At 47.3% G+C, this 72,089-nt stretch overlaps 1 protein-coding gene across 2 annotated transcripts; it reads left to right on the plus strand.

Annotated features, from left to right (window-relative positions):
* The first annotated feature begins 8,894 nt into the window (after positions 1 to 8,894).
* SERTM1 (serine rich and transmembrane domain containing 1) lies at positions 8,895 to 51,842 on the plus strand. 2 transcript variants are annotated; one of them, XM_074959687.1, is made up of 2 exons: positions 8,895 to 9,040; positions 45,877 to 51,842. In XM_074959687.1, exon 2 carries the CDS (start codon positions 46,061 to 46,063, stop codon positions 46,382 to 46,384), a length of 324 nt encoding a protein of 107 aa, XP_074815788.1. In that variant the 5' UTR covers positions 8,895 to 9,040; positions 45,877 to 46,060; the 3' UTR covers positions 46,385 to 51,842. The 2 variants fall into 2 exon arrangements, with proteins under 2 accessions (XP_074815788.1, XP_074815781.1); XM_074959680.1 differs by having other exon boundaries at positions 8,896 to 9,295.
* The last annotated feature ends 20,247 nt before the right edge of the window (positions 51,843 to 72,089 follow it).

Raw genomic sequence — 72,089 nt, forward strand, 5'->3', positions numbered from 1 at the left:
CTATTGAATGCTGTAATTGTATTATTTAGCGCTGCAAAGCAGTCTGAGTTTGTATGAAAGCGTCTGACCAGAGTAAGGTTGGATCACACTGTGTTGTACTCACAGAAAAATGAAAAGGAGGAAAAGCGATAAAAGAGTTAACTGCTGTAGAACTCCGGTGCGTCATACGACCACAGCCTCTGTGTGGGGTTCTGACGTATCAGCTAAAGTCGACTCTGAGAGTGGTGGTCTGGCTGATAACTCCTCTCCTGCTGTTATATCCAGAGGAACCCACAGCAAATGAGCACCTCATGAATAACAGCATGGTATCAGTGATGTAACACAACCTGAAAAAAATCAGTGAATATCCATGACTCCTGAGGAACAAAAGCCCACTGCTTCTTCCTTCTCTGTTGAACAAACACACCTGAATTTCAAATATGCACCCCACTGCGTATCTCTCTGTATGCATCACCTACCCTCCTCATTGCTTGGCCCCAAAGTACGCCAACATTTTTTTGGCTGACTTAGAACAACGCTTCCTCAGCTCTCGTCCCCTAATGCCCCTACTCTACTTGCGCTACATTGATGACATCTTCATCATCTGGACCCATGGAAAAGAAGCCCTTGAGGAATTCCACCATGATTTCAACAATTTCCATCCCACCATCAACGTCAGCCTGGACCAGTCCACGCAAGAGATCCACTTCCTGGACACTATAGTGCTAATGAGCGATGATCACATAAACACCACCCTATACCGGAAACCTACTGACCGCTATTCCTACCTACATGCCTCCAGCTTTCATCCAGACCACACCACACGATCCATTGTCTACAGCCAAGCTCTATAACACAACTGCATTTGCTCCAACCCCTCAGACAGAGACAAACACCTACAAGACCTCTATCAAGCATTCTTACAACTACAATACCCACCTGTTGAAGTGAAGAAACAGACTGACAGAGCCAGAAGAGTACCCAGAAGTCACCTACTACAGGACAGGGCCAACAAAGAAAATAACAGAATGCCACTAGCCATCACCTTCAGCCCCCAACTAAAACTTCTCCAACGCATCATCAAGGATCTACAACCTATCCTGAAGGACGACCCATCACTCTCACAGATCTTGGGAGACAGGCCAGTCCTTTCTTACAGACAGCCCCCCAACCTGAAGCAAATACTCACCAGCAACCACACACCACACAACAGAACCACTAACCCAGAAACCTATCCTTGCAACAAAGTCCGTTGCCAACTGTGTCCACATATCTCTTCAGGGGACACCATCATAGGGCCTAATCACATCAGCCACACTATCAGAGGCTCGTTCACCTGCACATCTACCAATGTGATATATGCCATCATGTGCCAGCAATGTTCCTCTGCCATGTACATTGGTCAAACTGGACAGTCTCTACATAAAAGAATAAATGGACACAAATCAGACGTCAAGAATTATAACATTCAAAAACCAGTCGCAGAACACTTCAATCTCTTTGGTCACTCGATTACAGACCTAAAAGTGGCAATTCTTCAACAAAAAAACTTCAAAAACAGACTCCAACAAGAGACTGCTGAATTGGAATTAATTTGCAAACTGGGTATAATTAATTTAGGCTTGAATAGAGACTGGGAGTGGATGGGTCATTACACAAAGTAAAACTATTTCCCCTTGTTTATTCCGCCCCTCCCCACCTCCCACTGTTCCTCAGACGTTCTTGTCAACTACTGGAAGTGGCTCACCTTGATTATCACTACAAAAGGTTTTTTCCCCCCCACTCTCCTGCTGGTAATAGCTCACCTTAAGTGATCACTCTCATTACAGTGTGTATGGTAACACCCATTGTTTCATGTTTTCTATGTATATAAATCTCCCCACTGTATTTTCCACTGAATGCATCCAATGAAGTGAGCTGTAGCTCACGAAAGCTTATGCTCAAATAAATTTATTGGTCTCTAAGGTGCCACAAGTACTCCTTTTCTTTTTGTGAATACAGACTAACACGGCTGCTACTCTGAAACAGAGCTAAGAACAGGGGTGAGCAAACTTTTTGGCCCAGGGGCCACATCGGTGTTGCAAAACTGTATGGAGGGTCAGGTAGGGAAGGCTGTGTCTCCCCAAACAGCCTGGACCCCGCCCCCTCCCACTTTCTGTCCCTGACTGCCACCCTCAGAACCCCTGACCCATCCAACCCACCCTGCTCCTTATCCCCTGACTGCCCCCTCCTGGGACCCCACCCCCATCCAACCCCCCCACTCCCTGTTTCCTGACTGCCCCAACCCCTATCCACACCCCTGCCCCCTGACAGGCCCCCCCGGGACTCCCACACCTATCCACACACACACCCGTTCCCCGTCCCCTGACCACCACCACCCAGAACCTCCGCCCCATCCAACCGCCCCCTGCTCCCTGTCCCCTGACTGCCCCCCGGGACCCCTGCACCTTATCCAACCACTCCGCCACTCTCCGCCCCCTTACCATGCCACTCGGGGCAGCAAGAGTTCGCAACCCCGCCACCCGGCAGGAGCCAGCTATGCTACCGCACTGCCCGGCAGGAGTGGCGGGCCAGAGCGCTGGCAGCGCAGCGAGGTGAGGCTGCAGAGGAGGGGGGACAGCAGGGGAGGAGCCAAGGACTAGCCTCCCCGGCTGGGAGCTCAAGGGCTCGGCAGGACTCTCCTGTGGGCTGGATGTGGCCCGCGGGCCATAGTTTACCCACGTCTGGCTAAGAAGCATGATCTCAATTCTCATTAATTTCATGAGCACTAATAAACATTTATTGCTGTGCAAGCTAAGATAATAGAGCTTGGCCTGAGCTGCAATATTTGGCTCTGGACTTTGAATCACACCACATTTCAGGGATCTTTAAATATGGGCTTTTACTCTGGTTTATTATAGAGGTAGGGACTGGCTGCCAAATTGGAATCAGAATCCAGGTTTGGCTTCTGACTCTTTTCCACAATCAAGAGTTATTACTAAACCAGGTCTCCCTCATTTTTCAGGAGCAAACTGATCACTTGTCAGGGGGCAGGAAGGAATTCCCCCATTGTTCAATTCCCTCAGATCTTGAGGTAAATAAAGTTCATTGAAGTTGGGAAGACTTCATTATGGCCAGGAGAGAGGGGGTTAACTTCCTTTGGAAGCATTGGATTTTGGGAACTGCAAGACACAGATGCCACCTAGAAGGGCCATTGTTCCAATCTGGCAAATTCCTGTTGCACTTGCTTTTTCTCCTCTTCCTCTTCAGAGGGAAATTCTTTCTGTCCTGATTTCCACACTTTTAATTAGTCTATCAGAATAATTCACCTGTAAGTCTGGGGAATAATTCTTCTTCTTCTTTTTTTTTAAAAAATATACTATATTTTAAAGTATCGGGGGTAGCAATGTTAGTCTGTATCCACAAAAACAACAAGGAGTCCGGTGGCACTTCTATGGGTACCCGCAAAGCCCCACAGTATGCCAACCTTTTTTATGGCTGACTTAGAACAATGCTTCCTCAGCTCTCGTCCCCCAACGCCCCTCCTCTACTTGCGCTACATTGATGACATCTTCATCATATGAGCCCACGGGAAGGACACCCTTGAAGAATTCCACCATGATTTCAACAATTTCCACTCCACCATCAACCTCAGCCTGGACCAGTCCACACAAGAGAGCCACTTCCTGCACACTACAGTGCAAATAAGTGATGGTCACATAAACACCACCCTACACCGGAAACCTACTGACCGCTATACTTACCTACATGCCTCCAGCTTCCTTCCAGGACACATCACACAATCCATTGTCTACAGCCAAACCCTAAAATTCAACCGAATTTGCTCCAATCCCTCAGACAGAGAAAAACACCTACAAGATCTTTATCAAGCATTCTTAAAACTACAATACCCACCTGGGGCAGTGAGGAAACAGACTGACAGAGCGAGATGGGTACCCAGAAGTCATCTACTACAGGACAGGCCCAACAAAGAAAATAACAGAACACCATCAGCCCCCAGCTAAAACCTCTCTAGCACATCATCAACGATCTACAACCTATCGTGGAAAACTCTCACAGACCTTGGCCAGTCCTCGCTTACAGACAGCCCCCCAACCTGAAGCAAATGTTCACCAGCAACTATACACCACACCACAGAAACACTAACCCAGGAACCAATCCCTGTAACAAATCTCGTTGCCTACTCTGTCCCCATATCTACTCTAGCGACATCATCAGAGGACCCAACCACATCAGCCACACCATCAGGGACTCATTCACCTGCACAACTACTAATGTTATATATGCCATCATGTGCCAGCAATGCCCCTCTGCGATGTACATTGGTCAAACCAGACAGTCTCTACGTAAAAGAATAAATGGACACAAATCGGACATCAGGAATGGTAACATACAAAAGCCAGTAGGAGAATACTTCAGTCTTCCTGGACATTCGATAACAGATTTTAAAGTAGCCATACTTGAACAAAAAAACTTCAGAAACAGACTTCAAAGAGAAACTGCAGAACTAAAGTTCATTTGCAAATTTAACACCATTAATTTGGGCTTGAATAGAGACTGGGAGTGGCTGGCTCACTACAAAGCAGCTTTGCATCTCCTGGAATTGACATCTCCTTATCAATTATTGGGAGTAGACTACATCCACCCTGATCGAATTGGCCCTGTCAACACTGGTTCTCCGCTTGTGAGGTAACTCCCTTCTCTTCATGGGTCAGTATAATAATGCCTGCATCTGTAATTTTCACTCCATGCATCTGAAGAAGTGGGTTTTTTACCCATGAAAACTTATGCCCAAATAATTCTGTTAGTCTTTAAGGTGCCACCGGACTCCTTGTTGTTTTTATACTTTAAAGGACATTTGTTCACCAGGCAGATTTCTCCAGTCCCTTGCTGTTCAGTGCCACCATCCATACTAGCAGAATAGAACTAGTTTTGGAGCCTGTGAAGTCATCATTTATCTATGTTTGTATCCAGTGGCATGCAAATACAGAGCTTGCCATGAGGATTGCTCTGGGCACAGTATCCAAAAAAGAAAGAATATAGCAAATTCTCTGTATTTGGGTTTAAATGGCTTCAGCAGGGTTCCTTGCCTCCACTGGGAACTGATCATCGCTAACAGTATATTTTCAACTTGATTTGTGTTTTATTTGCCACAGAAAATTTGCCATAATAACTCCTTAGCCACATATGTCCCTTTCAGCAGTGTTTGCAAGTTAAGCTGAGCCAATGTTAAGCAATTCCACTTTTGGGATTTGATAGTATGAAACAAATAGTCTACTCTGGTTCTTATACCATGCCCACCGCGGTGATGTCCGAACATCTAAATAAAAAAAAAGAAGAAATTGCTTTTCCCAGGGTGAAACATGGAAGGAGATTTTGCCAATTTGGGACCAGATTCATCCCTCTTGATTCATTCATCATGACCTCCACTGATGTCAGTGGGGCTATACCAGGGATGGATTTGGTCCATTCTTTGGGAATAATTTTACCTCTAGGATTTATATTGTATTTATTTCTGCTGCTCATTCCTCCAAACCTGGCTTTATATCATGATATCCCAAGCTGCCCCTTGGCTGTTATGAAATTGTGTAAATGGCATCATGAAAAGCGATGTGTTGAAGAAGTACCTAAGTGGCACATTATGAACTGCACAGCTCCCACAGAGCAATTAAAAATGATGAACAATCTTTTCCAACATTCTCCTCAAAACTGCACATGGGTGTCAGCCAGTCACAAGACTTAGCTGCAGCGAATGCATTAAACGACCCATCTGCTTTTCACACTTTCATCACTGATTTATAACCCATTTGGCCAACAAAAACAGAGCCGATGAGATGAGTTATCCAGAGACCAGCTACAGCTTTTCACCTATAGAATCCAGAGAAAGAAATGTGTCCCATCCAGCTAGTGTTTTCCCAGGATTTGGACCCAGCAGATATGCTATTTGCAGGCTTCATGCACATGTCCTTGTCTGTGTGGACTTACAGGACCTTGTGTAGGTCTCAGTTATACTCCTGGAAATACGATAATTCAGTTGCCTTTAGTGGAATTGCTCTTGATTTACTCCAGTGTAACTGAGATCAAAATGTGACCTACGGTATCCTCAAAAGACTCAGCAGTCCTCCAGAAGACTCGGAGGAGGTATCTCATGGGTTTCCCAAGGACACTTCCAACCTTTCACTTGCTACTGGGACTGATTTATTTTTAACTCTTCCCTTCAGTGAGCCACATCCTGGCCCCACTGGTGCAATAGGACTATAAAGCTACCCTAAACGGGCAGCCAAGGATTTCCCAGCATGCCACAACTCCCATTTTGGTGTACAGCCAGCATAGTTAACTCTACATCACCTCTTCCAGACTCCTAGGGTAGGGGGAAGCCTGGGGATGGTGGAGACAATGACCACACCATGCTTTCTTCAGTGATCCCTGGCTAGTTTAATCTACCCACCTGAAAATTTATATGGCCCTCATCACAGTTGCATCTGAGTGCATCAAAATCACTGATGTCTTTTATCCCACAACTTGCCCCCCCCCCAGTGAGGAGGGAACAATTAGCCCCATTTTACGATGAAGAACTGGGTGACAGGGTAGATTAAGTGACTTGCCCAAGGTTGCACAGGAAGTCTGCGTCTGAGCCAGGAATTGTATACGAGTTTCCTGACTCTCACTTCAGAGCCCTGACCATCTTCCAACCCCTTTGGTGTCCCTAGGTTCTGTTTGCCAGAAGCTGGGAATGAGCGACAGGGAATGGATCACCTGATGATTACCTGTTCTGTTCATTCCCTCTGGGGCACTTGGCATTGGCCACTGTCGGAAGGCAGGATACTGGGCTAGATGGACCTTTGGTCTGACTCAGTATGGCCGTTCTTATGTTCCCTTTGGGCCTTTACAAGCTAGTGGAACTTAAAGGTTGCTCTCAGTAGTACTGGTGCCACCTTTGCCCTCTGCCTTGGCTCCTGCACCAAACACAGGTTGGCCAGAAACAAGGAAAAGGGAGCTTGGATTTACTATTCTTCCTTCCACACATCCTGTCTTGGATGCCAGTCAGCCTCCTTCCATGGGTCTTTTCATTGACTTCAGTGGGAGTAGTCACATGCTTAAGTGCTTTACTGAACTGTGGCCAGAATGTGTAGCTCCCAAATGACCTTCAAATGGTCCAGAAACTCTGCTGATCAATAGAGAGCTGTCTGAAATTCACAAGAGCCTAACAGACATACTGAGATGATGTATCGAGTGGCTGCTGTTCTCACAACCCCACCTAGCACATTGTGTGTTCAGTGAACCTGCAAAGTCTGTGGCAGAAGATAGGGGGTAAGAACTAGGACTTCCCTGTCTAGCAAGAGATCTAATTGTGTCTGCAAGTGTTCTGTGCCAACCATTCATCAAACTGCTCATCCAAAAAGTGAGCTAGAGTCCACCAGTGATGAGACAAAAGGGAGAGCTCTAATTCCTGGGCTTGCATTCAGGGAAGACAGAGTATTTAAGGACTACTCTAAGGACAGGAACAGACCAGGGGACACAAGAACCTCCTCCCCAAACTGGAGATAATAACACTTTATAGAACCTTCCATTTGAGGACCAAAAATTCCATTAAACACATTAATCAATTGATCTTTACAATGCCACTGAAAGACACCCTAGGTCATTATCATTATCTTTGTTTTACAGGTGGAGAAAATGAGGCACTAAACAGCTTAAGTGAGAAAGTGACTCACCCAATGTCAAAGTGAATGAGTGGTGGCAGCGGAACTATAACTAGAATTCTGACTTTAGTCCATTGTTGCAAGAATTAAACTGTATTCCCACCTTCAAACATGGAGCAGTAGCAATGGGGAGTGCAGATAGAAAGCAGGTCGTAGGGGGTGTACACTTATCAAACAAGGGTATGAGGGAAGGCTTAAAAAGGATACCTGTTTTCTGAAGGAGGGAATTCCTTCCTCCCTCCTACTAGCCATCACTATGAAGAGCTAAGCTTCTCATGACTAGCAATTCAACCTCCATGGACTAGGACCTGTGGAGAAGCAGGGAGGGTGGGAATGGAATTCGAGCTCAATCACACTGGGCTGGCAAAGGGGAAGAAGGAGTGAGCATTGGAAGAGAGATAGAGTCATATACACACAAAGCAACACACACTGAAGGAGAGAGGAGGCTGGGGAAAGAGGGAGGCGTGGGTGGAAGGATTCACACGGAACAAAGGTGTTCAGGTGGAGGGTGCGGGATTCACACAGAACGGGGTGGTGGGGGTGAAGGGTGCGGGATTCACACAGAACGGGGTGGTGGGGGTGGAGGTGTGGGTGGAAGGACTCACATACAGAACAGAGGTGGTGGGGTAGAGGATGAGTGATTCACACAGAACAGGGGCAGTGGGGGACTAGGGTGAGGGATTCACTCGGAGCAGGGTGGTGCAGTGGACGGTGAGGGATTCACACGGAACAGGTGGGGTAGCTGTGGGGTTGGAGGGTGAGGGATTCACACAGAAGAGGGATGGTGGAGTAGAGGGTGCGGGATTCACACGGAACAGGGGCGGTGGGGAGGAGGGTGAGGGATTCACACAGAACAGGAGTGGTGGGGTGGAGGGGCGGGGGGAAGGATTCATACACAGAACAGGGGCGATGGGGTACTGTGGAGGGTGAGGGATTCACATGGAACAGGGGTGGTGGGGTGGAGGGGTGGGTGGAAGGATTAACAGGGAACAGGGGCGGTGAGCTGGAGGTGTGGAGGATGAGGGGTTCACACGGAACAGAGGCGGTGGAGGATGAGGGGTTCACACACGGAACAGAGGTGGCGGGGTGGAGGGTGCGGGGCTCACACACACCCAATCCCGCGGCACAGTGCAGCAGCCGGGCTGTGGAGAGCCGCTGTCATTACAGCTGCAGCAGGGTGGTGACGGGCGCGCTGATTGGCCGCCTGCCGCCCGGCCCCGCCCAGGGCAGGGGGGCCGCGCTCTCTCCGGCTGGCGCGGGGCTCTGAGGAGTAAGACGGCCAGGGGCAGCCGCCCCGCTCGCTCCGGTCCCACTCGTTGCAGCCAGACTGGGGGACCTCGGGCCATTTCCCAGAGCAGGTCAGTGAGCTGCCCGCAGGCTGGGGCTCTCCCGCAGGCGATCCGTAGGAATAACGGGGGTTGCATGGGGAGACGTGGGGGTCCTCTGGCGTGACCCCTCTGGCGCGGCTGGGCAGCGGGAGCTGAGCGGCGCGGCGATGGTTGCGGTCTCCCAGGGCTGCCCGTGCCTCATTTCAGTCCCGGCCTCTAGCGAAGGAGCCAGTTCGCGGGACTTTAGAGCCGGATAATCAAGAGCTGCGGAATCGCCTCCAGTTGGTGAGCGCTGGGGAGAGGGAGGAGCGGGCACTGGGGGTTGGTTTCCAGGCAGGCTCTCTCTTCCGATGAAGAGGGAGTTTGCTCTGTGCAATGTTAGGGAGGCATGGAGCCCTCCGCCCCTCTCTCGTCCCACTGAAAACCTCGTTTATTCAAAGGATACCAGCCTCCGGAAACATCACCCCGGGCGCCTGCCTGAGCCGCACGGCCGCGGGCTGGCTCTGCTCGGGGCATGGGGCGGGGAGGCGTTTTCCGCCCAGCGTGGTGGAGAGATTCGCCAGCTGGGCAGAACCCACCAGCCTCTTAGGCTGTTCCGGAGCTGAACCGCTCACTTCCCAAAGGGACAGGGGAGAATCTGCTTTGGTTTATTGCCTGACTTCCCCTCCCACCATGGTCACTTCCCAGAGAGGCAGCTTGGTCCATTCACCCTGCTCGGCGGGGCAAGGATCGGTCAGTTGCAAAAGAAGAGTGATACCCTTAGGTTCAGATGTTTACAGCGCTGGGTGTGGGGATGCTGCTACGTTGAGGGGTCGGGGAGAAGGGCTGGGAGTCCGTCCCTTTCTGTGGTGGGATTTGTTTGCTGCACAACTTTCCTTGCACCTCCTGAAAAAATTGGTTGCATAAAAATTGGGTTTAGTGTGGATCGATTCCAGGCGCGCCTATGACAATTATAACCCCGTTAAGTGTGCATGCAGCTTACTTCTGGAGCGTGGTGTATAGTGGACAGAGAACTAAAAGGATCCGTTTCTGAATGTCTGCAGTCTTATTATTATTCTCAGTTCTTCCCCGATAAGAATAGTAAGATGTGAAAGCAAGTAGTGTGGATCTGGCTAATGACAATGCCGTGTAATTTCTGAAGCGATCCTTCTCACTTTTTCATTACTGAGTTATGCATCATTAGTTTTCTCGCAGTACCCTGCTGAAACTGATAGTTGTCTGTGTTGGTGGATGGGTGGGTGGGGAATTAACATACTTTTTGCTGTTTCAGATTATAGTTTTTCTTAAGTCGTTTGCTGTACAGTTTCACTGCTTAGGCTTTTAATGCAATGTGATACCCAAAGCGCTGCCTAAAAGTCACTAAACGAAAATGATTCATGCTTTTTCAGCAAGAGAAGAAAACAGTTGCAGAGCTCGAATCTGCTTCCCCGAAGTCAATAGGAACTTTGTCTTTGACTCCGCTGAGATCAGGATCTGGTCCTTAATTAAAAAGGGGGAAAAATCTTTGCAGTTGATTGGAGTTCTAGCTTGCTGCACAGGAGTTGGGGTATTTTTCTGCACTCTACTGAGCCAGTGTGGTGTGCTTTCTTCATGGTCTGAGTTGTCTGATTTCAGTCCTTGGTCAACATATCACACCCAGTCAAAGATACAGATAGATATGTACTATTTATCTCAGAATCTATCCATATCTCAGGCCTCCCATCACTATATATTGCACCTGATATTCCGAGCACCTGATATTGACAGGTGAGATCAATGTTGAACAACATATTAGTAATGTTAACAGAGCTTTCAAAACAGGATTTGAAAGCCTGACAATTATAGGAAACCCCCTTCTGTCCCCTCTGCATCAGGATGAGTTACTTAGTTATTGTAGTTAGAAAGAGAATACTGGATATTTTGTCTTTTCTGTGCCATAAAAGAAAGGGTAGTAATCAATGACATCTAACTTGTGGATTGTTTTGTCTGTTTTCCTTTGTGGCTTTATTGTTTTCAAACATGATGTGATGGAGTAGGGTACTATTTTTGTCCTTATTGGCCTTTTCTTGACCCATTCAAGTCCTTAAAAATCAAAAAGTACTTTTTTCATTTCAGAGAAATTGTTTTGTCTTCAGGCACGGGGACGAACTCTTTCAACGAGCCCAGGTGATGGACTGTGTCCATGAATTGGCTCTTTTCAGAATGGAGAGGATGCAGAGTCAAAATAGGCACATGTTGGTTTCTGTTCTTTAACTATCCTGCCAAATGAAAGTTCTATAGTGCAGAGCTTGATTTGTTACTGTACTACATATTCTGGAGCTCTGGACATAGTTTGGGTTCCCACTGGCATTACATCCCACATTGTTTTTGTGTGGCTATGACAGGAGTTGTTTCCATTGAAAATGCGTGGCAGAATTCCCATTGAGTTTACAGCAGGATCAGGCTTAGACAGTACAATATAGAAAAAATATAAGTTGATGCATCTGCAGAAAAGTGCATGCTCCCAAATCAGTTTCTTCCCAAATAAAAGCCAGGAGGTGTTGCACTATCATCAATATAGCATGTTTAATGTGAGGTGATGAAGCTTGGGACAGAAAGCAGGGAAAGGGAATTCTCATTGTCCTTGCATTGCAAAACAGGCAGGAGAGAGAGAGAGAGAGATGTGAGGAGATGGTTAAAAAGCTAAACATTTGCCAGAGAACGTAACCGTTGTAAAAGCATATAAAAGATATCATGCATAATAAATCAGATTAAACATAATTCAGAGGAAATCATAGTAACATGGTAGAATGTACTAATAGTAGAGCCACATTTTGACGGCTGCAGAGTTCTAGCATACTGTACATAGTACTGGGCATTTTATTGTGAAAAAGGATATGACTGAAATGTAGGGATGTATGGGGGAAATCTTCCCAGTTCAGAGACTCAAGAACCAAGGATTATGGAGTCATGGATCGATGCAGGACTGGAGCGGTTCCATACTAATCCCTTATGACTTTGCTTTTTAAATTCAAATTGGCCATGGTCTTAGATCTCCAAGCTGGAATGGGCTGAAATGAATCATGGCTTGGAACCACCCATACTTCATCCTCTTTGATATTTTTACTCTAAGGGCTTGTCCACATGAGGGATTTCTGCACAGGTGTCACTGCCTATTGCCTGCCTTGCTAACCCATACCTTCCCTTGGGCAGGGTCACATCATGTGATATGAAGGGTCAAGAAACAAGCATATCCCTCCATCCTCTCTCAGCCTTTTAGATGGTATTAAAAGATGTCTTTAAAGATGGTAATAACTGTCCTCTTTGGGGAGAAGAGAGGAAGTTAATTTACATAGACTGGAGCAGCTGTTGTTGATAAAGTCAGTTCTGGTTTCCTAGAAGACAAAACAAGACAAACACACACAGGAGAGGAGAGGAGAGAACAGCAAAGATATAAAATGCAGCTCTCTGTCTCTGGTGTGGACTCTCACTTGAAACCTCACTGCTGGAAGAACATAGGTACAGCACAGAGTCTCATCAGCCACTCCGACACCTGGCAAACTTGTACCAGCATCGGGCTTGCTAAAGCGTTGCATTGACTACCATTCTGCTCACAGGCTTACTGCAGTGTTGCAAAATAAGCAGTCCTGGCTGGCTAAGACATTCTCTTATTCCTCTCCTTTTCCCCTCTGTGACTATCCAATAAGAAAGAGAATAATTCAGGGAGGGGGAAGGAAAAGGACATGTCGGGGGAGGAGGAAGGGAGAGAGACGGAAGTCTCACATGCCAGGTGATGTTTGGTATTCACCTGGAGCCAATGGAGGTGATGATGTCATCTGAGTCCCTCCCTCTGTTCTTCTCTGGTCAGGACGTTTCGCAGGATTAGGATGAAGGAAGTCTAGGGTCCCAAGAACCAGTGGGAGTGACAGCCATGATGCTGACATTCAGCGCTTTCTCTTCTTTCAGCTAACAATTGTAGTGTTCATTTCCACTCTGCTAATTTTCACCCCAAAGTCTCTTTTTGAAGACCCCAAAAGGGACTGATGAGTGGAATAGCCCATCCCCTCATTATTTTGGCCACCAATTACGCCAAATTTATGACACACCAATTTTGGTCCATTGATTTTTCAGTCCCATGTGTTTCTTGTTTTCAGGCATGATCTTAACGCAGCCCTTAAATTATATCAGTAGGCCTTTTTGTTTAGGCTAATCTTTTTGTCTCCCTTTTGCATCTTTTCCCATCAACATTTATTGTTATTGGTTATTGTGACATTTGATGAACTTGCACTCACTTTTTACAGTTGAGTTCACAATTAGGGTAAATACCTAAGCTCAGTTACCACAACGCTCCTCATTAGTTAATGGGGAAACTGACAACATGACAGCCCTAAGACTGTATTCTTTGGAAACAAGGATAGTGGGATCCCATGCGGAATTTTCTGATCAACGTTATTTTGAGCGGTATCAAACCATAGGGGCCCAATCCTGCAAACCCTTAGTCTCACGAGTGAATGTGTGACTAAAGATTGTGTTACTTGTGTAATGTGAATGCGGGGCGCTAATAAGGACAACATGCATAGGGTTAATTGTGTCTTGTAGGTGTAGCCTATAGTAAATGATGCTGCAGAGCTGCACTGCCCCAAATACCAGGAAGCCATTCTACCTCAGGGACACAGAATACCTGCCAGAGCTCCTAGCTGGGCAGATACTGTATGCCTGCTACCAAACCCCTTGAAGAGGTGCAGCTTAATTCCCCTTGTGTAGCCAGCCAGCTTTGTGAGCCAGTGTATTGTTGCAGGGGGAGGGAGTGGAGCATGGCACAGTGCATTCCCGGGGGATTGAGGATGGAGTAGCCCTCTTTGCTCCCTGCCGTGCAGGCACTGGAATTCTCTCTGATCCTTACATGGGGACACACACTCCCCACTCCTCTACTGCTTTCCTGCATAAGGGCCAGGCAGGATTTGTTTCAAAGAGAGCTCCTCACCGACCAGAAGACACTTAGATAGGAACAGAAAGGCATGTCGCTGTTTGAGGAGATGGGCATGAACGCGTGCTAACAGCAAATCACATGCTAACAGAATTCAGCTGCCATTTGTTTGGGCACAGATGGTGCCACCATTACTCACATTGACCAGCACCTTAGTCCACGAACCCTGCTGATTTTCATTGGATTTTTCACAGCCTAAGGTCCTACTCTCTGTGCATGAGGCTGGCAGAACCTGACCCAGCCTGAATGACAAAGGGGGGCCATCCGACAGAGCTAGTTGAATTTTTTTCAACAACTAGTTTTCATTCAAACTTAATTGAGAATGGAATGTTTCATGAAAAAGTGGGGTTTGAATTAAATCTTGCTGGTTTTCATTAAAAAAACAACAGTCCCCACCACAGAACTTGCAGTTTTAACAGAAAACTTCTCAGTTTGGGTTGCCAACAAACTAACAAACAAAAATCAGATTTTTCAGGGTTTGTGGGGATTTTGGTAGGTTGATGGGGTGTGTGTGTGTGTGTTTAGCAGTAACAAAACCAAACCATACCTGAATACCTGACAATCTGAAACAAACAATGAAAAAAAATCATTGACTTTTTTGCAGGGGAGAAAAAATCATTTCCCCGGCAGATCTATTACAAGACCCCTTCCTTTGGGGAGTCAATGTGGGGGAGGTAATATCTTTTTATGGGACCAACTTCTTTTGGTGAGAGAGACAAGCTTTTGAGCTTATGTAACACCGACAGACTCCGGTCATTGGCGAGCAGGATCAAACCTGGGACCTATGGAGCTAAATGCATGAGCCAAAAGCCATATGGCTGGTAGCTAAGGCAGTACAGCAGACTCATTAATTTCTCTAAAAGAAAAGGAGTACTTGTGGCACCTTAGAGACTAACAAATTTATTTGATGCATCCGATGAAGTGAGCTGTAGCTCACAAAAGCTTATGCTCAAATAAATGTGTTAGTCTCTAAGGTGCCACAAGTACTCCTTTTCTTTTTGCGAACACAGACTAACATGGCTGCTACTCTGAAACCTGTCATTAATTTCTCTCTCTCTCTAAGAGGTCTCGGAGCCACTAGATGGGACAGAACACCACATGCAGGAGGTGTGTGGGTTACATACTTCCCCTAGCTGAGGAAGTGCATCCCGAGCTTCAGAGACTTCCCAGTTGAAATCCCAGATGAGCCCCCACTTGTAACACCGACAGACCCCGGTCATTGGTGCGCGGGATCGAACTTGAGAGCTTTGGAGCGAAATGCATGAGCTAAAAGGCATGTGTCTGGTAGCTACGGCTGTAGCGCTCTCTCTCTCTCTCTAGGTCATCTTGGTGCCACTAGATGGGACAGAACACCACACCCCGAAGGTGTGTGGGTTACACTTACACAGAGCTCTTCAGGTCTGGGAAAGAAGAGCACTGTGTAAGTTTGAAAGTTTGTCTCTCTCACCAGCAGAAGTTGGTCCAATAAAAGATAATATCCTAGGACCAACGTAGTTTCAGCAACACTGCATACAGTAATTCCTTTGAGTCAGATTCAGCCTCCTCCTTACTTGGGAGGGCACCAGGCTTTCCCTCCTTGTGTGGTCAGGAACAATTGCAGTCCTTGCTGAGGAGTTCAGAGATCGCTCCCTATTTACTCCCACAGAGGTGCAGGGAGGAGGCAGGATCTTGGCCCCATCCTCCTCCCCCAAACTCACTGGCCCGTAGAGCAAGTGTGGATATGTGCTCATCAAGGCAGAATTCCTCTCTGAGTTATAATTGGGGCAGTACCATGATGGACTCCCCCTTAATAATAGGCTCTGCATAAATGGCACAACTGAGCCTTTGGGAATAGCTTTTAAAGGCATTAAACAGATATTAGAAGGAATAAAAAGTGTGTGATACAACCGCTTATCCAAAGGACCTTATGTAGATGCGCTTCCTGATCTTCTGAACTAACTAGTCCTTCTCAAATAGTACTTCTCATATAATTCAAAACTCAGCCCTGTCCGTCTCAATGGGTACAGCTGCCATTTGAATATGAATGAACACATTCCAATCGACTTGAGGATGAATTAGTTTTTGCATTGCAGCTCCAGAGTGTAATCCAAAGTGTAATCATTTTCGGCTGTTTTCTTTGCTATGTATGGGAGCCACTGCACGGTATGTAACAGTAGAATAAATCAGCAACTGGAGTGTTCAGTGTGAAAGGAATTTGTTCATGAAAGTCCTCTGTAGACAAAAGAGACATGGAACACAAGTGCAATCATTTTGTATTTTTCTTGTTTGCGGACAATGTGCATTTTGAAGAGACTTATGCTTCTTCCCTCCAGAGAGTCTTTCTGAAAGAAATGAGGAGTAGACAGAGGTTCTATTCTGGGAGGTGCTGGATATTGAGGGTGCTCAGCACCTTTCAGAATTTAGTTTTTTGAGCTGTCTGCTTAGTAGGGTTATTATGTGATGATGACCCGTTTCCTTAAGGGGTACCAACACTTAGTCCAGAATGGGGAGAGGTTTCCAGGATAGTGTCATGATGCTTTTGGGCGGAACGGTGTAATAAATGTAATCAAAACATTTGGATTTCAACAGTGTACTTAGCAGTCTTGGTAGCACTAGGTAATTTTCTTGATTGAATTTGGACAGGCTTAAGCCATAAGTAATACAGTGATAGAAGAGATAAAAGCAACATACCAATGCATTAACATTTATCTCTAGAGAACTATTTCTCAAGAGTAGTTCACACCAAATGTGCTGAAAGGGTAGAGATTTGAAATATAAAGACTATGTGGGTCTCTTTTTCCTTTCAGGGAGGATCTTTTTGAAAGTGGCACTATTTGTTTTAATCTGTGTGGTCTGGGACTGTTTCCTCATGTACAGTCAATTTAATCTGCATTGCTGAAGACAGCACATGGGCCAGATTCTAATCTTAGATGTGTGATATGTAGTGCTAAACAAAATCTGTTGCTGCCCTTGTGCAGACCTTGTGCTTACTGATGGGTCTCTCAAGGTAAGAAAACAAAATGGGACAGGGACAGGGTCTGTCTTTTTGTTATGTGTTTGTACAGTGCTTAGTGTAGCAGAGGAGCCTGTAGCCGCTACCACAATATAAATAATACCTATGAATTATTCATAGTAGTATTTATTTTATTAAGATCTGAACCAATGCAAGCCCACCTGAGATTAGAATCTGGCTTTATGACTCCAAAGCTGAAAGCAGTGCCACAGGAAAGCAAGCTGTCAAGGCTCCTCATTCACTCCCTTAGGAGGGCTGAGGAGAAGGGTAGTAGTAGGATGACATGGTGGTAAAACAGACTAAAAGGGATTTTTTTTATAGGGCTGTCAATTAATCACAGTTGACACCAGGCCAGCTCTACGTTTTTTGCCACCCCAAGCAGCAAAAAAACCAACCAAACAAAAAACACCTGCCGAATCCACCGCCAGGAGGGAGGGAGCTGCTGCCGAATTGCCGCCAACGGCGAGACCCACCTGAGTCGGAGGAGTTGCCACCGAATTGCCGCCGCAGGAAACAACGGAGGGGTCTGCCGCCGGGGCTGCTGCCGGAGTGCCGCCCCTTCAGCAGTGCCGCCCCAGGAACCAGCTTGCTTAGCTGGTGCCTAGAGCCAGCCCTGGTTGACACAAGCGATTAATGCAAGACAAATTAACTAGATTAAAAATAATTGTGATTAATCAGTTTTAATCACACTGTTAAACGATAGAATACCAATTTACATTTATTATAAATATTTTTGGATTTTTTCTACATTTTCATATATACACAGAATACAAAGTGCACAGTGCTCACTTTGTATTATTCTTTATTACAAATATTTGCATTGTTAAAGATAAATAAAATAGTATTTTTCAGTTCACCTCATACAAGTACTGTAGTGCAATCTCTTTATCATGAAAGTGCAATTTACAAATGTAGAATTATTAGGGCTGTCAGTTAATCACAGTTAATGCATACAATTAACTCAAAATAAACTAATACGTTATTTCTTTTTTAACAAATGTTAATTGTACACCTCTGGAGATGGGACTTGGCAGCGGCCAGGTGGGGAGGAAGGCAGACACCAGCTGTGGTAGTGAGGAGTAGGTGGCCAGGGACAAGAGACTCCATAATATCCAGTCCAGATGTGCAGATTACTGAAATACCTTGCACTCCTACCCCCCACAAAAATCTATTGATTTCTTTTACATGAGGAGAGGGGTAAGAGCAATCGCCAGCAGCCACAAGGACACAAAGCAAGGACAGGGAGCTTTGGAGCCACTGCCACAGGACCCCACCCCCTAGGTGACCCCAGCAGCAGCCCACCCACCCCCACTGCACTAAACAATCGTGACCCTGTCCTGTGGTCTGTGGGTGATTTGGGGCAGCCAGTTAAACACCTTTCAGGGGGAAGAGAGGAGCCCAGCCCCCCGCTGCCTGTACCATCCCCTCCCTTCTGGACAGGGCTGGCCTTAAAGGTGGGCCACCACCCAGGGCACTGTGCTCAGGGGGGTGCCGCTCTGTGCCTCGGCCCAGGGGTGCCCCTCTTCCTCCCACTGCCCTGCTCAATTGCAGCTCCCGCCTCTGCCCCCTGACCCCATGGAGCCTCCACTGACCAAGCTGCTGTGGACTGGGAGCCTGCCTTCTGTCTGCTGTGCAGAGCAGGGGAAAAGGGGCTGATGTCAGGGTGTCCCCCTCCTCTGCCCAGGTACTCAGTCACCACTGAGCTGTGGTCGGGGAACAGGGAGAGCTTGTCTGCAGCTGGCTCAGGAGTGAGTGTTGCCCTCAGCAGCTACTGCTCGCTGAAAAAAGTGTTCAGGCTCCTGAGTGCCCTGCTTAAAAAGACAGCGCTTCCCCCGCGCACATACACACGCTTTCCCCCGCCAACACACTTTCTCCTGCCCTCAAACACACACGCAATCTCTCACACCAAACCAAAATCTGAAATGGCACCCCTGGTGAGCCAGGAGTGGCCAGAGGGCTGCAGGAGGGCCATTGGCTCTGGCAAGATGCAGCCCCCGTGCGACAGCATGGAGCCCGCCTTGAGCTGCAGGCCAGGTGCTTGGCACCACAAGCCACAGCAGCAGTGCAGAAGTAAGGGTGATGATACACCAGGCCATCCTTATTTCTGATTGACTGAACAAGAAGTCAAAACCAAGAACAAAATTGCAAGACGCATAGATGAACATGATTTGTTGGGGAAGAGTCAACATGGTTTTTTTGTAAAGGGAAATCATGCCGTACCAATCTACTGTCTCCAGGATGGTAAAAGAGAGCAGAGAACACCTAGGGCTCCTAATAGTAATAGAGACCATCAACATCTTCTTTAACAAGGGAAATCTGCCCCTCACCCTAAAACATACAGTCGTCTCACCAGAGCTAAACAAGCCATTCCTCCTTGCTACACATCTCCAAACTGTGATCACGCAACAGCTAACCTCCCTTTCCTAGCAAGTTAATAGAGTACCTAGCAAACGACAGGCTCCAGTGCTATCTGCTAAGTGCCAGGATATTGGATCCCTCTGTCAGGCTTCACCAGGGCAAGGCTGTTATGTTCTTCCATAGACAAGGGAAATGCATCTGCACACATCCTGTTGGATCTCTTTGTGGGTCACTAAATACTGTTGTTCAGTCTCTGTATGGCTGCAGAGAGGAATGGAAATGCCCTGGAATGTCTCAGGTTCTTCCTCTCAAACCAAACACTGATGGTCGTTATGGGCAACTGTTCCTCAATCTCCAAAGCCCTCACCTGTGGAGGCCCACGGGGCTCAATCCTCTCTGTCTTATTCAGCATCCTTGTGACGCTAGTAGGAGAGCTGCTTAGGCAACATAGGCTGAAGTACCAGTATTACATAGATATAATGCCAGATGACATCTCTCGTCCATCAAACTTAAACAGCACTATCTCCACGCTTCTCCATGCCTGGCTGAAATCAGCACCTGGATGAAGAGCAGCTGGCTAAAGCCAAACCCAGGCAAGACAGAGGTGATCCTGGGAGGATGAAGGAAGCACTTTGAAATACTTGCTGCCTCTATAACATCCCCCACTACTGTGGAGATCTGCCCTAAGATTAAGTTTGTCCTTTCAAACTCCTCAGTGCTATTAGATGGCTAAATAGCCGTGGCCTCAAAATGTGGTCACTACTATCTGCAAATAACCATAAGATTTCACCTCATCCTATCAAACACATCTTTTACTTTGGTGATCCAAGAAATCATGATCTCCAGCCTTAATTATTTTTAACTCATTGTATCTTAGAATGGGAAAGCTCCAACTGGTACAAAACACTGCAGCACACTTGGTTAGTAGCACAGGTCTCTGTGTACATAACCCTGCTCTCTGCACTGACTCCCCTTTGAGCACAGAGTCCTGATCAAGATCAAGGTCTCTGTCCTGATAGTCAAAGCCCTCCATGAGATTGGCTTACCAGATCACGACTCCCCGTATGATCATGAGTGTCGTGATGACCTCCCACAACAGCTGCGTTCTGCTGGAACATTTAAATTGTTGACCAATAGGAGGAGACTTGTGAGTGCAGGAGCCAGAACTTGCCCAGGAGCTGGACCTAGTCTATGGAGCTCACTCGTGAGAGAATGAAGAATAACCATTGGCCTCACTGAATTCAGAACTATTGTTAACGCAGATGGAACTCTCAGTTGTAGAGACTTTTAAGATCAGGGAAGGATCATTAGGAAAGACCTTTTTAAAAAAAAACATTCCGTATCTGTGCTTGGATGGCCATTATAACTATTTGAGCTTACTATGCTCAGCATATAGATTCAATGTAAAGGCTTCATTATTAAATGACTATAGCAAAACAAACTGCTTTAAACAGGAGAAAATTACCTTTATTCAAAGGATTGCTATCCTGACATAAATCCAAGATAGCAGCACTATGAAGGCTGAGACAGAAGCCTTCTGTTTATTACCCGATATACCTGGATATCTGAATGAATTTCAACATGCTGCTAAATATCAATCATACGATGCTTATTTGTACATTAACTTTTATAGAAAAAGTAAATCCAGTACTAGGATGTGATTGGCAAATTCAGTGAAATGGTAATAAGATATGAAGTTTTTCACCTTCAAGTCACCAGTTAAAATCTAGTTCAAATCAGTAGTTACTGAAAGCTGTCACTGTCTGATGGGTGGCCCATGGGCTGAGTTGTTCCCAGTTCAGTTTCTACTGGGCAGGTGTCCAATACAAAAAGCCCATCACAATTAGCACTAATTTCTGTTTCAGGTGAGAGACTGAAATTGAATGGATTCTGAACTACCTTCCAGAACAGAGCTGAGGCCCATTAGCAAGGTGTGGGGGGAATACTTCTGCCTCTGCTGTATCTATTCTATGGTTAAATAAAACCTGGTCTCCACTAGCATCTGCGTTACATTCTCCAGCTAGTACTGGCAATAGATAATACTTAGCCCTGCTATAAGTGCAGAGGACTGGACTAGATGACCTCTCTAGGTCCCTTCCAGTCCTACGATTCTATGAATAGTGAGATCACTAAAGCAGACCAACTGCTGCCATTTTAACCACTCGTCACCCAGTGACATGGTGGTTAAAATGCTACAGGCTGGTCTAGATTAGTGCTCCAATGATTGAAGCTGCACTGACGGTAGAGCAGAGTGGTTGGGCACTCAGTGGTTAGTATTCTAAACTAGAACTTGAGGAGTCAGGTTCAATTCCCTGTTCCACCACAGCCTTCCTGTGACCTTGGATAAGACATTTACTCTTTGTGTACCTCAGTCCACCTTCTGTAAAATGGGTGATGATTGCACTTCCCTGCCTCATGGGGTTGTTGTGAAAATAAATACATTTTAAAAAATATTGTTGTGATGTGCTCATTTAGGATGGTGATGAGGGGATCATATAAATACCAGAAAAAAGGGGAGAGATGGTGGGAGATTCTAACAAAAATACTAGTGTAGCAAGGTCTAAAACATTTCAGTTTTCAGCGATGTCAAACTGGCACTCTTCGTGAGCACTTACAAACCTCTATGATAGCTAAAATATCTCTCAACTCATAGTCCCAAGAGGTCAGAAAGAAACAAAGAAATCAAGGTGCCATCCCTGAAAAAACTTGTAAGGTCTGTGACTGATACACTCAGAAGAAAATGAATATCCCAGGCTTATCTTGGTTCCCCACTCCTCAGCCTTCTTCCCAACTATTTGTAGAGCCCCAGCAACTGTGAAGAAGATCCATTAAATTGCATTTTTGCTGAGGCCAGGTGATGAAAGAAAGTGGTTGAATCAAGATATGGAGAGAGACGCAACTGCATTGTAATAGACTTATAACACTGTGTAACCAAGGTTATCTGAAAAAGTACCCTACTTACTGTGTGTCATGTTGAGATTGCAGCAATCATTTGTAACCCAGTTTAGTCTGCAGTCGGGGACCACTACTGACTCACATACTGCTCAACATTTAATGAAAACAACAAACATATTTGGGTGTCAGGATATTGTATTAATTGATGTTGTCTGCACTGTTGAAAACAGCTCATTGTAATTTTCCTCAAGAAATAGCCTTTCAGAGGGGTGCCATTCAGGGAAAGATGTAAACAGGCAATAAATTAGAATAAGATCAGTCAGTGAATTACACTAGAGATGAATGGAAGAATAGCTGACAGGAAAGTAATATTTAAAGAGGAATTCTATTCTGAAAAGTGACCATATAAGAATGGCACAATCATATTCAACAGACCTTCTCCTGGTATGTAGTGTGACAAAGTTCCTGCTCTACCTTGGTGGGTCTTGTGCTTATTTGGCAGATTTGCTCGCCTTGGAGCTTCACGGCAGCCCTCAGCTTGGCCATTTTTCTGAATTCACAGTCCAGGTCGATTCCTCCTGTGTCTGACCAGGAGTTGGGAGGATTTGGGGGGAACCCGGGCCTGCCCTCTACTCCGGGTTCCAGCCTGGGGCCCTGTGGAATGCAGCTGTCTAGAGTGCCTCCTGGAACAGCTGTGTGACAGCTACAACTCCCTGGGCTACTTCCCCATGGACTCCTCCCAACACCATCTTTATCCTCACCATAGGATCTTCCTCCTGGTGTCTGATAATGCTTGTACACATCAGTCCTCCAACAGCCCACGTTCTCACTCCCAGCTCCTCACACGCACACCACAGACTGAAGTGAGCTCCTTTTTAAAACCCAGGTGCCCCGATTAGCCTGCCTTAATTGATTCTAGCAGCTTTTTGATTAGCTGCAGGTGTTCTTAACTGTGTTTATAGGGACACAGGGGGTGTGGCACTGAGCTGCCCCCCGATCTATCTGTGTCCTCCCAACCCCCGCACCACAGTCTTCACCCCCCCACTCCACCATCTTTGCTGGCTGTCTAACATCTGCCTCTGGACTCAGCTGCTCGCCCTGATTCCACCGCATGGGCCAGAAGCACCAGCCAACCAAACAGGACTCTCTGGACAAACGTACGTGGTTCATGTGCCCCCCCACCCCTGAATTGTCCACCCCACAGCTTGTCCCTTTCTACCTGACCCCAACTCCTGTTAATCACCTGCCACCGCCACCGCTGGGGCATCGGCAATGGAGGGCACCAGGGTGACCTCCGCCGCTGCCATGCCCATTGCCTCCCCAGACTCTAGGGAAGCCTCCCCAGCCGGCGGGAAAGGCCAGGGCAAGAAGAAGGGGAAGGGCCCCGCTAAAACCACCGGGCCCTCCATGGCAGGGGCCATCCCCACTGCTGCAGCCCCGCCACCGACCACGGCATCCTCTCCCGCTGCCCCCTCCACCACCTCTGCGGATGTCCCTCCCTCAGCTCCCAGGATGTATGCCCGGGCAGCGGCAGTTCCCCCGCCTGCTGCCTCGTCATTTCTCCCGCCCACCGCCTCCGCCACCATCAATAGCGGCCGGGGCCTCTTTCCCACCATGACAAGGAAGCACGATGTTCGATGCCTCCTGGTGCCCGCCTCGCCCCATGTGGAGACCTACGTGCGGGCGTTGGTGAGGGTGGTGGGGCCCTTGGCAATTGTGGCGGCCTCCAAAATGTACGGGAAGGTCGTTTTCTTCTTAGCATCGGAGGCTGCCACCCAGGAAGCGGTCGAGAGGGGCCTGGCGGTGGGGGGAGTGTTTGTCCCCCTAGAGCCGCTAGAGGACCTGGGCGTCCGCCTGGTCCTGACCTCTGTCCCTCCTTTTCTCCCCAGTGCTGCCCTGCTACCCGCCCTTTCCACCCTGGGGAAACCTGTTTCTGTTATCAGCCCTCTCCCGTTGGGCTGCAAGGACCCCACCCTCCGTAACATTTTTTCCTTCCGCCGGCAAGTGCAACTTTTACTGCCGTCAGCGGCGCGTGACGGAGTGGCGCTCGAAGGGTCCTTCCTAGTCCCCCACCAGGGGGCCCGTTACCAGGTGTACTTTTCCATGGGGGAAGCCTGGTGCTACCTCTGCTGGGCGTCGGGGCATGTCCGGAGGGACTGTCCCTTAGCCCGGCAAGGAGAGGCACCTGGGTTCCCCGAGACCCGGCAGGACATCGGCCCCATCATTGCTGACGTCCCTGGCTGCCCGGTATCCAAACCCGCCCGCCCTCCTCTTCGGACCACCGCTACTCCTGCTCAGGCCCAAGGGGCACCTCCCCTACAATGCCCAGACAAGCGGGAGAGCCCCGCCCTCGCTGCTGACAATCTAGCAGGGCCTATGGAGGAGGGTGTGGCAGAGGTACCACCAAGCATGGGAGAGAGCCTGCCCCAGGGAGAATCCTCCCTCCCTTATGCTGCCCCACCATTCCCCCCCAAGTCCCTGAGCCATCGCCTTTACCCCCTGACACGACCGCTGCTAACCAGCCCCCAGATGATGCCATGAAAGGCTGGGCCCTAGTCCAGGGGAAGCGAGGCAAGCGAAAGGCTCGAGCTCCGCCTCATCTACCCGAGGCGGAGGACCCCCAGAAGACCAGGAAGGGGGGCACCGATGCCAAACCTTCCGCTTTGCCCACGAGTGCATCCCATCCACCGGTGGCAGCTGGGAAAGACGTGGCAGCACCAGAGGGTAGTGTCTCCCCTCCACAGGAGACCTTCCCCTCCGAGACCCTCGAGGAAGCCCCTTCTGTCCTGACGCTACCCGAAGCCCCCATGAACCCCGAGGCAACGGTCGTGGCGGGTGCCGGCAGGGAGAACCCCGGGGCGGCGGAAAGTGTCCTCTCCTCCATGTTCGAGGAGATCAAGGCCTTAGATCTGACCCCGGTCGCCCAGGGGGAGGACAACCTTTTGCCAGCAAATTTCGATCTGGGCGACCTCACTCCACCCCTCTTTTCCCCATGCTCCCTCCGCTTAACTGCTGCTTCCGCTCCCACCTCCGAGGAGCCCCTGGACTCCTCCACCGACCCAGCCGCTGATGGCACCCCACTGACGACCACCGAGCCTGCTCAGGTGGCAGCCGGTGCCACGCAGCCAGGACACAAGTCACCAGGGGCACCCCGCGTTGGTGCGGAGCAATCGACTTCCTTCCCGGGCGGGGGCCCTACAGAAGATAATCCACCTCCTGATGCTGTGGCTGCTAAATCCACCACAGAGTGCGCGCCCAGTGTCACTGAGAGCTCCCTCCCCAACCCCTTAACCCTTGAGCCTGATCGGGAGGTGCCACCATCCAGCTGCTTGCCTCCTGAAACCCAGAACCTCGCCTCTGCCCCTGCCCCTGCCCCTACCCCATCCAGTTTACCTCCCGCAATGTCATTGCCGCCCCCGGGGCTGTCTCCTTCCCTTTCCCAACTGATGACCCCTAGGGAGTGGCCTTTGTGTTCTCCTGCCCCGACCCATTAGGAGCTGTTATTTTCTCTCCACCACCCCCTATCGCCCCAGAGCTTGAGGCGGGCCTAGAAGCTCCAGCCCATCAGGCACCCCGTCTGGGGTCCGCACCCTGCTTGTCCGTTTTAGTGGACCACAGGGCTGCACCAAGGGCCCCGCTGGGGAACAACCGGGAAACTGTAACCCCACCCCCCCATGAGCTGCGAGGAGAGCTGCGGAGGTTTTTAGAGGATGTCCGTGGCTCCCGCAACAAGGTACAACTTACTCTCCAGCGATGGGGGGACTTTTCTCAAATCCTCCAGACCACAAGGGCCTTCATGGGGGAAGGTAAAGGGACGGGGAAGCAGGATGCCGCGGCCTACTGGTGGGTCCACGTCTTCTGTGAACAATTACTCACCTACGGGATGGGTCACGGACTGCTGCGCGGCCCGCTGGGAGATGCGAGCGTCCCTGCCAGAGAGGACCCCCCCAACCCTCCCCATGACACCTCTCTCCATCGCAACGTTGAACATCTGGGGTTGTAGGATGACTCTCCGCAGGTCCCAGGTGCTCTCCTTCCTTCGGGAGGGAGGGTACTCTGTGATTTTCCTGCAAGAGACCCATACGGACCCAACCACCGAAGACAGTTGACGGCTGGAGTGGGGGGACAGGGTCTACTTTAGCCATGCCACGGTTCGACAGGCTGGAGTGGTGACCCTGTTCTCCCCCAACCTATGGCCTGAGGTGCTAGGGGTCGCCGAGGCCGTGCCGGATCGCCTGCTGCATCTCCGGGTCCATATGGAGGGGCTCGTGGTTAACCTCGTTAACATCTATGCCCCGACATCGGGCCCGGAGCGGCTGCAATTCTACCAGCGGGCGTCTGCCTTCCTCGGCACCTTAGATTCTCACGAGTGCCTGGTCCTGGGAGGGGACTTTAATACCACCCTCGAGGAACAGGACCGCTCGGGGACCGAGCGGAGTCCGACTGCCGCAGACACCCTCCGGGAGATAGTCGAACATCACTCCCTAGTGGACATCTGGCGCGACCACCACCCGGATGACACTTCCACGTTCATCTTTGTCCGGGTGGAAGCCCATTGGTCGAGCCACTCCCGGTTGGACCGCATTTATTTATCACGCTTCTATCTCTCATGAGCCCACTCCTCCAGCATTTGGCTGGCCCCATTTTCTGACCATCATCTAGACACCGTGACAGCCTCCCTCCGTGTGGAGAGGCCGGGGCCGGCCTACTGGCATTTTAACAACAGCCTGTTGGAGGATGAGGGCTTCATGATGTCCTTCCGGGAATTCTGGCTAGCCTAACGCGGGCAGCGGCGTGCCTTTCCCTCAGCGCGGCGATGGTGGGACCTGGGGAAGGTGCGTGCCAGGCTTTTCTGCCGCGACTACACCCGGGGCACCAGCCGACGGAGAAATGCGGCGATAGAGCAGTTGGAACGGGAGGTCTTAGAGCTGGAGAGGCGTCTGGCCGCCAGCCCTGAGGACCCGCTCCTCTGCGGAGCATGCTGGGAGAAGCGGGAGGACCATCGGGCCCGGGGCGCCTTTGTTCGATCCCGCATCCACCTCCTTTGGGAGATGGATCGCGGCTCCCGCTTCTTCTATGCCCTGGAGAGAATGAGGGGGGCCAAGAAACATGTCACCTGCCTCCTGGCAGAAGATGGCACCCCCCTCACAGAACTGGTGGAGATGTGTGGGAGGGCCCGAGCCTTCTACGCAAGTCTTTTCTCCCCGGATTCGACCGACCCTGGCGCTTACAGAGTGCTCTGGGAGGAGCTCCCTACAGTCAGCATGAGCAACCGAGACCGGCTAGAGTTGCCTGTCACTCTGGCCGAGTTCTCGGAAGCTCTCTGTAGTATGCCCACTAATAAGTCTCCAGGCATGGACGGGCTGACCGTGGAGTTCTACCGCGTGTTTTGGGACGTCCTCGGCCCAGACCTAGTCACCGTCTGGACCGAGTCTCTGCAGAGCGGGGTCCTCCCTCTTTCGTGCAGGCGACCTGTGCTCGCCTTACTGCCGAAGAAGGGGGACCTCCGCGATTTACGAAATTGGCGTCCCGTCTCACTCCTCAGCACGGACTACAAAATCATAGCGAAAGCAATCTCGCTGCGCCTAGGGTCTGTGCTGGCGGACGTGATCCACCCAGACCAGACCTACACCGTCCCGGACCGCAGTATCTTTGATAACCTATTTCTGGTTCGGGACCTTTTGGAACTCGGGCGTAGAGACGGTCTGTTGTTCGCCCTCCTGTCCCTAGATCAGGAGAAGGCTTTCGTTAGGGTGGACCACAGGTACCTCCTGAGCACTCTGCGGGCATTTGGCTTCGGACCCCAGTTTGTGGGTTTTCTCCAGGTGCTGTACGCTTCCACAGAGTGTCTGGTTAAACTCAACTGGACCCTGACTGAACCGGTCAACTTCAGGCGAGGAGTATGGCAGGGGTGCCCCCTCTTGGGCCAGCTGTACGCTCTGGTGATCGAGCCCTTCTTCTGTCTCCTCTGCAGGAGGTTGACAGGGTTGGTGCTGCGGGAGCCGGAGCTGCAGCTGGTCCTGTCGGCGTACGCTGATGACGTGCTCCTCGTGGTCCAGGACCCGGGCAACTTGGTACAGGTGGAGGCTTGCCAGGCCATCTATTCGGCAGCCTCCTCTGCCTGGGTCAACTGGGTCAAGAGCTCTGGCTTGGCAGTAGGAGACTGGCGGCAGGCGAGCTCCCTCCCACCCGCGCTTCAGACCGTCTGGTGGAGCGCGGGTCCACTGCTCTACCTCGGCATTCACCTTTCTGCCACGCATCCCTCTCCGCCAGAGAACTGGGAAAACTTAGAGGGCGGGGTGATAGAGCAGCTCCGGAAATGGACGGGACTATTCCGATGTCTCTCCCCCCGAGGGAGAGCGCTGGTGCTTAATCAGCTAGTCCTGTCGATGCTCTGGTACCGGCTCAACACCCTGGTCCCAGCCCCAGGTTTCCTGACCAACCTCCGGACATCGATTCTGGGGTTCTTTTGGTCAGGAATGCACTGGAGCCCTGTAGGGGTCCTTCATCTACCCCTGAAGGAAGGAGGACAGGGCCTGAAGTGTCTGCACACTCAGGTCCGTGTCTTCCACCTCCAGGCCCTATAGAGGCTCCTTTATAGTGCAGGCAGTTCGGCGTGGAGCATACTGGCGCGCGCCATCCTGCACCGCATCCGAGGGCTCCAATATGACCGGCAGCTCTTTTATCTCTGTCCGGGAGGTCTTCCGCGAGACCTCTCCAGGCTGCCGGTCTTCTACCAGGACCTCCTTTGGACTTGGAAACTGTTTTTAATGACCAGGTCCGTGGCGGCCACCGAGGGGGCAGATCTCCTCGTGGAGCCCCTGCTACACAACCCCCAGCTCCGTGTGCAGGTGGCGTAGTCCCGTTCGGTGCGCCAGAGCTTGATTCTGGCAGAAGTCACGAGAGTCGGAGACCTCCTGGACTACGACCGGGGAGACTGGCTGGATCCCCTGACTCTCACTCGGCGCATGGGGTTCTCCAGACCTCGTACCCTCTGGCGCGTACTTCAGGAGGTGAAGGCCGCTTTGCCGCCTGCTGCTAGAGCTTACCTCAATCGGGTCCTGCTCGAGGGCACGCCCTGCCCACCCTCTACCCCAGGCCCGCCGGACCTTTTAATTGGACCTCTGCCCCGTAGACCCAATTGACCCCCTCACCCCTTCATGGCGAGCCGGCTGCATGAACTGCAGCCGGTATGCTTCCAAACCGCGCCAAGGAAACATCTATACACACTCGTGCCCCACACCCTTCACGCCCTCACCCTAGTGTCCTGCCCCGACACAAAGTGGCGAGACCTTCTGCCACCTTTGGAGAGTGAGCAGCCCTGGTGGGCCAGCCTATATTCCACCTTGGTTCTGAGGCCCGTCGGGGATATCAGTTGGCGGCTCCTTAACTGAGCTGTGAGCACGGGCACGTACTTGGCGTGGTTCAACCCCATCCCAGATACTTGTCCCTTTTGCGGTGTGAGGGAAACCCTGGCGCACGTATGTTTGGAGTGCGCCAGGCTGCAGCCCCTGTTCCGGCTCCTCCTCCTCTTTTATTATGTTTTTGGTTGCATTTTTCCCCTCACCTTTTTATTTATGCACTCCCCATCCTTGGCCTCACAAAGTCGCGGGATCTCCTAGTTAACCTCCTCCTGGCCCTGGCTAAAACGGCCATCTATAAAACCAGAGAGAGGAGGTTGACCGATGGAGTTTCCTGTGACTGTGGGGCCGTTTTCCAATCCTCGGTCCGTTCACGTATCCGGGCGGAGTTCCTCTGGGCGGCGTCCTCCGACTCCCTTGATGCTTTTGAGGAGCAGTGGGCGCTGTCCGAGGCTCTCTGCTCGGTGTCCCCGTCTGGCTCCCTTTGTTTTGACCCTTTGATTGGGGGAGAGAGTAAAGGACCCCAGCCCCAGCCATTGCTGCTGCGGACACCACCACCTTAGAGGGGTCCTTTCATACGTGGGTGCACGTGTCCCCCCCCGGGTTGTCCACCCCACAGCCTGCCCCTTTTGTTGGGTGCTTTCAGAGGAGGGAATTGTTGGTGACACTCGGGCGTGGCAGACCTTGAGAGTCAATGAAGCCTCCTCGCTCTGGACCACCAGGTAACTCGGAAGGGTGGAAGACCACGAGAGTTGAGGAAGCCCCCCGCTCTGGGCCCAGGCAAGCTTGAACACTTCCCTCCCCTGAAGCTAATGAGAAAACAATTGTGATTGGTTGCTATGTTACACATTGCATATGCTGTTGTTTTGTTTTGTAAGTGTGTTATGCAAATTAAAAAAAACCCTTTTTTGCTTCAAAAAAAAAAATTACCCTCCTATAGCCATCTGGCCCAACCCTGTCACAGTAGTCAGTCATATCTTAAGTGTCTTAAGTGACAATAATCATTTATTACTTTTTACGCCTGTTAGGGCTGAAGAGCCAAAACAAAGAGTGGAGCTAGATTCTTTTCCTTTTTAGCATCATCAACAGATTTGTTTACTAAGCTCCAATCAGTTCAAGCTATGCCAACATATTGAAAGGTCATGGGATTGCATAGTGAAGGCCTAATCTGAAGGCAAGAAGGTTACACAAATGTAAATGAGAGCTCAAGTTGGCTTGCAGAGTCTTTACTATTGGGACTGATGTGGGATGGAGTTATGCAGGAATAAACTATTCAGGAATAACTCCACATGTGAACACTCTTATTCTGGAATAAGCATCCACCCATGGAGTTATTCCACTTTAAATTTTTCTATTTTAGCTGCTGAACTTTAAATTCACCCCACCTTAATCAAAAATAACTTTCAAGTGTAGACAAAAGAATGTATTTTTTTTCAGTTTTCACCAAAAAAGTTGGCAGTCATTGGACGACTAACATACTGAACATCAGTGTAAATGGGGTAGGCTAACATTATGTCAAACCAACCTAATATCCTTCTTTGACAGGGTAACAAGCCTTGTGATAGGAGGAAGCAGTAGATGTCATATCTCTACTTTAGTAAAGCTTTTGATACTGTCTCACATGACCTTCTCATAAACAAATTAGAGAAATATAGCCTAGACCAGTGTTTCCCAAACTTGGGACACCGCTTGTTCAGGGAAAGCCCCTGGCGGGCCCAGCTGGTTTGTTTACCTGCCACGTCCGCAGGTTAGGCCGATCGCAGCTCCCACTGGCCGCGGTTCACTGTGCCTGGCCAATGGGGGCTGCGGGAAGTGGTGCGGGCTGAGGGACAGCGAACAGCGGCCAGTGGGAGCCGCGATCAGCCAAACCCGTGGACACGGCAGGTAAACAAACTGGCTGGGCCCGCCAGGGGCTTTCCCTGAACAAGCGGCATCCCAAGTTTGGGAAACACTAACCTAGATGAACCTACTATAAGGTGGGTGCATAACTGGCTGGAAAACCATACTCAGAGTAGTTTTCAATGGTTCAAAAATCGATCTGGAAGGGCATATTGTGGGGTCCCCCAGAGATCAGTCCTGGGTTCAGTTCTATTCAATATCTTCATGAATAATTTGGATAATGGCACAGAAAATACACATAAAGTTTGCAGATGATACCAAACCAGGAGGGATTGCAAGCATGTTGGAGGACAGGATTAGAATTCACAATAATCTTGATAAATTGGAGAAATGGTCTTAATTAAACAGAATGAAATTCAGTAAGGACAAATGCAAAGTACTACAATTAGGAAGGAATAATCAATTGCACAAATACAAAATGGAAGGGGACTGCCTAGGAGGAGTACTACAGAAAAGGATCTGGGGGCTGTACTGGATCCTAAGCTAAATATGAGTCAACAGTGTAACACTGTTGCAAAAAAACCCCCGCCAAAAAAACAAAAAAAACCCAAAAAACACCCCAACCATCTTCTGGGATGTAGCAGCAGGAGTGTTGTAAGCAAGACACGAGAAGTAATTCATCCGCTGTACTCTGCGCTGATTAGGCCTCAACTGGAGTATTCTGTCTAATTTTGGGTGCCACATTTCAGAAGAGATGTGGACAAACTGGAGAAAGTCCAGAGGAGAGCAACAAAAATGATTAAACATCTAGAAAACATGACCTATGAGGGAAGATTTTAAAAAATGGGTTGGTGTATTCTGGAGCAGAGAAGACTGAGGGGGGGACATGATCCTTCTTCATGATCCAGTCTTCAAGTATGTAAAAGGTTGTTATAAAGGGAAGAGTGATAAATTGTACTCTTCAACCACTGAGAAGACAAGAAGTAATGGGCTTAAATTGCAGCAAGGGAGATTTAGGTTGAACATTAGGAAAAACTTCCTGTCAGGGTGGTTAAGCACTGGAATAAATTACCTATGGAGGTTGTGGAATCTCCATCATTGGAGGTTACTAAGAACCTATTAGAGAAACACCAAAAGGGATGGTCTAGATAGTACTTAGTCCTGCCTCAGTGCAGGGGACCAAACTAGATGACCTACTGAGGTTCCTGCCAGTCCCACATAGCTATGATTTCTATGATTCCAGGAAGGAATTTGTCCCACGATGTTTAGGCAAGATTGTTTCCTCCAATTATTTGCACACTTGTACCAAAAAGAGCAAGTTTTCAATCCTATACTGTGCTAATTGTTCACTGGGCCTGGAGGTTCTGTTTGTGGCTCCCCAAACTTGAGGCTGGTGGGGGAGCCAGTTTGACCAAGCAGAGTTTAAAGCAGTCCACGACCATTTAGCCACACTCTTTCATAACATCTCAAGCACAGCCTGTGATGAGACCACTCACTCTCTCAAATGAGCGCCCCTGCTGGCGAGGTGCGTCTGCACCTGCACTCTCTCAGCTTTGCTCTGCTTGTGGTAGCCCCTGTTGATAGTTAAACTTCTCGAGCAGGTTTTCAGTGACGTGGCTCTCTGGCTGAGTCACACACCATTTGTAGGTATACAAACAAAACAGTCCCCTTCCGGGCTACAAATCCAATAGGGGCTCTCACAGTGTCCTCTGTGACATTGCAGTCTGTAGCCCTGTCTCCTGGCTCAGTTCTCAGTCAGTCTAACAGGGCCACAGTACCCTGATTAGCCTTGGCCCCTCCTGAGCTAGCTTCTAATGGTACCTGCTCTGTTATGGAGCAGTGCCCCTGGGCCCTTCCCTGGTGACTCTTTGCTCTGTAGCGAGCCTTCCAGACCCCAGCTCTCCAGCTGAGTTACTAGTTCAGTTTGATCCCCTTTTGGGTTAAAATGGTTCAATTAAATGCTGACCTTCTTTAGGGTCTTCTCTCCCCTTCTCTGGGCTTGGTTAAGCTCCCTTCTCTGGGCTCAGGCCACTCTGCCTGTGGGGGAGGGGACCTGCCCCACCCACTACTCCAGGTCCCAACACAGGGGCCCTATAAGTAGCAGCCACCAGCTGCTTCTCTTTAACTACTTGCTGCTGCCTTTCCCTGAGCCACTTCCCTTCTTTCTTTCCCACTAGCCCCAGCACTTTCAGCTTCACCCTTACTTCAGGGCTGAAGTCCTGCATGAGTCCCAGTCATCAGCAGAAGCACCTTCCTTGCTTCTCTGACTCCAGCCAGGAACTGCTCTGTCCAGGTATTACAACTCCTTCATCTAACCAGGAGCACCTTTCTTGCCCCCCTAACTCCAGCCAGCAACTGATCTGCTCTGTCAGCAGCTCCTTTTATATGAGCCTGCTGGGCTCTGATTGGCTACTTCCTCTCAGCCTCCTTATGCCACTTGGAGGTCCCACCACTACTGCTGTTTTCTGGAGTGGGGTGTGGTAGGACCATGAGGCTTCCAGCAGGGGGCCTCAAAGGGCCTGATACACCCCATCACACAGCCCTTACATCAATGCTAGTCACCTATACTAGCAGGGGGAACCCTAGATGGGGAGATCTGGCTGCTTTCCAGCTTCCTAATGATGCAGAAACAGGGCCTACCTGTCTATTTCATTTTCTTTTCTCCTAACAGGTTTTGTACCTTTCTATGAATAACATCAGAGCTGCAGGACCAATCCTGTTCCAACTGAAGTCAACAGGACTTTGCCATTAATGTCAACAGGATAATGAAAATTTGTAAAAGGCACCTGAGATACATTTGAATCTAACATTTCTATGTGAAGTTCCTTCCTTTTAAATATGTATTTTAAAAAAATACCTTTTTTTCTGGGTTGCCCCAAAATGTTTCCAAAGAGTTCCTCTCACCTTGTGGTAGGCATATTCACATCACTTCATGCTTACATTGGGTCAGATACTCAGTTGAGTGAGGAAACTGTGTGAGTAAGGAAACTGGAGTCTAGCCCATTGGAATATAACATTTTATACTGTCTATGATATTGATTCACAGTATTCAGTTTTTTAAAAAACAACAATCTAATTGATATTGTAATGATCTACATTGAGCATAAAGGCCCCCAATACAGCAAGTCATCTGTGTGTGTGTGTGTATATATATATGTGCATGCTTAACTTTAAGCCTATGATTAATTTCCTTGAAGTAACTGAAACAACTTGTGTGCTTAAAGCTAAGCATGGGCCTAAAATGCTTTGTTGAATCAGTCCATAATTCTTAACTGCAAAAGTAAGACATACCAGATTTAAAGTTTTATAAAGAATTTTGAATAAATCTCCCATGTTTTAACAAATTAAAACAAGCATGAATTAATTTCTTAGATTATTATAGAGAAATGTAATTAACAATTGATTTGCTGTTCACTGTGATGATTAATCAAGGACAAAATCTTTCATATCAAAGCGTACCTTTTTAAACAAAATCTAGCCATAAGACATTTAAGTAATTGCAAACTAAGAAATCATTATCCCAAATTTTATCCCATTACTTCACTTTGTGCCACTAAAGGAAAGGAAAAGGAGGACTTGTGGCACCTTAGAGACTAACAAATTTATTTGAGCATAAGCTTTCGTGAGTAAAGGAGAATCTCTTCCTGTTGAGTCTAATATAACTGATTTCAGTGTACTTTAAATATTATTCCTTGGAAGAAATAATACTGGGGTTAAAACAATTGTTTGTTTCAACATATTTTATGAATCAATATAAAGATATATACCAAAAGGGTCAGATTTTCAAAACCTGCCCTTCTTTTTTATGTCTGAAATTTACAGGTGCAATTTTGCACCTCTAATTATTTTGTGGACACATTTTAGGCCATTTGGAGGCCTGATTAAGAATGGCAAAAGTGTGTACAATAAAACCAAGGCAGATTTCATACCATAGTGTAATTATTTATTTATCTATGTGAACACTTAGAATGCACTCACTTACACTGGAGTCTAGGTATGGAAAACAAATTAAAGTTTACAAAAAAAGAATTGTATTACTAAAAGACTATCTACTGCTTAGTTTAGTCATTATTACTTGGATACATAGGGCTATTTATGGCATATAGTATTGTCTCTAAATGTAATTTACAGTGCAAAGCATGATGGGTAACTTTATGCTAATTATTGTAGCGACTGCAAGTCAGATTTTTTAGCACTCTCAATAGGTGTCTCCTTAGGCTTTTATTAGTCTGCCAGAGAAGAAACAGCATCAGCAGAAACTTATCTCATCCTTCTTGAAGATCATTAGTACAATTTCTTGCTTTTCTCACAGGCAGTGAAAGTGTCAGCCTCATGAAGAAACAGATAATTAAGTTAGGAGAATTGACAGGAAATATAAATTTTAAAGGTAAAATTTTGTAACTTTAGCGCCCTTGTGGCCAAGATGGAGTCTGCTCTGCAGGCAGCTCTGGCCAAGAGATGGCATGTGCATCAATGCAGCAGGAAAAATCTCTTCCACCCCAGAGGCACCTGTTCCAAACCCCCCAGAGTGAACACACACACCCACAGGAAAAGTACAATGGCTATAACAAAGGGAAAAATTTATTTACAGAGGAATGAGAGGAGAAAAACAACAAGGGGAAATGTAGGGGCAGTAGTACAGGGTTGCATCCAAACCAAAGCCCCACAGGCCCAGTGGTAGCACAGTCTGAAAGGGCAGACACCGAGCAATGTGTCTGCACACAGAGTTCAGGAGTCCTGAGCAAAGTTCCAGTTCAGTGCTGAGTCTTGGGTGCTCCTGGTCGTCTTTGGTGGCAGTGAACTTTCCCCAACAAACCCCTCTGGTGCCCTCTTCTGCTGCTTTCTGCAAAGCCACACAGAGAGACCACCTCCCCACTTAACTAACTTGCAGCCTCCCTCCTTATTCCCAGTGCAGAGTCACAAGCCCCAGTACTCACAGCCCCATGCAGCTCTGGGCAGCAGTGATACTGGGTCTAGCTCCGGCCTGTCCTTCCCAGGCAATTCCTCCCTGGCACAGTGCTCCTCCTGGCTCCTGTCCTGGGGTGTCCCCGCTTGGCTGCCCTGTCCTTCCCAGGCTTCAGGCAGGTTCTCTGCTGCTTTGTGAGGGCCTGCGGGCTGCCACTCTTCTCCTTCTCTCTCTGGCTTCAGAGCCCCACCTGGAGTTTCCCTCCTTTCTCTCACTGCTCCCCCTCTCCCCTTAGGAAAAGATTTAAAGGGGCCATGCTCTCTAAACCCCAAGGAGTTACACTCTCCCCCACCCAAAAGAAATAATCCTTGATGTTCCCATCAAAGTGGGCAACTCTACACCGTGGATCCCCAGCAGGAGACCCAGGGCCCCCATTCGTCAGGAGCATTCCCGTCATCCATCCCACAGGACCCCGAGGGGTGGAACAGGTTTCCCATGAGGCAAGTCATCCCCCATGGCACCCCCAGAGATCTGTAGGTCACTGGGTTCCCCTAAATGATCATATGTCAGCACACACCTGGGCTTCCCTTCCCTAGAGGAACATCTAGGCTGGCTGTCAGGTATTGGCTGAGGTGACACCACTGAACATGGAGGCAAGATGATGGATCCTTGAGACATGAATTCGAGGGCATCTGGGTTTAAAGTGGCTGTTTGCGGTACAGGGTTCTCTGCCTGCACTGAATCTTCCTCATCATGTTCTTGGGGGGGTCTCCACAGCTTTGGACAGTGGGGCATCGGAAGTGCTCAGTATGGGTTCTTCCCCTTCACCATCTCTTTGTGCAACAACAAGAGGGTCCATTAAGGTCAGGGCATTCCAAACTGGATGATTGCCAAACCCCATTTCATCCTTACTCTCCGAGGAGCTGGGTGTTTGCAGCGAACAGGTATATTTCCATTGTTGGGACTGTGTCTGACTCATGGGGCCAGGAGGCTCAAAATCTGTGGAAACATCCTTATGGGGAAACAATACTTGTCCTACAGGTAACAAATGATTCTGGTGGAGAGTTTTGGTGGGGCCATGACTGCCCTCAGGATGTATGCGATATACTGGTAGATCCCCAAGTTTCTTCTCTATAATGTATGAGTGTGACTTCCAACGATCTGCAATTTTGTGTTTTCCCTGTAGGCCGAGATTTTGGGCCAAAACTCAGTCACCAACCTGAATCTCCTGTTGCCTCACTTGCTGATCATATCGGGTTTTATTCTTTTGATTCTGGTGACCAGCTGCTTACGTCGCTATATGATATGCCTCCTTCGGTTGATTTCTTCAGCGAGTTACATACCCCAAGTATGTTTCTGGGAGTGCCCCACCTGAAGACACTCCAAAACAGAGATCGACCAGCAACCAGGCTTCTTGACCGAACATTAGCATATATGGTGTGAACCCAGTTGCGTCATGTCGAGTGCAGTTATACGCATGTATCAAATGCTTCATGTGCTGGCTCCAGTATTTTTTCTGCTGAGGCTCCAGAGTTCCCAGCATGTTCAGCAGTGTGCAGTTGAGTCATTCTGGTAGTGGATCCCCTTGTGGATGATAAGGGGTGGTGCGTGATTTCTTGATCCCCATGATCTTACAAAGTTCTTTTATTAACCGACTTTCAAAATCCTGTCCCTGATCTGAGTGTAGTCTGGCGCGCAACCCATAGTGAATGAAGAACTTTTCCCACAGGATCTTGGCAACTGTGGAAGCTTTTTGATCTTTGGTGGCATAAGCCTGGGCATAACGAGTAAAATGGTCAGTGACCACCAAAATATTTGCAGTACCCCGATGGTCAGGCTCTAATGATAGAAAGTCCATAAAGACAAGCTCCATGGGTGCAGAACTTGTGATGCTGACAAGAGGAGCCACCTGCGTAGGCAGAGTCTTTCATTGGATACATCTGGTGCAGGTGCGAATATGGTGGGCAATGTCATGCCCCATCCGGGGCCAATAGAATCTTCCCTTAACTCTTGTCTCCAATCGCTTGACTCCCAGATGCCCCATTCAATTATGGCAGGCCTCTAACATGCCTCACCATAGAATCATAGAATATCAGGGTTGGAAGGGATCTCAGGAGGTCATCTAGTCCAACCCCCTGCTCAAAGCAGGACCAATCCCCAATCAAATCATCCCAGCCAGGGCTTTGTCAAGCCTGACCTTAAAAACTTCCAAGGAAGGAGATTCTACCACCTCCCTAGGTAACGCATTCCAGTGTTTCACCACCCTCCCAGTGAAAAAGTTTTTCCTAATATCCAACCTAAACCTCCCCCACTGCAACTTGAGACCATTACTCCTTGTCCTGTCCTCTTCTACCACTGAGAATAGTCTAGAACCATCCTCTCTGGAACCACCTCTCAGGTAGTTGAAAGCAGCTATCAAATCCCCCCTCATTCTTCTCTTCCGTAGACTAAACATTCCCAGTTCCCTCAGCCTCTCCTCATAAGTCATGTGTTCCAGACCCCTAATCATTTTTGTTGCCCTTCGCTGGACTCTCTCCAATTTATCCACAGCCTTCTTGTAGTGTGGGGCCCAAAACTGGACACAGTACTCCAGATGAGGCCTCACCGATGTCGAATAGAGGGGAACGATCACGTCCCTCGATCTGCTCTCTATGCCCCTACTTATACATCCCAAATTGCCATTGGCCTTCTTGGCAACAAGGGCACACTGCTGACTCATATCCAGCTTCTCGTCCACTGTAACCCCTAGGTCCTTTTCCGCAGAACTGTACTTCCACCAGTACTTCTGCAGTAGCAACAATTGCTTTGGGTGAGGCCTCTGGGGATGCTTCTGCCCTCGATAAAGTCATCCATCCCGAACCAATAGGTGGTCCCATTCTTTCAGCAAAAGGGCCTCCTCTGGGTGACCCAGTCGAATAGCCTTGGGATCCTTTCCCCTTTCCAATGCATAAAGGATGTCCTTCATCCGTGGATCAGCTCTCCGGGCATGCTCCACCTCTCGATCCTTTAGTCTGGGTAGCTGAGGGTCCTGTACTCTAGTAAAACTTGAGTAGACTATGGGTATGGCTTCTTGTGGTGCACCCAGACAGTCAATTGCTCATTCTCCATTAGCTGTGGATTTTTCCTCCACAATGGATACCCATTGGCATAAAGCTCTCAATTCAGGGGTCTCCACATTCATCTGATCATTGGGTTATAAATCTTTAGAATGAGGCCGCCGAGACAAGGCATCTGCATCCATGTTTGTTCGACCGGGTAGATACTGCAGAGTGAAATCATAGGCAGAGAGTGCCGCTAACCACTGGTGCCCTGCTATGGATAATTTTGCTGTTGTTCTGATGTATGTCAAAGGGTTATTATCGGTTTTTACAGTGAATTTGGCCCCATAGAGGTAGTCATGAAACCTCTCGGTGATGGACCATTTCAATGCCAGGAACTCCACTTGAATAGCAGGGTAGTTTCTCTCAGGCGGTGTGAGATCTCGACTTGCAAACGCTACCGGTTGGAGTTTGTCCTCATGCTCTTGATAAAGGACAGCGCCTAAACCTGTGTAGCTTGCATCGACGTGAAGTTCATATGGCTGAGTGGGATCAGCGTACACCAAAACAGGTGCTTGAGTGAGCTGTTGAATGATTTTACGGAAAGCTTCTTCACACTCAGTCCACTGCTTTCCAAAAGGTACACCCACATTAAAGTACTGATGCCGAGGTGCGTTCCCCTTCTTCTCATTTGTGGGGGGTATCCCTTGGTGAGCTCTGTGAGTGCATGTACGATGTGCAAAAAATTCTTGATGAACCTGCGGTAATAGCCACAGAAACCTGGAAACGACTGTAATTCCTTGAGAGTCGTGGGCCTCGGCCAGGGGGTTACCACCTTCACCTTCTCTGGGTCTGTAGTTATACCATCTGCAGACACTATGTGTCCCACATACCGCACGGATGTCTGGCAGAAGATGCACTTGTCTAAGGATAACTTGAGGCCTGCGTGTTCCAAACGATCCAGGACTTTACACAGACGAGTCTCGTGTTCTTCTAAAGTGCGCCCGAACACTACAATGTCATCCAAGTACTCCAGACACTCCAAAAGGTGCATGTCTGCTACCACCCGCAACATGCGTCACTGAAACATGACTGGAACTTGAGATACTCCCTGGGGCATGCGATTAAATTGGTAAAACCATAAGGGGCAAATGAATGCTGTCTCCTCCCGGTCCTCTGGTGCCATGGGCACTTGATAGTATCCACTGCAGAGGTCAAGGACAGAGAACCAGCAGCTACCATTCAGGCTATCCAAGGCATCATCCACCTGGGGCATTGTGTATTGGTCAGGGATCGTCCGCCGGTTCAGAGTGTGATAGTCGACGCACATGCACACCTTTCCACTTTTCTTTCGTACTACTATGATCGGCAATGTGTAGGGGCTCCTGGATTCCTCAATGATACCTGCTTGAGCCAGTTCCTGTAGGTGCTGCCTCACATCTTCAATATCAGTGGGGACTAATCATCTTGACCTCTCTCGAAAAGGCCGACCATCCTGCATTTGGATATGGTGTTCCACATCATGCGCACACCCAACATCCCACTTGCGCATAGAGAAAACAGCTTTCCTCTTGACTAACTTTTCACACAGGCGGTCCTTCCACTCAGCAGGAATGGGGGAAACCCCAGACTGGAAACTATCCCTCCCAAAAGGTCTAGCCTTGGTCTCCTCTTGGGATGGGGGGCCCCTCGCTCGCTGGTATGAGGCTTTACATAAAGCGTGCATTGGCAGCTCCCGCAGATAGTTGTTCCCTGCCATCTCACGGCATTTCCACGCCAATCTCTGGAACAGGTTTGCATTTGTCCCTAGGATTAAAGGTGCATACTCTCTTCCCTTTGGATCTGGGCAGACCAGTGCCAATGTTTCTATTTCCTGGTTTACTCCCGCAACGTTCTTTGGAAACCGGACATTCAACAGAATATATCCCCGTTAGGAGCAGGAGTCACAGCCAATTCCCCATACTGTCAGGCTAGACAGGGGACGCAAGAGTAAATGCTGTAGGTATTCTTGGTAGTAAGATTCATAAAGTATGGCAATCAGCTGTCCAGCAATGCCTCATACAATCGTCCTTCTATACGAACGGGTACTATAGCCTGAGGGCCTACCAGCCCATCTGGGTAACCCCTGTTTGTGTTTTTCTCTGGGGAGCCTTGGGATTTCAGGATCTTGGGTTGCTCCTTCCCCAAGCCCCATTGGTGTTTCCCTGAAGCTCCCTAATGGTTTGCTGCAATCTCTGAGATACCCTTGCATGATCCGTCTTGTTTTGGCAGTCCAAGGCATAGTGACCCATCTCTCCCACAGTTGTAACAGAAACCTTCTTGCTGGCTATCACCCCTCCTGCTACTCTCCCCACTTGAGGATGGCACAGTGTGTCCCTGAGCCTTCATCATGGCCACTTCTCGGGACAAATCTCTCAGTGCTGCTGCCACTGACGGGGCCTCTTCCATCTCTCCAAGCACTGTCATGATGTGACTCCCTGTCTTCTTCGGCTGCACCACTGCGTCCACTTGCAACAATTGCTCCTCCTCTTCACGTATCTCTCGAATGAGCTTGTGGAACGGGGGTGGGTTTGGGGCCCACTCCCTCAGCTGCAGTTGCCACCGAATCAATCCATCTTGTCAGGTGCCCCGAAGGATCTGGTCCAACCTAGCGGAATCAATGTGCTTGGTGGGGATGCCCCCCTTCCGCACTACCTGCTGTAGCAAATCCTCTAGTCTCCTGATGAAATCCGACAGTCGTTCATGGGGCTCCTGATAGGTATGGCGGAAACAATAATACAGGTCTTCACTGCGATCAGTAGCACCGTAGACACTCTCAAGAGCTGCTCAATAGTCTTGCACTGTGGCAGCTGGTTGTGAGTCTTTCAGGGTTCGGACAGTTTGCATGGCAGGTCCCCTCAGACTCTCAAGCACACGTTTCCGCTTCTCAGCATCAGAGCATTCCCACTCTTGGAGAAGTGGCACCATAAAATCCCTCCAGGTCTCGCAATCATCCTCCCCTGAGGGTACAGGTGACACCTCCGAGAAAGAACGTAACTGCTTGTATGGAGCACTTTCATAGGCCAGCTTCAATGCATCTTTGAGAGTGTTTCCCGGCTCTTTGGCCCATCCCACCAGGCTGGGTGGAGCCGCTCCTAATGCCAAAATTAATTCCTCTCTTGTCCGCTTCCTCATCCACCATCAGAGCTTGCAATTTCTGCGCTAAAGAATCCACCTCAAGTGACATAGGCACACTAGTAGGGGACTGCTCTGCCCCCAGATTGTCCAGGGGATACCTCCTACTTGCACCTCTTTGGGCACTTTATCAAGATCTGCTTCCTTGGAGTGAGTACATAGTGCTACCATGCCCTTCACTTTGCGTTGTAAATATGGGTGTGGACCTTCACTCTCCCCAGTATTTCAGCTGCATCCAGGCTCTCCTCAATTTTAGTTGGCTCCATCTCTTCTGGGAACCCCGCCACCTTTCTCCCTCTCTCTCTCTGTCTCCAGAGCCCCACCTGGAGTTTCCCTCCTTTCTCTCACTGCTTCCCCTCCTCCCTTAGGAAAAGATTTAAAGGGACCATGCTCTCTAAACCCCAAGGGGTTACAGTTGTAAGGTAGAGCATTATGGGCAAGAGTGTTGGAACATTTTCATGGAAACATAGCAAGGTACTTTAGCTTTAGTGTGACATCCAAAAAAAACCACAAAGTGATAACATTATTATTTTAAGGGCCTGATTCTGCCACCGCTATTTACATGGCATAGAACTTATGCTGCAGGAAGCTTTAGTGAAGTCACAGGGGATTATCTGTGAAGTAAAATGCTACTCAATGGGAATAACAATGGCAGAACTGGGTCTTAATAACGATATCAATGTTTAGTTAAAACTGGTTGCATCTGAAAATGCGAGGCCTCTCAAGACGGTCAGTGTCGTCTGTAATAAAAACCACTTATTATAGGAATAGGTAGTTCTGTTTATTTAAGGGGAATAAGAAGTTTTGTTTTATTTGTGTGGTTTGGTTTTGTTCTGTTTTACTATTGGGCAATCCCTTTGCCCTTTAAGATGATGTCAGATGAAGGCTGAAGAGTTCCTTGCATCAAAAGTTTAACTTCCTGTTTCACTCATGGCTGATTCTGAACTGGACCTGTGCAAAGAGACTTAGGGTTAGGTAGCATACAGCGCCCCCAGGAGGTCAGGGGAAAATGACTGCTGTGTTACTTTTGGACAGCATGCAACCTGAGCTCCTTGGCCCAGGCTCCTCCCTGGTCCCTCTGGGTAGTCTAGAGCTGTTAATGACACTAATCTTTCACAGTCTTTTCCATCCCTGGAGCACAGAGACTACAAATTTGTCTTCCCTTTCTCAGGGACACAATGATGAAAGGGTCACTTGTGTTCTTCCTCCTCTCTTTTGCACCTGTGCAGGGTTGATACATCAGAGCCTTAAGGCAACTGTAAAATCAGCTTTGCTTACTTTCCCCAGCTGGAGAGTATAGAATGCTCACCGATATAGTAGAAAGGTGCAGATACAAACCTAATAAAAGTAGGTTTAGAAGGAAAATCTTGACAAGGGAAAATCCTTCTCTTCTCTCCAAAGCATTAAAAAGAGTAGAGAAAAATGTTCCTCAAAGCATGGGAATGAAGGTTAAAAATACTTAAACTGAGTTGAAACTAAAGTTTAAGGTCCAAAGAAGGATCATCACAGGTGGGACCCCTGTCTTCCTTCAGCTTTTTATGCTGAGGACTTGGATTCTCTGCAGATGTTCTCTTCTTGTAGGAGAAGAAAAGATCACTACCTTTCCCCAACAATATAAGAGGATTCAACAGGTGCATTCAAAGGATGGATGTGATTGTAGATAGATAGGTAGGTAGTTGGTGTGATTCTCCAGTGCCTTATAGCTTGAGTAGCTATTGACATGAGTACAAAGTTAATGGACAGTGGCATACAGACCTACCGAAACAGAATATTAGCATTTTACACCCATTTTCCACTCACTAAGCCCATTCTAACTCTGGTGCAGCATATCTACACTGGGGCTTAGCTACACTGGGTGCAAAAGCCACTAGTATAGAGACCACCTCTTGCCTCAGTTTTACCCTGACTGTTGGGATCATCTGAGGCACCTGAGCCTCCAGATTTAAACATGAGGGGTCTGGAGGCAAGGTATTTTCAGTGGAAGGGCCCTCCTCAGCTATGGAATCCACTCTCTTAGGGCTTGTCTATATGAACATTAGTTCATGGCAGGCTGGGGTATAAATCTACCCTGCACTAGTCTGCCCCACAGTAAGTGTCCATGCAGACCCTTCTGCCAGCCTGCCACCCACAGAAAGTTTTGTGGTGTGCTTTGATTGACCACACTTTGAAACAGGAGTAAGTTAAAGCACACTAGGGAGCTTGTAGTGTGCAGCAGCAGGGTTCACACAGACACCTTACTGCGTGGCATTGCATGGCACGTTAGTGCAGGGTAGATTTGCACCCCAGAGTGCAGTGAACTAAGTGTTCGTATAGATGAGCCCTTAGATCGAGGCCGAGTTTGCTGAGCTGTGGGTGTCAGAAGGAAAAGGTGCAGTTTTTGGCTGAGAAGTGTATTTTATTGAAGCCACCTTCTCAATAGCAGATCAGCCTGGTAATGAGTTGATTCTTGCATTTTAATCTTTGTATATGCACTTTGTGAAATTAGATCCGCACATTTTATAAATGTAAAATAAATAAGCCACAGCAAATTCCCTGGTTCTGGTTACGTCAGACAAGACAGCACAGCAACATAGGTTTAATAGTGGTAGTGGATTTACCATCTGTCACCTTGCTTAAAAACCTGGCTCTAGGATTACAAGCTTAACTCTTTACAAGGATTTTTTTATTTTGTTTGGTGTGGAAACAGAAAGTTGATGGCCAAGTCCTGAAATCCTGCATTTTGTAAAGATTCCCCATAGCAAGGAACTCATACTGTAGCACAAACCTTCACCATAGATTATGAAAGAGCATTTATTTGGCCAGCGCTATGCTCCAACAGGGTTTGGGAGTAGCTGGGATATCGCCAGTTTAGTTCATGTTGAGGCATCACATGGCGCATGAACTGGCAAACATGACTGTAGATGATATCAATAGAAAGGGCCTGAGGCACTCAATTCAGATCTGGATCTTCATTATGAAACATCTCCTTCCTCTACAAAAGTCAAGGGTGCTTGGATTCTGGGGTTCATTTGGCTCCATGTGGACATAGCGATAAATTTGGATCTGGATCTGGGTTTGCAGTCCAACACTTCCTCCCACACCAAGTTCAGAGCTGTTTGGATCAGAAGTTTTGGATCTGGCTAATCGGTAGTAAAAGCTGTGGGAAATGTATGTGCAGAATTTTCCTTCTATCCCTGCTTTTGGGAGAAATCAGCCCATAAAGCAACAGATACTGATTTCTTTTTTCTTTTATTTTTTAAGTCCTTGAGGTCAACTTTATGGGGAAATAATTTACTGTTTTTAAAGTTATATTCCCTCAGGTGAATAATTAAAGCACCTGGTCTAGTGATAAATTAATTCTATTTTTCTTTTCTTTCAGGACTGAAGGATACAGCATCTTATATTACCTGTGGGTTTGAGAAGTGAAGAATAACTCTGATCACAGGGTGACTCAATTTGCCTATGTTTTGATGGAAAAATGAAAGCATCTAGAATACAGCATTTTTTATACTTCTAAAACTGCCTTTGACTACAACATCTATTCCCTTAAAAACACACACAAAATGTCAGAACTTGACCCTTCATCTGGATTAGTAGGAAACATGGAAAATGGGACTTTTCTGGAGCTATATCCCACATCCCTGTCAACTTCAGTGGATTCCTCAGCTGGCCGCTTATCAAATGTCTATGTCTATGTTTCTATATTTCTCAGCCTCTTAGCATTTCTTCTTTTGTTATTAATCATTGCACTTCAGAGGCTGAAAAACATCATCTCTTCCAGTGCCTCGTACCCAGAATACACTAGTGATGCTGGAAGTTCTTTCACTAATTTAGAAGTTTGTAGTATTTCTTCCCAGCGATCTGCTTTCTCAAACCTTTCTTCATGAAAAGAAATGAAGGAAATACATTGGGAAATGGAACAACTTTGTCTAGTTTTTGAGGGAAATAGTGCATGTAACATTTGCCATTGAGGACTATTAATCATGAAAGAGGTGACTTTTAGAGTTCTCTTTGAGTTTTCTTTCTCTTTTTAGTTTCCATTTCCCCTTTTATTAATGATGCTTTTCATCTTGGAGCATGGAAAATGGCATCTGGTCGTAGCTTCATGTATGTAATATTAATGCTGCCTTTCTGTCATACGTATACACATCCATGCGTACACAAAGTCTTCCTGCCAAATTTGAATATGGTTCTAGGTGGATGTTCTAATTCTTTGCAGTTGTATCCCTCTTACCTGGATTTCCCTTTGTTAGTGTGTCATTGACTTTTCACTGGATAGGGCCTTCTGGACAAGATCACTTTCACAAAAATGCCACCACACTAATTTGTTAGACAAATTGGCACCTTGGCCAATTTTAAAGTTACTGGGTGGGGTTTTTTGTTTGTTTGTTTTGTTTTTAATTGTGATGTCGTTTCAGTATTTAAATTATGTTATTAAAACAAAACTAAAATAATTCTTTTGTTAACAAACATTAATTTTGTCTATGTATACCAATCCATTGAATCTTTCTGTATAAAGCCTCTAGAAGTCAATTTTCACATACACTTTGACATATTTGCTTAATTTTATTTAGCAAAAGCAACTAGAATAAATATGCACCGTTGTAAACTCAAGCTGTACTGTATGTTGTAAAGATATTTTTAGGACCTACTTGCATGCAGTTGACAGGGCTACCTGCTTCTTAGGGGGATGGGTTTCTGCCTCTGCATCACAAATACAGCACACCTCCTTTCCATACGTCAGTGCTACTCTAGCTTATTGTTAATGAAGCGAAAACACAATCTGAGCAGCCTCTGCTCTCCTTGAGAGACACATAACTCCCATTACTGTTGCTGGCAGCTGATTGCCTTTATTAAGAGCCCCTATAGGCATGAGGAGTTCTTACCTCAGTGGAGCTACTTACATCAGTCAGAATCATAGAATCATAGAATATCAGGGTTGGAAGGGACCTCAGAAGGTCATCTAGTCCAACCCCCTGCTCAAAGCAGGACCAATCCCCAACTAAATCATCCCAGCCAGGGCTTTGTCAAGCCTGACCTTAAAAGTATCTAAGGAAGGAGATTCCACCACCTCCCTAGGTAACGCATTCCAGTGTTTCACCACCCTCCTAGTGAAAAAGTTCTTCCTAATATCCAACCTAAACCTCCTCCACTGCAACTTGAGACCATTACTCCTTGTTCTGTCATCAGCTACCACTGAGAACAGTCTAGATCCATCCTCTTTGGAACCCCCTTTCAGGTAGTTGAAAGCAGCAGTCAAATCCCCCCTCATTCTTCTCTTCCGCAGTCTAAACAATCCCAGTTCCCTCAGCCTCCCCTCATGAGTCATGTGTTCCAGTCCCCGAATCATTTTTGTTGCCCTCTGCTGGACTCTTTCCAATTTTTCCACATCCTTCCTGTAGTGTGGAGCCCAAAACTGGACACAGTACTCCAGATGAGGCCTCACCAATGTCGAATAGAGGGGAACGATCACGTCCCTCGATCTGCAGGCAATGCCCCTACCTATACATCCCAAAATGCCATTGGCCTTCTTGGCAACAAGGGCACACTGTTGACTTATATCCAGCTTCTCGTCCACTGTAACCCCTAGGTCCTTTTCTGCAGAACTGCTGCCGAGCCATTCGGTCCCTAGTCTGTAGCGGTGCATGGAATTCTTCGGTCCTAAGTGCAGGACTCTGCACTTGTCCTTGTTGAACCTCATCAGATTTCTTTTGGCTCAATCCTCTAATTTGTCTAGGTCCCTCTGTATCCTATCCCTACCCTCCATCGTATCTACCTCTCCTCCCAATTGAGTGTCATCTGCAAACTTGCTGAGGGTGCAATCCACACCATCCTCCAGATCATTTATGAAGATATTGAACAAAACCGGCCCAAGGACCGACGCTTGGGGCACTCCACTTGATACCGGCTGCCAACTAGACATGGAGCCATTGATCACTACCCATTGAGCCCAACAATCTAGCCAACTTTCTATCCACCTTATAGTCCATTGATCCAGCCCATACTTCTTTAACTTGCTGGCAAGAATACTGTGGGAGACCATGTCAAAAGCTTTGCTAAAGTCAAGGAACAACACGTCCACCGCTTTCCCCTCATCCACAGAGCCAGTTATCTCGTCATAGAAGGCAATTAGATTAGTCAGGCATGACTTGCCCTTAGTGAATCCATGCTGACTGTTCCTGATCACTTTCCTCTCCTCTAAGTGCTTCAGAATTGATTCCTTGAGGAGCTGCCCCATGATTTTTCCAGGGACTGAGGTGAGGCTGACTGGCCTGTAGTTCCCCGGATCCTCCTTCTTCCCTTTTTTTACAGATGGGCACTACATTAGGCTTTTTCCAGTCATCCGGGACTTCCCCGGATCGCCACGAGTTTTCAAAGATAATGGCCAATGGCTCTGCAATCACATCCGCCAACTCCTTTAGCACTCTCGGATGCAGCACATCCAGCCCCATGGACTTGTGCTCGTCCAGCTTTTCTAAATAGTCCCCAACCACTTCTTTCTCCACAGAGGGCTGGTCACCTCCTCCCCATGCTGTGCTGCCCAGTGCAGCAGTCTGGGAGCTGACCTTGTTCGTGAAGACAGAGCCAAAAAAAGCATTAAGTACATTAGCTTTTTCCACATCCTCTGTCACTAGGTTGCCTCCCTCACTCAGCAAGGGGCCCACACTTTCCTTGACTTTCTTCTTGTTGCTAACATACCTGAAGAAACCCTTCTTGTTACTCTTAACATCTCTTGCTAGCTGCAACTCCAGGTGTGATTTGGCCTTCCTGATTTCACTCCTGCATCCCCGAGCAATATTTTTATACTCTTCCCTGGTCATTTGTCCAATCTTCCACTTCTTGTAAGCTTCTTTTTTGTGTTCAAGATCAGCAAGGATTTCACTGTTAAGCCAATCTGGTCGCCTGCCATATTTACTATTCTTTCTACACATCGGGATGGTTTGTCCCTGTAACCTCAATAAAGATTCTTTAAAATACAGCCAGCTCTCCTGGACTCCTTTCCCCCTCATGTTATTCTCCCAGGGGATCCTGTCCATCAGTTCCCTGAGGGAGTCAAAGTCTGCTTTTCTGAAGTCCAGGGTCCGTATTCTGCTGCTCTCCTTTCTTCCCTGTGTCAGGATCCTGAACTCGACCATCTCATGGTCACTGCCTCCTAGGTTCCCATCCACTTTAGCTTCCCCCTAATTCTTCCCAGTTTGTGAGCAGCAGGTCAAGAAGAGCTCTGCCCCGAGTTGGTTCCTCCAGCACTTGCACCAGGAAATTGTCCCCTACCCTTTCCAAAAACTTCCTGGATTGTCTGTGCACCGCTGTATTGCTCTCCCAGCAGATATCAGGGTGATTGAAGTCTCCCATGAGAACCAGGGCCTGCGATCTAGTAACTTCCATGAGTTGCCAGAAGAAAGCCTCGTCCACCTCATCCCCCTGGTCCGGTGGTCTATAGCAGACTCCCACCACGACATCACCCTTGTTGCTCACACTTCTAAACTTAATCCAGAGACACTCAGGTTTTCCTGCAGTTTCATACTTGAGCTCTGAGCAGTCATGCTGCTCCCTTACATACAGTGCAACTCCCCCACCTTTTCTGCCCTGCCTGTCCTTCCTGAACAGTTTATATCCATCCATGACAGTACTCCAGTCATGTGAGTTATCCCACCAAGTCTCTGTTATTCCAATCACATCATAATTCCTTGACTGTGCCAGGACTTCCAGTTCTCCCTGCTTGTTTCCCAGGCTTCTTGTGAAGGGCCAGATTCTGCCTTCTCCTTACATGGATGCACAGTGGGGTGGAGGAGCAAGGCGAATCCTTCTTGTCAGTGGCCTGTGTAAGGGCCAGGCAACGTCGTAGTCCCTTCACAGAGCCTGCTCTCTCCTTACTCCACCAGGGATGCAAAGTGCCCCAATGAGGATAAGAAGAGCTGCGGGGAGGTGAGGCCATGGCCCAGCCCATCCTCCACACTACAGAATGGGCCCAGTATGCATGGTGGGAGAATAAGCTGCACCCCATTAAGATGTGTAGTAATGGGCATGCCTTCCCCCTGCTCTAGGGAGTTCAGGGTCACATATGTTAAGCCTGGATGCCTCCCAATGCTCCATACACCCCATAGTTTGGGCCTTGCTGAAATGGCATAACTTAGCCCCAGGGGAATAAGGGTTTTCAGGATTGATCCCAGCATAGAGAACAGACCCATACACACTTACATAATTGGTATGATATACTCTCAGTAACTGTCCATTGTGTCCAAATGTAATACAGAAGCTCCCTTGATTAAAACAGAGTCCTGTATTCAGTTACTGTCATAAAGCAATTATTATTATTGCAAAGCAGAATTCTGTGAGGTCTCCAGCAAACCTGACGTGGGTTTAGTCCCATTAAATTGACAGTGATACAATATGGAATGCAAAGATTGGTTTGTTATTGCAGCCTCCAAATTACTCCAAATTGTTCCAGTTATTACATTATAGCATCATTACAGAACGTGCTCCAAGGGGAATAGTTGTACATTGGGCTCAATCGTGCTCCACCTAACGTGAATGGGGGCTTTGCCCTTGAGCAAGATCCAACTCAGTTAAAGGACCAGGAGAAGAACAGAGATGTGTCATTGCTGGTTTTAACTAGCAGAGCTGCACTAATAGCTCTAACTGACTGGTGTTACTGATCCCCTTACAAGTGGTGTGCCCGATCCTGCAGAGGTCTGTGTGCCTCCTGCAAAGTACCAGCACCCTTCACACCCGTCACCCAGCATCTCTCCAGAGATAATTGGCTCTTTGGAGTATCAAGTCATGTATTATTTGGCCAGCATGTTGTTAAAGTTAAGGAGTTGTTGGTATATTACAGCCTATGAGGCCGCAGCTGTACATGGAACACTCCACAAACTTTTTTTACACATTTTAAAACATTTTTATCCTCCAGGTTATCAGTTTGCTACTGGCAGGATACATATCCCAACATCCAACATTAATTGTATGCTCTATGAAAATGCAGGTTTTTTACCGTCAAATGTAAATGTAGTAATTAGAAATATCATTATTCAGTGCCAGACAAAGGCAGATTAAATTGGAGATGGTGTTTTCAACTTTTAAAAATTAACGTATTATACACTAAGTTTTGGTGTTGATTAGATTCTTATAAGAGCCAAAGCATTTTGTTGCAAAATAAAGAACTTAAGTCACTGGGATTGCTGATCCACCCTGTTTTTATAAAGATATTTAGTCTCTCAATTACTCTATTCATACAGACAGAGTTTTCCTGAAACAGCTTCACTCAATTTTCACTAGAAACCGGTGAAAGGACATGGGGAAATACTAAGTTATTTATTTAAAGTTGAACAAGAAGTAACATTTCCTTTATAAAAGCTGTTTAAGATCCCAAAATCTGTAACCCAATGTGTTTGTGTGTAGACTTATAAATACAAATAAATTAACTTTAAAACAAGATAGCTAAAAACCAGCTCAATCTTCATTTACCTGCCAAGGCCTGAATTCAGTCACCTGTGTCTCCTTTGCAGAAAATGAGGTTAATACTCATATAAAAAAATGGAGGTGGGAGCCGCAGCATGAAAATGGGTAATATTATCTCTGCACTACAAAATTAGGTCAATTTTATTTAAGTCGACATTGAGCCTCCGATTTAAGACAGTCGATTCTGCATGTCCCCACTATGCCCATTGTGTCGGCGGAGCGCATCCTCACTAGCAGGGCTTACAACGACTCATGGAGCGCTGCACTGTGGGTAGCTATCCCACAGTGCATGGAGCCGAGTGGAACGTTGGGTTGGGCTTGCAAATCCTCATGGGATCAAAACATTTGTGTGGGTAGTTATGGGAACATGGCATTAGCCTCCCATGATGCACTTACCTCCCTCCTTCCCTCCCTCCTTGAAATCAACAGCAAACAAACCAAGCCTTTTTCGTGCCTTTTTTCCTAACCCTGGGTTACCTGCGCAGATGCCGTAGCACAGCAAGCATGGACCCCACTCAGCTGTACACTGTTGTTGTGAGCATTACAAACACCTCACCCTTATCCTGCCGTATTTGCTCAGCTGAAGCAGGAGCCGCTGCGCAGAACAATGTGATGCCATGCAAGCAGCTCTGCTAGAAGCAATGGAGTGGAGCAGTTTGCAGATTCTGGTGACAGTTGTGCATGATCTTTACATGGTGGAGCACTGCTTCTGGGCCTGGGAAACAAGCACTGACTGGTGGGACCGCATAGTTATGCAGCTGTGGGATGATGAGCAGTGGCTGCAGAACTTTTGAATGCACAAAGCCACTTTCCAGGAACTGTGCGAAAAGTATTCCCCAGCCCTGAAGTGCCCCAGTACTAAAATGAGAGCTGCTCTGACAGTTGAGAAGCGAGTGGTGATAGCTCTGTGGAAGCTTGCAACACCAGACTGCTACTGGTCAGTGGGGTATCAATTTGGAGTGGGTAAATCTACTGTGGGATCTGTTGTGATCCAAGTTGCCAGGGCAATCCACAGACTTCTGCTAAGAAGGGTAGTGACTCTGGGCAATGTGCAGGACATAGTGGATGGTTTTGCTGCTATGGGGTTCCCTAACTGTGGTGGGGCGATAGATGGAATGCATATCCCTATCTTGGCACCCGACCACCTTGCCAAAGAGTACATAAACTGAAATGATGTTGCAAGTGCTGGTGGATCAAAGGGGCTGTTTCATCATCAGTGTGGTATGGTCGGGAAAGGTGCATGACGCGCACATCTTTATGAACTCCAGTCTGTTCAGAAAGCTGCAAGCAGGAACTTTCTTTCCAGACTGCAGAATAACCATTGGTGATGTTGAAATGCCAATTGTGATCCTGGGAGACCCAGCCTACCCTTTGCTCCCATGGCTCATGAAGCCATACACAGGCAGCCTTGCCAGGAGCAGTTCAACCACAGGCTGAGCAAGTGCAGACTGGTGGTGGAATGTGCCTTTGGGCATTTAAAAGCCCACTAGTGTAGTTTGGTTACTAGATTAGACCACAGTGAAAGCAATATTCCCATTGTCGTTCCTGCCTGCTGTGTGCTCCATAATATCTGTGAAACAAAGGGAGAAAAGTTTCTGGCAGGGTGGGGGATGGAGGCAGATCGCCCGGCAGCCAATTTTGAGTAGCCAGACCCCAGGGCAGTAAGAAGAGCACATCAAGGCGCACTGCTTTTCCATGAGGCTTTGAAAACTAGTTTCATCAATGACTGACAGTATTGTGACACTTATGTGTGTTGTTCCTTACCTAGCTATCCCCTTCGTTGCATGTACTCCCTTGTAAACTACACCCCCACTAACCACAGTGTGCTGAATGGATAAAGAGCCTTTTCTCTCAATCCATTAATTTTTATTATGCTCACAAACACTGAGAGGCAGCAAAGAAAAGTAAGATAACCTGGGGCAAAAGTAAGATAACACTGAGGGGGCAGGGGAAACAAGGACAGCTTGCTTACAATTGCACTGCAACAACAATCAAAGGTGAGGGAATGGGCACCTTCTGGTCCTTGTACCCTCCCCTGGTGTTGAGTGCAAGGGATACCGAACACCCACACACACACACCTCATAGGACGTCTGCAGGAGAAGGATGTGGAACTTGGCAACGATAGCAGCAGGTTCAGCATAGGCTGCAGCAGGACTCCAGCATCCAGCTGCCTTTCTTGAACCTCAACCAGATGCCTCAACATGTCTGATTACCCCTTCATAATCCACACTATCTTGTCCTGTGTGTCACGCTTGTGTTCCCTGCATGCTTTCCTGTCCTCACGGTCATTGTGCAGGCTCTCTGACAGTGCAATCCTCCGTGGGCTGAGCTCCATCTTGTCACTCTTGAAGACGCACATTAACTCATTGAATATGTCCTCTCAAGTCTTCTTTTTCCGCCTTTGAATCTGGGAAAGTCTCTGTCCCGTTGTGGAGGATGCGCCTACGGACAAGGTTTCAGCTGCAAAGAATACAAAGCACAAGGGTAGCATTGACAGTGCATATATTGTTTATAGTGCAAGGTTAAATCTTTTTATAAAAGAAACACCCGTCAGTTCACTTCCCTGCAAGCCACAATGTAATCACAACCACAGGCTACTGCAAGAGTCGGTTTGCTGCTACACCCCTGGTGAGTAAGGCCACAAGGCATGGGTGAGAGGTCTTGTGCTGCAGCTTTTGTTAAGACATCCTTGGGATCAATGGTTGCAACCTCAGCACAACCCCCTTTCCTGTAGCAACCTGGATAGTGCTTGAGGACAGGCACCAGCATAAATCCCCACAAATAGTTTGATTGTTACAAAAGCAGCACTGGGCTGCGATGGAAGGGAGACAAACAGGAAGCATACCCCCCCCCCCCTTTTTAAATGCTGGCTGAAATACACAGTGATCCCTTCCAGTGACAACTAGGGCAAGCTTGGGAAAGTGTCATTGTGTGACCCAGAATTCACCAGCCAGGGGACAGATTATTTATCGAATTGCTTGCGGTTTAAGGGCTAGCATTGAAAACTTCCCCCGTGTCCCCCAGGTGACTATATGCAATATCATTCTCCTGAGGGTAACAGAGGCGGAAAGGGAGCAGATGCTGCAAATGTCTGGGTACAGACCTGGTCCTTATGCTGCAGTATTGTGTGCCGCAATGATGCCAGAAGAGTTAATACTGGAGTGGTGCGGGAAAGTGTCCTACCATGGTGGACGAAATAAGGCAGCCCTTCCCAGAAATCTTCTGCACAGGATTGCAGAGTACCTCCATGGAGGATTCCCAGGCCATCCTTGGGCACATAAGCAGTCTTTTTCGGAGAGCACCCTCTGCGTAGCTGGAGTGGCCACCAATAACTTCTATCCCAATTCTTAAATGCAGATTCAACATTAAAAATAATAGCATGTAACCCCTACGGTCTGACTGAAAATCAGAGGTGCCTTCCCTGGCATCATACTCTGCCGACAATTGGTCCTGTGAGGGGATGGGCTCCAGAGTTAAAAAAAGTTCTTGGCTGTCAGGGAGAATGGATCCTCTGCTTGCCTGCTTCTCATTCTCCTCTTCCTCTTCCTCATCAACAATGTCCTCCTTGTTGTTGCCCAAGGTTGCCCAGGTCTCCTGAGAGGTATCCATGGAGCCTTTTTCCCCAGAATTTTCCCCCAGTCTTTTTTCCCAGGCTGAATCTGGCTCATAACAAGTGTCATAAATATAAAAGGAAGCGTAACCACCTTTCTGTATACAGTGCTATAAAATCCCTCCTAGCCAGAGGCAAAACCCTTTCACCTGTAAAGGGTTAAGAAGCTAAGATAACCTCGCTGGCACCTGACCAAAATGACCAATGAGGGGACAAGATACTTTCAAATCTGGGGGGTGGGGAACAGATCAGGAATGCAGCCTTACAACTCCTGTAAAGTTAGTAAATAATCTAGCTAGAACATGCGTTAGATTTTCTTTTGTTTAATGGCTGGTAAAATAAGCTGTGTCTTTTTGTAACTTAAGGTTTTGCCTAGAGGGATTCTCTAAGTTTTGAATCTGATTACCCTGTAAGGTATTTACCATCCTGATTTTACAGAGGTGATTCTTTTACCTTTTCTTTAATTAAAATTCTTCTTTTAAGAAACTGATTGATTTTTCATTGTTCTTAAGATCCAAGTGTTTGGGTCTGTGTTCACCTGTACCAGTTGGTGAGGATTCTTATTAAGCCTTCCCCAGGAAAGGGGGTGTAGGGCTTGGGGGGATATTTTGGGGGAAGACATCTCCAAGTGGCCTCTTTCCCTGTTCTTTGTTTAAAACGTTTGCTGGTGGCAACATACAGTTCAAGGACAAGGCAAGGTTTGTACTTTGGGGAAGTTTTTAATCTAAGCTAAGAATAAGCTTAGGGGGTCTTTCATGCAGGTCCCCACATCTGTACCCTAGAGTTCAGAGTGGGGAAGGAACCTTGACATGGTGGCAGAGAGGTGGGATCATTTTGAACCAGAGATCATTTTGAACCAGAAGCACAGCAGGATTTCAAAGGGTTTTGTAAAAGGTGATTGCAGCTGTAGATTCTGTCTCTCTGCCTGGGGGACAAAGCAGCAGGCATAACAAAAGGATTTTTCTGTAGCTATCAGAGAAAAAGGTATCAGGTTACAGCACAGCAAAATTTTACAAGCCAGGTTTTTTGTTTGTTTGTTTTCTTTCTAACTCTCGGGTATAAAGTTAGTTAAAAACAGAGTGGTTAGGATGACAGACTGCACTGTTCAACAGAAGCTGGAATTAGCCAGATCTGAGGCTGAGGAAAAACAAAAGGAACATGAAAGACGGGTAGAACTCAGACAGATGGAGATGGATGCACAAGCAGCCAAAGAAAAAGAAAGGGAGGCTGCCCATAGGAGAGAAATGGAAGCAAAAGAAAAAGAAATGGAGGCAAAAGAAAAAGAAATGGAGGCTTCCCACAGGAGAGAAATGGAGGCAAAGGAAAAAGAAAAGGAAGAGAAGGAAAAAGAGAGGAAGCATGCACTGGAGATGGAGAAGGCAAAGGATCAGCAGAATATACCGAATAACCCAAACAATCCTTCCCCAACAATCCACAAATGGGAGCGACTGTGTCCACAGTATGATGAATCCAGTGATATTGCTGAATATTTTCTCACCTTTGAGAGACTGTGCACACTCCATCAAATTCCTGAAGCTCACAAGATGAGCACATTGGTTGCAAAATTGACTGGAAGAGCTTTGGACATATTCAATAAGATGCCTATTGAGAAGGCTTCTGACTATGGTAAATTTAAGGATTTGGTTTTAAAGCAATTTCAAGTTACACCTGAAACTTACAGAGTAAAATTTAGAGCCCTTAAGAGAGGGCCTGGACTAAGTAATGTGTCTTATATAAACCAGATGAAGGATCTGTTAGATAAATGAGTCCAAGGAAGGGGTGTAACTAGCTTTGAAGGAGTGTGTGATTTGATGACTAAGGAACAATTCCTGAATATGACAAATGATGACATAAAACCATGTTTATGGGATAAGAAAATGGACTCAGCAGAAACTCTTGCTTCTTATGCTGATCAATATGAGCAGTCCCAGACCGCCAGAGAGGCGGGGCAAACTGGAACAAAATGGGTGGAGGGAGGAGAGAGAAACAACCCTGGTCGCAGTTGGAGGGGATACCAGAAGGGACACCTTCAGACCACACCCTACTACCGGGGGCAGCCCAAGGCCCCAACTACACCCCAAGGAACACTCCAGACACCTTATTGTCCCGCCACACCATTCTCCAGCAACCCACCTCGCCCCAGTGACCCGTCAGCTGGACGATGTTTTAAATGTAACAAGCCAGGGCATGTAAAGGCCAACTGCCCCAAGAACCCCAACAGATTACAGTTCACTGCACTGGAATCACACCAGAGGTCCTCGTGCCCAGATACCTCCCAGATACCCTCAGAGCAGAGGGAAACTGTGAGTGTGGGCGGGAAGAAGGTCATTGCGTAGAGGGACACCGGAGCACAAGTGTCGGCTATCCATACTTCCTTAGTGGACCCCAATTTAATCGATCCAGCGGTCCAAGTGATGATTCAACCCTTCAAGTCAAACTCTTTTGACTTGCCTACAGCCAAGTTGCCGGTCCAGTACAAGGGCTGGTCAGGAATGTGGACTTTTGCAGTCTATGATGATTATCCCATCCCCATGCTGTTGGGGGAAGACTTGGCCAATCACGTGAAGCTAGCCAAGAGGGTGAGAATGGTCACCCGCAGCCAGGCTCAGCAAGCTGTCACACCTAGCTCTATTCCGGAAACTTCTACCAGGACCTGGTCAGAGGTGATGGAACCGGACCCCATGCCAACATCTGCAACAGCAGTAGTTTCAGAGTAGCAGCCGTGTTAGTCTGTATTCACAAAAAGAAAAGGAGTCTCAGAATCAGAACTGAGGGAACAACCAGCACCAGAACCATTGCCAGCACTGAATCCAGTACTTGCAACCCCAACACCAGAGGGCCCCACCAAACCTGCACCGGCAGCAGTAGATAACCCTACACAAGAGGCTCAGCCGGAGCCTGAACCCCAACGTAGTGCACCAGTGGAGAGCGGGTCACAGTCAACGGAAACAGCCCCATCACCTGCATCACTTCCAGAGGGACCAAGCCCAGGTCCACAATCCAATGAGGAACTGATGTCTCCAGCATCAAGGGAACAGTTCCAGACCAAACAGGAAGCAGATGAAAGCCTCCACAGAGCTTGGACGGCGGCACGGAGCAACCCACCACCTCTCAGCTCTTCTAATCGATCCAGGTTTGTTGTAGAAAGAGGACTTTTATACAAGGAAACTCTTTCTGGTGGACACCAGGAAGCCTGGCATCCTCAGAGACAGTTGGTAGTTCCAACTAAGTACCGGGTAAAGCTCTTAAGCTGAGCCCATGATCATCCCAGTGGCCACGCTGGGGTGAACAGAACCAAAGACCATTTGGGAAAGTCATTCCACTGGGAGGGAATGGGCAAGGATGTTTCTACCTATGTCCGGTCTTGTGAGGTGTGCCAAAGAGTGGGAAAACCCCAAGACCAGGTCAAAGCCCCTCTCCAGCCACTCCCCAGCATTGAGGTTCCATTTCAGCAAGTAGCTGTGGATATTCTGGGTCCTTTTCCGAAAAAGACACCCAGAGGAAAGCAGTACACACTGACTTTCATGGATTTTGCCACCCAATGGCCGGAAGCAGTAGCTCTAAGCAAAACTAGGGCTAAAAGTGTGTGTCAGGCACTAATGGACATTTTTGCCAGGGTAGGTTGGCCCTCCAACATCCTTACAGATGCAGGAACTAATTTCCTGGCAGGATCTATGGAAAGCCTTTGGGAAGCTCATGAGGTAAACCACTTGGTTGCCACCCCTTACCATCATCAAACAAATAGCTTGGTGGAGAAGTTTAATGGAACTTTGGGAGCCATGATACATAAATTCATAAATAAGCACACCAATGATTGGGACCTAGTGTTGCAGCAGTTGCTCTTTGTCTACAGAGCTGTACCCCATCCCAGTTTAGGGTTTTCACCATTTGAACTTGTATATGGCCGCAAGGTTAAGGGACCATTACAGTTGGTGAAGCAGCAATGGGAGGGGTTTATACCTTCTCCAGGAACTAACATTCTGGACTTTGTAACAAACCTACAAAATACCCTCCAAACCTCTTTAGCCCTTGCAAAAGAGAACCTGAAGGATGCTCAAAAAGAGCAAAAAGCCTGGTATGATAAACATGCCAGAGAGCATTCCTTCAAGGTAGGGGACCAGGGCATGGTCTTAAAGGCACTCCTGGCCCATAAAATGGAACCATCATGGGAAGGGCCATTCATGGTTCAAGAGCTCCTGGGAGCTGTTAATTATTATCGGTGCAGCCCCAGAATGCATATAAAGTTACACTGGTTATAAAACCTTACAGAAATACAAGTGATGGAGGAGGTCAGAGCAACATCTGGTTTTGCATGTGACCAGCATGTCCTAGAGACCAGCATGCTCCCTAAATCTGTCTGTGAAGGAACTCCAGGCGACTCATGAGAAATTCTGAAAAACAATGAAATCCCACAGCTACACTGTTATAAAAATAGTTCCCAGTACCCCAAAGGACCACCAAAATAAAGTCATGAGATCAAGGGACAAATAATTGCTGGTTATCATTAATGGATCAAGATGAAGATCTTACTCGAGCAAAACTCCCATTGGCCTAAGGTTTTTCGAGTTTGACTTCTTTTTTATTCATTAGTTATATGGTGCCCTAAGCAAACTTGATATGCCCCAAAGAGTTTACAATCTAAGAGTAAGATCCTTAAATGGATTGGTGACTATGGACCCCTGTGCCCTCTTATTGACTTACATGGGGCTGTATGCGGACTCAGGGGTCTACCTGTGCGGCTTTGTGATGGGGTGGCCTTCCCCTTTAAGAGTTGGAGGCCTGGAGCTGCCTAGCCCCATCCAATTAGCCTCCCCCACACCTGGGATGTTGCCTGGGGTTAATTAGTAGAACCTCTTGGGCATGGAGGAGCTGATTTTCCTACAAAGAGCAACAGGAGGCTGCAGGGTTGGGGAATGCTTAGGAAGCTGTAGAGAGAAAGACAGGCTCTTGCAGGGAAGGGCTGGGATTAACTTGCTAAAACAAGAAGGATCCTGGGACACTAGGGGAGTTTGCGGCTGTGCCCAGTGTAGGGCGGGGGGAAGACTTTTGGGTTGATTTTTGAACTTGAAGTTAATAAACCAGACTCTAAGGAGGGCTGATGTCATTGGACTCATGAAAGCTGGTGTGGAGTTTAAGAAGCCCCTTGAAGAAGAGAAACTGAGGCAGGCCTTCTGCAGAGCCACCTCTAGCCATGAGGTGGAACTTGGGAGGTGGTTGGCCTGGCTCCATTGCAGAATCTAATCCTAAATGGCCATAACAAACAGATGAGGAAGAGGGAGATGGAATGGAACAGCATGTGAGGTGTGTAAGTCTACTTGTATGAGTAAGGGTTTGCAGGATCAGGACTTGAATCTTTACCCAGGTGAATTTCCTATTGAATTTAACTCTGTGTTTAAGTAAAGGTTCAGACTAGGGCCAGTTGAAAATTTTCTACTGAGACTGTTTTTTCAACTAAACATAGTTGTTTTGCAAAAAGTAACTGCTTTCCATGTAGGGTGGGGTTTTTTTGGTAAAAAGATTTCAGCTAATACCAAAAATATTTTTGCCAAAATCTTTCAGTTTTTGAATTTTGGGTGAAAATTCAAAAATTTCTGAGAGGAAAATTTTTTGGACCCTCTCCAAATTTCTCTATGTTGGTCATGCCTGAAGTTTCAGCTGACTGTGTTGCACAATCCCATATTCAAATATAGATGATAAGCCCAGAAAAGACCATTTTGATCATCTTAACTGAACCCAATACAGAAACTTAGTCTTGAGCTCAGTGCCTTTGAAATAATCTGTTAAAATATGTCTTCAGAGCTGACCAACTAGCTGGTACTGCAAAACTACACATTACTGGTTGGTAACTTAGCTCACTAATTATTTAAGAGGTGCCAGGATAGTTCACAGTATATTTCCCCCCCCCCCCCACCCCCGCATACACACTTCCTGTTTCAGCCTCAGGGTTAGTGTTTTCACTAAGAAAAAAGCACAAAAGGAGAAAACCTGGATTTGTGCTGGAAATGGCCCACCTTGATTATCATACACATTCTAAGGAGAGTGATCACTTTAGATAAGCTATTACCAGCAGGAGAGTAGGGTGGGGGGAGAGAAAACCTTTTGTAGTGATAAACACCCATTTTTCATGGTTTGTGTGTATAAAAACATCTTCTGTATTTTCCACAGTATGTGTCCGATGAAGTGAGCTGTAGCTCACGACAGCTTATGCTCAAATAAATTGGTTAGTCTCTAAGATGCCACAAGTACTCCTTTTCTTTTTGCGAATACAGACTAACACGGCTGTTACTCTGAAACCTGTTTTCAATAAATACAGACACAATGTTCCTACTTTGCGGGAAGGGTTTGCCTTGGTGCCTCTCTCTCCACTGGTGGTACTGTGTATTGGTTGTCTGCCCGGTGGCTGCCTTTCTAGCTATATTTCAGCAGTGCTATATGTAACTACAGAATTATGTGAAGTGTTCTGGGAACCTTCAGACCAAAAGGCACCCTATAAATGTAAGCTATTCTCAGAAAAGTTTAGCAAGACACCAGTAAAGCACCAGTGGGGGAAAGAACATGAGGATTTGCTGGAGCAGAAAAAGACACTTTTTGTTGTTCAGCAAACACTCCCCATTTAAGTGTATCTGAGCCCCAAGTTCCTGCTGAAGCTTGCAATACACTTTATCTCCAAAGAATAACTAGGTATTTTAGACTGCTGGCTGCAGTGGCCTTGCAGTTGCAATTTATTCCAACCCTGTAGTTCTCCCTGCCTTCTTTTTAAAACAATGCATTGTCTTCTGATTTTTAAATCCTCTACCTGTGTAGTTTATCGCACCTTATCAATTTCCCCCTTTCTAATATCATATATTGCTTTTGGCTCACCTGAAATGCTCTGTATCTCCATGATCTTGAACTCTTATCCTCTTCTCATAACAAACATTCCTAAATTCTGGCATTATTCTCATCCCCTTACCTTGCACTCAGTGACAGTGAAGCAATAACCCTGGTCTCTTCTTTTGCCTCATAGGCTGCCTATCCTCTCTACTCATGGTGAAGCTGAGTTCCCTGTAGAATTTCATACTTTGGTCTAAGCGTTTTCTTTCAGATTTTTTTTCTTCAGCAAGATTAGCAGGAAAGGCATCTGTGTGTAAGAGTACCTCAGCTGTTTTCTAAATTGAATGGTCTTTTCTAGTTTGTGGTGCTGTTCATGCTCCCAGAGACAATGGCCCCAATCCTTGACTATGACTGAGGACTGCATGACACAACTTGGGGGTGTAAAGGGGACTTCAATGCTATTTTGGTTCTCCCACAATCCTGGGCTGTCTGTAAATTGGGCCAATGTCTTCTGTGTAAATTAGAGCCACCCCCAAGCTGCTGTAACTTGCCCTACACACCAAAGAGAGTCACCTTCCAGCTGCTCTAACTTGCATCAGCCACCAGTGGCCCCAGCAAGCCATTATTGCAGCTGGGGTGTGTGGGAGTGCAGACCTATGGATCATACACCCTACACCAGCAACAGAGAGGGGGAGCATGGGAGCAATTACTCTTGCTCTAGGATCACTCTACATGCGGTGTTCCTTCTGTAGCCAGCTATGTCAGCTTTTAAGGTCTCTTTGCGCTAATGGAGCAGTGCAAAATGGCCAAAATGCAGCCAAGGGTCAGAGCTGACACTGTGGATTTTGTCACGGTTGCAGAAAGAAGACATCCTGCTCTAGGCAGTTCTTTTAATACTGATGTAGCATTAAGCTACTGTACATTTTCAAGGTTAGACAAGCACATTCAGTACTGAACATGCTCCACAGCATCAGCATCAATGATCATGATTTCAGACAAGAAAGAGTAGTAACACAGTTTTAAGGAGTCAGTTGCCCTGTACAGCAATGCCATGCCTTTACAAAAGAGAAAGCATTTTCACTGCTATATATTTTTACTGATCGTGATTAATGCTGATGCCCAAAGGGCCAATAGGCAGTATTGTAGCTCTATCGATCCTAGGATATTTAGAGAGACAACAGTGGTGGGGTAATATCTTTTATTGACCAACTTCTGTTGGTGAGAGAGACAAACTTTTGAACCACATAGAGCTCTTAAAGGACCAATAGGTTTTCTTGCATCCATGGTTTTTTTCTCTTTATTCATAGGTCAAAGAGAACATTTGTGGAAAACCAGGCCCAGAACTGAACAATAAAGACTGAAAAGGCTGCTAGAATACAGAAACCTACATTTTGGGTGGAGATTCTTCAAATGGAACATGCTAAGAAATGCCATCAGGACACAATGACTAAAATACTCCTATCCCAACCCTGGGTCTTATTCAGGCACTTATTTTTAAAAAGGTCTCAACCTTCAATATTGTGCGCACAAGTTTTCACTCAGTAGCCTTATTGATGGATTGATTAATCTCTTAGATGGCAATGGTCAATAAGGGTTCTGTCTCCGGCGGGCAACAGCATCAGGAATATTGTTACCAATAGCATTAGAATGAGAGACCCAAGGAGCACATGAGAAACAATTGCAATTTATTACACGTCCCTTTATTAACAGATCCACTAAGCAGATAAACAATTTCACAAGCAATGAAATACAACAGTTGATAGGGAGTGCAAAGTGGTTAGCCCTATGACTGGCATCACTCACATCACCTGCTGGGGAACCCTGGAGTGTTAGTCATTCTCTTCCTCATCAGCATCTTCATTGTCATCACCACCAGTGATTGTCATCCTAGCATCTCCGCATGTGTTTCCCTCCGCACACAGGCTGGGCAACACCTTTGACCCTGATTACACTTAAACCCCCTGAGGCTCATCCATATGCATAAGGGTTCCAACCCCTTTTTCCTTATCTGTTCTTCCACACCCCAGTAATTTAGAGATACCCCATTTTCCATAGGCTACCTCACTAGTTCATTTTTTTACTGGCAAACATTTATGTCGGATAGTTACCATAGCAACTCGTGGTTAATTTAGGATTCCCCAAGATGTTACTACAGCCATTTTGAGGTGTTAACTGATACACTGATTACACTGATTTTCTGAAACATCAGCAATTGACACGTCTTTTACAAGGTTATTCATTGGTCAACTAGTGAACAACCTATTCCTCAGCCTGAAGCCTTGTTTGGCCGAGCTAAATATCTTACAGGCCTGAAGTCAGTTGCAGCATTATGTCTTATCGGGGGCTACAATTCATAATTACATATAGACACTAAGAAAAGAGGAAGGCTGGTCCAGTGATTAGGGCCCTTGCCTAGGAATTGGTTTCCTGCTCTGTCACAAGTGTCCTGTGTGACTTTGCACAAGTCACTTAGGGTACATCTGCAAAGCCAGTGGCAGCTCATGGCCGCAAGCCTCCGTGCCCAAGTCGACAGATTCAGGTTCATGGGTCTCACGCTAATAAGCTAAAAATAACTGTGTAGACAGCACTTTTAAGTTGTGCTCGGGCTCTGAAGCCCACGCACCCGCTGTAGGCCTCAGAGCACAAGCTCCAGCCCAACCCTCAATGTCTATACAGCCATTTTTTAGCATGGTAGTATTTGCCCCACAAGTCTGAGTCTGTCGATCTGGGCTGGGAGGCTCACTGCCTTGGGCTGCATAACTATACCCTTAGGTCAGAGCCTCAAAGGTATTCAGACTCCAAACTTCCACTGAAATCAGTAAAGGTCATGAGAACAGGATTTGCTAGGCTTAGGTTTGAGTCTAGCCTCAACAATTGCTGAAGGGTGCAGAATAAGTGCCTATCAGAAAAGTATTTTTGCAGTCTTCAGGGCTGCAACATTATGTTCAGAAATGTCCTTTTTGTGCCATGCTTAGGATGAAGTGGATTAAATCTTTATTCAGGCCTCACAAGGTGAGCAAACTCCCTGGAGTTTTTGATTATGATGAACTAAAGAAAAAGTGTGTATATCATCTTTGGCAACTTCCATGTATTTAGTGGCTTTAGAGTGAATGAATATTTGTTACGCTAGAGGACTCTGTCAGAGCAACATAGCTACTATTTATGTGCCAGTCCTACTTTGAACTTAACTGCTTGGTGATGAATTCTGCCCTTAGATCTACAACATGTTTTTCTAACGTTTGGAAGAGTGTACCAGGCAGCTGTCCAGCGAGATAATGTAGGGATTGGTCCAGTCTTCTTTAACATCTTGATTATGATCTGGAAGAGGAAGTAAGCAGCATGTTAATGAACCTCACAGATGTTATTATATTGGGACAAGTTGCAAATACCCACCAGGGCAAAGGAATAACACAAAGGGACCTAGTGAGAACAGAAATGTGGAAGGAAATAAAATGAGATTCAGCCTGGAAAAATGCAGGTTAATACATCTGAGGGAAAAATAATGTGAAAAAGAGATGCTCAATGGGAGGGGGAAAACTGGGAAATAGTGAGATCGAGAGGAACTAGTGGTGAGTGTAGGCAGCAAATTAGACATGAGACTGTAATGTTGCAGCAAAGAAGGGAAAGGCTATTGTGGGCCATGGAACATTGGAACAATTTACCAAGGGTCATGGTGGAGTCCCCATCATTAACACATATTTAAATCAAGCTTGGATGTTGGTCTGAAAGATATGCTTTAGGAATTATTTTGGTGCAGTTCCAAAGCCTGTGTTCAGAGTAGGTCAGTGGTTCTCAACCTATTTACCACTGTGGGCCACATAAGCAGCTCTCTAGGTGTTATGTGGGCTGCATCCACACAATAGATATCCTATCTGTACATCTACTTGGGTCGCAGCTGTGTGCTGACTGGGCCGTGGGTTGAGAATCACTGGACAGTCAGGGCTGGCCTGTGACCAGGGCAAGCCTCCCTGCTGTCTCAGTTGTGGTGGGGATGGGCCTGCTGCACTAACCTCCCCCAAGAGTCTACCCAACTTGTCCAGGAAAGGGCTTGCTCTTTCCCCAGCACAGCTGACAGGAGCACACACTTAGCTCCGCACAGGTGAGCACCGCGCTAACCAGGGGAGCTGCAGCTCGCTCCCATCCCATCCCTTCCCTGCAGAGAGGTGACACATGGCGGGGCATGCAGGTTAACTAACCCCCCCCAGTTTTCTGCAAGGGTTTGCCTGCTGAGCACTCTCCCCCTCCCCCGCAGAGAGGCAAACAAACAGCACCTGCACCAAATAGCTGGGTGCAGTAGGGAAGGGCTGCTGCTTCAGCTCTGCAAGGAGGGGTAGTGGAGGAACAGCTGCTTTCCCACAGGGGAACTGAGAGTAAGGGGGTGGCTTCTTGATGAGGGTGGGCATTGGGGGGAATCCTTAAATTGTGCCCCTCCCCCCATCAGCTGGTAAGGGTCCTCCCTGCTCCCTGGCTCAGAGCTTCACTCACTTGGTCCCAAAGGCTGCCTCCCCCAGTCAGGCAGTTGGGTGCACAGGAGATAAATGGGTGTGAGATCAGCTCCCCCCACGTGTCTCCCCCACATCCGAACAGGAGTGGGAGTGAGGGCCACAGTGGGTAGCGGAGTAGCCTGGGCAGCAGGTGGAGCACCCCTTCGGGGATGCTAGCCCCTGGCTCCACCCCTTCTGCCCACGCCCCTACCGGCCATAGCCCTGAGACATCCTGTCCCCTCCCTCCACAGCCAGAGCCACAAGCCTCCCCACTGTGCCTGGATAAGCCCCAAGCGACCCCACCCCCCGGTCGGAGGAGCCCCGGGCTGGCGAAAGCCCTGAGCCCCTCCCCCCCCACATACACACACACACACACACACACACACCTGCCCAGAGGTGCCCTGAGCCAGCCACAGCCACACTTCTCCTCCCCAGACCCCAAGCTACTCCAGGGAAAAGAGTCTCTGCCCAAAGATGCTTTTGCTATGCCCCATGCAGGTTCCGGGGCGGCTGAGGAGGCGGTATTTGCTACTCAGCTTCCTGGGTTCCTCAGTAATCTCTCTGGAATCCAGGGAGATTACTGATGAACCCAGGAAGCTGAATAGCACATACCACTTCCTCAGCCACCCCAGAGCCTGCAGGGGGCATAATAAAGCAAAAACTTCACTGGCCAAACCCTGCAACCGGGGGTCCAGTGGACATGGCAGCCTCCCCTGGCCTATTATACCCACCGCCCATGGGGAGTAGCACGCAGACTTACTGCGCTCTGCCCTGTCACAGGGATGTTCCCAACACAGTGGTTCTATAGTTCTAATGGCAGATTAACTATTACGTGGGTGGTGCCTGCCTGCTTGCTGTGACCTCCTTGAAACCCATCTCCCTTTCTTTCAATTCCTGATTGCCTATCCCCACTCTCAGGCTTTCTGCTTGTAACTGTTTCTGTTTCCAGTCCACTAGTTGTACTTAGCAGTATACTGAAATTCCTTGGGGCAAGGGGAGGCTGGGGCAGTATACTGGGGGAGACCAGTGTTTCTCAAATTGGGAGTCCTGATACAAGAGGGAGTTGCAGGGGGGGTCGCAAGGTTATTTTAAGGGGGGTCACGGTTTTGCCACCCTTACTGCTGCACTGCTACCTTCGGACCTAGGTGGCCGGAGAGTGGCAGCTGCTGACTGAGGGCCCAGCTCGGCAGGCAGCAGCACAGAAGTAAGGGTGGCGATACCATACCAGGCCCTCCTTCCTTCTGCACTGCTGCTGGCGGTGGTGTTGCCTTCAGAGCTGGGCTCCCGGCCAGCACCCACCAGTATCAGGCTGCCCTGAGAGTGCTTCATTTGTGCCAGGGCTGAGCTCTGGCATCTCTTTCAATACAAATTAAACACTGGGGGAGGCAGTGGGGCCCAGAGGTTATGGGGTGGGGGGGAGCGCGTGGGGGCTAGGGGCGATGGGGGTCTCCAAAATAAAAGTTTGCCCAGGGTGCCATTTTCCCTAAGGCCGGCCCTGATCACAGTCATCTCTTCTTGCCCTGGAATATATGACTCTATGAAAAGTCATGGAGCCTGGAGCTAATGGGCCCTCTTTCTACTGTCCTGATACAAACACCCCTGTACTAATGCATTCAGTTTGGGGCACCACATTCCCCAAAAGATATAGACAAACTGGAGAGAGCTCAGAGAAAAGTAACAAAAGTGTCAAGGGAGCATAAGTAAACTTCAGCAGCACACCTCCAAAAAGAAACCATTTGACTCAACTTGGGAGATTTAACCAAAATGTATAAATCTGTCTATTGCTATTTGGATACAAAGAAGCATAGGGGCACTAAAACGGAATGTACTTTACAGCCATACGTGCACACCCCTTGCATACAGTGCAGCATGCGTGCGAGCTTCTGTCGATGTGTAACCAATACGGAGGCTGCCTAACTACAGGTTTTGGAAAGTGGCTCTTTACTTGTCCAAGAGAAATAATGATCCTCAGTCTCACGTACAGGGTTTTCCATGACATTGTTGGAAACCCATTGGATCACGCCTAGTTTCTTTGATAAGGTTCCACAGAAGACACTGGGTGTTAAAAACTCATTTTGTCCTCCATTTTTTGATATGCATTCAGCTTTTATGAACTGCAGGATGATGTTGCATTTAAGAATATGGAACAAGAAAATGCTTCCCTCCCTACATCTCGAGCAAATCTCTGTAGCGATGATCCTCCCCAGTTAACAAGTCTCAGAACAGACACCAGGTAAATTTCAGATGGTACCATTCCCAATTATGCCTAGTTGTCTTGTTGAAGAAATGACTAGGGATACAACTAATTGCCTGGGCACAAAACAAGGTGCACTGCAAGAGAAAATAAGAAATTAAAGATCAGTGTATGGGCCTAAATCTGTGTTAAACACTGAGTATGTTTGAGAGGTTTGTGGCTCTGATGACCCTTTCCATAGTTGGCTAGACACAAATTATTCAATTTAGATGTTCTTCTTCCCTGAGTGTGTACAGAGATCTGCAGATTTGAGGTGCTTCAAAAGGGCAGAACTGAGGCAATAAAATGGACTTTTGGTAAGAATTTTAAACATCTGTTTTCATTTATACTGGTGTGTGACCAGCAGAGTATTCTGGATTTACATCATTGTAAATGACAGCAACATTCAATCCTGTTTGTCTTAATAAGCTGCATAAACAGAATCATTTTTCTAAAATTAATTGTGTTTAAACTGCTATTAGGGACAGCTGAAATGCAGTACAACAGGTAACTTGATAAAGAAAACTGTCATTTTTATATGACCTTCTGATTTTTCTTCTGGGAGGGAGAGTTTTATTCTGATTACCATAAATATGAAGGAGGAATGTTCCAGATGTATAAAACACTGTTAATTGGATCTACTGATGCATGCCTGGAAATTTTGTTCTCACTAACAGAAGTTATATATGTATACTGAGAAGAAACTAGACACTTCTGTATAATAATGTTACCCCTCCCCCTGCACCCATCTGAACAAAGTCAACATTACATTAGAACACTCAATCTTCCATCTTCAAGCTAAAGACTGGCAGATTCATTATGTCTAGACATACTGTGAATTCAGACTAATGCAAGCTTTTTGACCAAAGGTGCTTTCCAGTGACTAACTCATCAGTATTCATTAAGTAGAGATTTAGGCTGCTGCAACAAAGAAGAAAATCAGACACAGTAACTTGAACTGTGGCATCATCAAAAGCAATTATCTACATACTAGAATGACATTGCTTTGTTCGATGTGCAGTGGAAGATGGTAACCAGCAGCCCTGCCCAGCAGATTCTGAGTGTTACACGCAGCACTTGTGTTATTTTGTAATACTGAAGGTGTTTACAGAGAGAAAGGAAGAGTGAGTAAAAATAGCAACTGGGACAGTAAGACAGACTGTAAGTATGCACTGATAAATGGCTTTGCTCATCCTAGGTCTCTCCAGCTCCTATGTTGTCCAGAAATACCCTGAATAACTGTCAACAAGGACAGAATTTGCTTGCTTTACTAGTCTTTCTAGCTAGCTATCAGGCCCTAGACATCCCCCTAATTAGCATAATCCTTCCTAAGGGAGCAACTCATTTATAAATGGACTGTCTTCCATTTTGGATTGTTTTCCTAAACCAAACACAGCTCCTTGTGCAGGGCTGCAGCAAGAAACAAGTAAGAAGAGAGAAAAAGAGAACATGGAATGAAAGAATAGATATGGAGCGGGGAAAGAGGTGCAAAATGTGGGTTCACTCTCCATCCAGGTTGCCCTCTCTGAAATTAAAAGAAAAAAAGAAAAAGAAAATGAGAGAATAAAGGAAAATAAAGAAAATCTTTACTTCTTTGCATTCTATGGAACATGGGAAATTTCCCTCCCTGTCATAGATAGACATGCTGAAATGGGAATCCAGACCATCTCTAGCCTGTGTGTGGTCCAGTGGGTGGGGCACTAGACTGGGACTCAGAAGACCTGGGTCCCATTACTGACTATCGCTGGCTTCCTTGTGACTTAGGCAAGTCACTTCGCCTTTCTCCGCCTCTGTTTCCCCTCCCACTCTATATCTCTTTTGTCTACTTGGATTGCAAGCTCTTCAAGGCAGGGACTCTTTCTTACTATGCGTCAGTACAGTGCCAAACATAAGGGGCTCTGATCTTGACCGGGTCCTCTAGGTATTACCATAATACAAATAATAGCAGTTAATACCCCTCTGTGCTAAAAAAAACCAAAACCCTACCCTCCTTTTTTTGTATGTAGCAGCAAACCTAACCCATTTATTCTCTGCACAAAAAAAATCATTGCTTTTGTAGTGAACCATGGTCACATGCACTCACAGACCCATGGCCACTGGCGGGATTCAAACTCCAGAGCTGCAGAACCAAACCCACAGTTCTCTGCCACTTAAGTTGAAGGAAAATGCCTTTTGTTTTAACACAGTAGTCAGCAGTGTAGTTGCTGGGATCAAGGCACTAGTGGGAGACAATCACATATAGTAGGTGTTGGGGATCAATTAAATACTTGGGACCTAAACTGAATAAAGCACCTCAAAATGCAACAGCCAACATTACTGACACATTTTTTAAGGATTCGCAAGTGTGGTGCTGAACTTTGAGCAAAAAGTCCCCTGAAAACCCATTCTGGAACAACTAAGAATATGCTGACATTTAAGTTCATGTTGTTCCCCAGAACTTTCCTACTCAAATAAAAAATCAAGGTTATGTTAATGAATATCTTAGATGATCCACATATACTGAATCATAATATTAAAATATGAAGATAATTGCTGAATGGTAGAAAATAATATTATGTTTTGTTAGTTTAATGTGGAGTTGTGTTGATGTAATGTGAATGATTTACAACATAATAGAACGGAAAATGACAAACAAATTATGAAAGTTTGGGTAAATGTATAATTGAGTATGTGTAATGTGAAACCATGTTGACTGGAAGAAAGCTAATGAATGTGTAATGTGAAAAGGTATAAATCCCAAGTGAATAAGAGCCCTAGCTGGAAAATATTAGACCATCATGAAGTGGAGAAGAGCTTTCCAGTAACCCAGAACTCAGTAACTTGGGTCCCTACCTGTCCTTTTTCTCTGTTTATTATTTTCTGTCAGAAACATCTGATCAGAAACTATGGGACAATGATTCTGTCTGAAAATTTATAAAGGCAAAAATTGATTAAGCCTAAATTGGGTGGACCCTTTATAGTTTCCCACCTATACTAGACCAATATTTTATAT

This window comes from Natator depressus, chromosome 1, assembly GCF_965152275.1.
Source record: "Natator depressus isolate rNatDep1 chromosome 1, rNatDep2.hap1, whole genome shotgun sequence".
NCBI lineage: Eukaryota > Metazoa > Chordata > Testudines > Cheloniidae > Natator > Natator depressus.

Coding starts and splice junctions, on each gene's coding strand:
- SERTM1 (XM_074959687.1), top strand. CDS start 46,061: ATGTCAGAACTTGACCCTTCATCTGGATTAGTAGGAAACATGGAAAAT.